Source organism: Mytilus californianus, unplaced genomic scaffold (genome assembly GCF_021869535.1).
Source record: "Mytilus californianus isolate M0D057914Y unplaced genomic scaffold, xbMytCali1.0.p SCAF_12, whole genome shotgun sequence".
NCBI lineage: Eukaryota > Metazoa > Mollusca > Bivalvia > Mytilida > Mytilidae > Mytilus > Mytilus californianus.
Genome location: NW_026262604.1, coordinates 3051692 through 3123780, shown reverse-complemented (window position 1 = coordinate 3123780; position 72089 = coordinate 3051692). Strand labels below are relative to the sequence as shown.

Sequence of the window (72089 nt, the reverse complement as noted above, 5' to 3'; positions counted from 1 at the left end):
AAATGGATACCACCCAAAACAGACTAAATAGTAAAGGAAATATTCAAAATATATACAATGCACATTTGTAGAGAACATTACTTTGTAAAAAGCCAACAATAATACTTTTATTTACCAGAAACATTGATGTCAATGAAGGGCAAAAAGATTAGATATAACGAAAATTTGTTTTCCAAAGTTCATATCTCATTATATACATTTAGAGGAAACAATTGAAATGAAGAAACAAAATTGTTGATAATTTAAAAGTAGCAAGGCCGGGTATGTGCACAGAGAAAGCGTCTCCTGGACATATAATGGTAAAGCTAAACAAAACTGAGGGAATCGCACGAACTACAAAAGAAGCGAGACCGGTTGTGAATATGATACAAACACAATCTAATGAGATATACTCGTCAATTGCAATTGTAACAATATTAAATGTAATACCAAACATTCGTGGCATGACAATTAATCTTTTTTTTCAGTGGGTTTTATAGCGTTATATATTCTACAGAGATTAATACTGCATTGGTTCAAAATGTATAGTAAGTATAAACTGTAAATTCCAAAACCATTTAGATTTACAATTATGAAATGATATGAAGAAATCAGCCCTAGTTCGGCTAAATCAGCATGTGTAATACGGATGACGTTGTCCTGTCGATATAAATCAGGAGTTACTTTTGCTTTTCAAACATGGGCTAATACGGGACGTTCACTTCCGGTTTCAATTTTCTTACTCTTAAGTTTATATTGCTTAACTTTGGACGTATCGTTATACATAAAATACATTTATATGATATTTATAATTTAAATATCATAAATAAAAAGTTAAATTTGTAACGTCTTGGAACGGAAATATTTCACAGCATTTTCGAGTACGACTTTCGACTATTTTCGCTGTTTCATTTCCATTGATCACCTGTGACCGCAGAACACAGACGATTTTAGAGCAAGAATAGTTACTGTCTGATTTATTCTTCCCAGCAACTTTATATTTGCTAGATGAAATGAATTGTAATAGCATATGATTAAGTACTTAGCTTGGACCAGATATCAGAAATTACATCGGACAAAAAATCCATCGACATCGTGAATGAAAAAAGCATTAATTTCTGTATCTTCTTCACGGTAAGTTTCTAAATTTAAACGCAGATCAAAAATAATTTAATAAAAGTGTTATGAACTGGCTGTTTCTGTATTGGCCCCGTTATAGGCTCCTAGTTTGCTGCGATGCAGGTCTTAGGTTTTTAGGTGTGTACTTCGCGATGTGATAAAACTAGGTTAACTCTCAAGAAAATACTACTGTACAGTTCAATACTCTATTCAAACATAAGCATAAACATAGTTACAATATTACATAGATACTCGACGTCATATAGTTAGTGGCGACGACACATATAGTACCGCTTTACGCAATCCTCGACAACATGAGACGCAAGAACTCACCAATTGAGTTACAGGACAGTATCCATATGTTAAGAAACGTAGAGAACTGATATTATCTAAATTCAGTTGCATTTCACGTTTCCACGACAGAAAATTGAAATGGAACAATTTTGCACACATCTTGGTCCTAATATGTTTTATACACCAATGGAATAAAAGTAGTTTGACAAACAAGTATTTTAGATAGCATTCTTGTTTTGTTGTTGACCAACTGAAATCTCCATGTGACACTAAAAACATTTTAGAACTGTTTAACCTTAACAAGCTTAACACATAAGAAAACAAAATATAGTCTCGGATGATTTGCGGATATTACTACAACCGCCACCATAGTGTGAGTGGTAATCAGATATGGTTTTGAAATAATTGGGAATGGGTTGATATTTGACATTGTATCAGCCCTTTTTGGCTTTCCTTTTCTTATTTAAAAGACACAAATAAATCACTCATATGTATATAATACTTATACTAATTTATTAGGGTTATATAAAAAGAAACAAAGTGCATGTTATTCAGAGAAAGCATTTTGTTTGATGTATAAAGACTATCGCTGTATTGAGGACCCTTTGGTGGCCTTCGGCTGTTGTTTGCTCTTTGGTCCGGTTGTTGTCTCTTTGACACATTCCCCATTTCTATTCTCAATTTTATTGGTTTTATAATTGTCCTACAGATGAATAGAGAGATAACCGAAACATGAAACCCTTAGAACAAATAATACCGACAACAGGTAATCCATACCTAATTCAAAATTTTTTTTAGTAGTTTTTGAATCAACTTGTCACAACATAAAAACATATAAGTGTGATATTCTGTTACGCCGTTCCATTCTCAATTTTATTGGTTTAATATTTGTCTTACAGATGAACACAGAGATAACCGAAACATGAAACCATTAGAACCCATAATTCCTACAACAGGTAATCCATATCTAATTCAAAGTTCGTTTTTAGTAGTTTTTGAATCAACTTGTCACAACATAAAAAACATACAAGTCTTACATATACAAATTTTAACTGCACGAAAACCAACAGTCCGAATTAATCATGTAATAAACTTTTAAATGCAAAATTTCAATCAACATTTAACAATTTGTAGTGACACATGATGTTTCGGCAGTTTCCTACTACTGAAATAGCACTGAAATAGCACGCTTGTTTTCTGAAAATCTTATTAAGCATACTATATAGCCATTTTGGCTACCCAATTCAATCATGACAGAATTTAAGAGGATACTTTCCTCTCAGTCCAAAAAAAAAAAGTCTGCAGCGTGTCAACATTTTTCGAGTCAAAGATTCAATAACCGACGGCCTCTCCAGTAAAACCCTTTAAAGAAAATGTTCTTGCTGTTCAATACAAGAAATAAAAAGGCCGAAGTATATATCATTTGCCATGTATGCCCTTGTCAACTTAACCTTATCCTTACAAAAAAGTCATTCCTAATGAAATGAGGAAAAAGGTATATAAAAACGTTACAGAATTACGATATTTGCATATTTTGCATCTCATTTTCTGCCGTCGTCACAGTTATTCTTTCATATCCAAAATAGCCAATGTGATAATTACTTCATGTTTTTTTTAAACTCTACACAAGGAAATTAACGGATGTGTCTCACTTTTTACTTTGTGAATACTCACATTGCGTTTATATATTTTAACCGGATCAATGACCATATTTGACACTTCATTGATGAGTTTGTCCCAAAACATCTATCTATAGATGGACTGGTCTATGATAAGCAAACCGCTTTAACCCCGCCCTGTCAAGTGAAAAAATCAAGTAATACAATCTATTTATGAACCTTTGACAACTTTGATTATAACAGTGATCAGTTATAATAAACAAAGTGATTTTGTTAGATGTTTTCTGCTTTGGATCGATCTGATGAGCTACGCCCTTTTCAACTGGTTTGTAAAGTTTGTTCTTATTTTGTGCTGTAACATACTGTTCAAGGTTAAGGATATGAATGAGTGGTCATAAATATGTTGAACCCCGCAACATTCTTTATGAACCTATCCCAAATCGTGAACCTGTAGTTCAGTGGATGTCGTTTAGCTCATGTCTGTCACATTACTTTTCATAAATCGTTTGCTCATACATTAAGCCGTTAATTAGTCTCCTACCGCCAAAGTCAAAGCGGACTTTAGGTTTGCACTATGTCTGTCTGTCTGTCCGTCCGTCCGTCCGTCAGTCCGGCAAATTAGTTTGCCTCATGTTTTAACGTCATACTTGAAGATATTGGTTTTATAATTGGTATAGAGTTTTATCATGACAAATTAGAGATCAAGTACGATTTTTTTGCAGAGTTATAGACATTGGACCTAGAATATTAACTTTAGTAATCAGTTTTCCATACTTTTATTTGTTATGCTGGAAGATATTGACCTGATATATATTGTATAGCTTACACTATGACAAGTTATAGATCAAGTTGGCATTTTTTCCCAGTACAATAAATTTTTAACTGGTAGGGGACTATGTATTTCCATGCAATACTCTCAGAATGCCTTTATTCTCACTCAAATTGTTTCATATTTTTCATGTCGTGGTCTTTTAAAATGTTTTATAGTCGACTATACGGTAAAGGGGTATTTCGTTGTTGAAGGCTGTATTTTTTGCCTATTTTTGTTTACTTGTACATCCACTTCATTTGAATTTTGGAGGATATTTTTTTTTTGTAATATTTTGTAATTTTTTATAATAAACATGTGAAGTTACATGCTACAGTATTAGACACACATTATGAAAAAAAAAAGTAACACTTGTAAGATCGATCAAGTCATAGAGATGTAATAAGATTAAATGCTGCTTGTAGCAATTGCCACTTCTGATCCATTTTTACTTTTTGTGCAGGGATTTAAAAACATACAGAGTATTTTTCTATTGTAATCTAATATTTTAAATATTCTATCCAACCATAATCTGTGGGCAATATGTTCTTGCATCTACATTTGTATACTGACTGACTTTAGAAACGCAACATAATTTTTTTTTTAATTCCCATTTTCCAATATGCATTTCTTGTTAAACAAATGTATGAACATACATATCATTCATTACTTCATTGTTTAAAAACATGCAGTTCGAAAAGTGTTGATTACGTGATTTTATAACTCAAATTGTGTAATATGCACTGAAACCTGGTTTCTCCTTTACCAATGGATGTGTCGAAGTCGAAAGCAATGGCTGCCTGTTACCAACGACAAAATGATGAAAGGTGAACCAATTCTACTGGGCATGTTTTAAGTTCTATTTTGCACATTCTGAATTTGGCTTTGTCCCAACCATTTCTGTGTGTTTAGGCAATTATGCGGTTGAAACTTTATGGTTTTTAATGTTTTCTGACATTTTAATATACTAGTATGGGGAAACGTTTATGGCAAATGACGTTGCGTAATCAAATTCTATTTACGTGTCGTTGCCACTACATACTGATCTTGTTATTGATGGTCATCAACAAATATCTCCTGCCTGTATATATCGCTGTTGTAAATAGTAAGGCGAGTTTCTGCACGTTCCGTTTTCCGGTCTGCAATATTCTAATAGACTGATTCAGTTTTTCATTGCTCAGTCTTGACAATATGGAGATGCAACATTTTTAAACTGATTTAAGTGTAGATATAAAAAGGAAGATGTGGTATGATTGCCAATGAGTCAACTCTCTACAAGAAACCAAATGACCCAGAAATTAACAAATATAGGTTACCATTAGGACTTTAACAAAGAGCTAAGCTCATACCACATAGGCAGCTATAAAAGGCCCCGAAATGACAAATGTAAAACAATTCAAACGAGAAAACTAACGGCCTAAGTTAAGCACAAAAATGAACAAAAAACAAATATGTAACTCAGCAACAAGCGACAACCACTGAATTAAAGGCTCCTGACTTGGGACAGGCACATACATACAGAATGGGGCGGTGTTAGACATGTTAGCGGGATCCCAACCCTCCCCCTAAACTGGGACAGTGGTGTAACAGTACAACATAAGAACGAACTATAAAAATCAGTTGAAAAAGGTTTAACTCAACAGATGGATACAAATAGAAATACATCTAACAAATACACAGAGTGGACGTCGCAGGGAAGTTGTATATCCCAACAACAAAAAGACACCAAGCACAGGTCTGAGAGTACTCGCAGCTACTGAAAGCTAGTTCAAAGCCACTAACAAATTATACAAAATATCATGCATCTAAGACTAAATTATCAATCAGTACACATTAGTGTAATGACGTCATAAACAGTCAAATAAAAACATGACCTTGTGCAATGCCAAGATACAGGTATCGACAGATTTTAGATCTATTATTGCGTATATGTATATAAAAATAATATTTAGTTTGCTTTTAAATTTCTGGTATCAAAATCAATATTAATACCAATAAAAACAAAATTCAATGATCTAATTACAGTTTTGAATTGGTTACCTTTTAGAATAAGTTTACTTAAAGGATCGATAAGTTTACCAGGATCGTTTCTAAATTTCCGGGCACGGTAAACAAAATTTCCGAAAAATGAGGATGTGCTATCCCGTTTGTAACGAAATCCTTGGCCTAATAATACATATATTACGTTTGTTAAAATCAAAAACGTCACAACAGACACGGGCATGGATGGAAAGAATTGTTTCACGAAGAAAAAACATTAAAAAAACATTATTGGGTTTCAAATTTCGCTTAAAGAATTTGTGCAACTTCAGTAATCCGGTCTGTTCAATAACCACAGGTAAGTCAGATGTTGTTTTTTTCTAAACAGAAAGAAGTATGGTATAGTAAGACATTAACAGTGCAAGGCAATTTAATGCCACGATATCTCAGTAGCATGAGTTCGAAATCCGGCCAGGGAAGAAAAATAAATTTGCTTCCGCAAATTTACAGATCTAAGATTGTTGGGATGTTTTTTAGACGAATTATATATACAGAACGTATTGATGATCCGATGGATAAAATCTGATGTAGAGTTGTCACTGGTTCAGACGTTCTTATAATATTTTTAGTTATTAGTTATGTGAATGCATCCTACATTAATTTGTAAGATCCTTAACGATAGCTGATCTGTAAAAATTCCATCTTCATGCCATATATATCATGAACTGAGTTACGACGCTAGATAAAAACTTACAAGAAAATGTAACATCCGGCCACCGAAAGCTATATATTTTGTAATGCCTACTAGGTGGTCTGGAGGTCTAGCGCATTAGGTATAGCGCAAGGCGATTTGGTGCCTCGATATCTCAGTAGCATGAGTTCGAATGGTATTTGTCTAAATCAACATCACATAAGAAGGTTATATACTAAACGTTGGAAAAAGACGTCTTTTATGGAAAATTAAACATTAAAGCTAAAAGTTCAGATCGACGATCATAATCAAAATATCGTATTGAAACATTTTCTGCGTTGAAAAAAAGTATATGTATATGTATGTTCTGCCGAGTGATAATTGCTCGGTAATTACGATTGATTGATAACTAATTTTACACGGTTTCCGCAACTGTTCGCATGAACACTCTGTGTTTGTAGTATCACATTATGAAAAATACGATAATCATGTCAGGTGGAACGGCTGATGTAACGGTTGTCAAAGTAATAAAACATGAAGAGAAACTGACCTATATAGAGCACGTGTACAGAGTTACAGGTGGGGCATGGGGAGGCAACCAGGTCAATAAGAATTTTGAAACATTCTCAGAATCTGTTTTCGAAATGATGCCATGGAGTTTAAAGGGGATTATCTTCTTCAATACATAGAGATGATGAGCGATTTTGAACTGAAAAAGAAAACACTATCAACTTCCGGTGGAAAATCTGGTGTAACAGTAAAATTTGGAGGCGAACTTTTTCAGATGTTTCAGGGTAAGCGAGGAAAAGATATTAGTGAAGAATTAAAAGGCAAACTAAAAGGTACGGTCAGAATAGTAGGAGACAAATTGCGATTTGACGTGGCAATTTTCAAGAGATTTTTCCAGGACTGTGTAACAAAAATTGTCAATCACATTAATGAGACCTTTTTTAAAAGAGGATGCGCATGGCCATCTGCGATGATATTAGTTGGTGGATTTTCCGATTCTCCGGTTATCCGGGAAGCAATTGTCGATGCCTTTCCCGTTATAAAAAATGTCGTGTCGCCTGTAGCGACTTCATTGGCCGTTTTGAAAGGATCAGTTATATTTGGTCATGAACCAGCCATTGTTACTGGTAGAGTTTGTTGCGAAACGCGAGGACTCACACTGCGTCGGCCATACATTCCAGAAGGTCAAACTAAAAAGAAAACGTTTAAAATTGACGGAGAACTGCGAGCAGACAAAAATGTTTTCAATAAATGAAATCATTAAACTAGGGCAAATACGAACTGTTGACATACAAGATATCCATAAAAACAAGGAGTTACGAAAACAATCGAAGATTATCGAAGTTTACGCTTCAGGCGATGAAGACCCCAAATATATCACAGATTCCCGATGTTCCCTAAGAGGAAAAATCACTGTCAATCCGCCGAACGGTCAATGGCCGGAAAATGCTGAAGGTTTTATTGATATAGAAACCGGAGTAACTGAAATAACTGTTCGTTACAGAGATAAACATTCTGGTCAAGTTACTGAAGAAAAGATAGATTTCATGTGATTTGTTTTTGTGTGAATAAAGTTTGCTCTTCAAATATTCTTACATGAAAAAAAAATTAAATTAATGAAAGTGAAAATAAAATTTAAAATAGTTTTGATGGTGTGTCTATAACTTATATGTGTCACTATATATCTGCTGTATTCGCTACAACTTGTTTTCAGTCATTTTAATCACAAATCGGCAAATAAACTTAAAGCAACGATGTTTGCATGCTAATTTTTCTGTTCATTTTGGATATGTAAAGTATTCCAAGGGAAGTTTGTGAGCTTCGGTTCTTGCTTGGAAATTGCTCTCGTCTTTTCTTTGTTCCTCCGCTGTCTGCGACTCTTTTCACAAAAAATCTTACGATAAAAATTGATCGTAAGTTATACTGAAATGTGTATGACTTACGAGTATTTTTACTCTTAAGTTTTTTTGTGAAAAGTGTCGCTGGTTGATATTTTCCACAAAACCAGCTGCAGATGTTTATAATTATACTACATACACTATGTAAAAAAATCATGTTTTCCTGTTTGTGTATATTTTGAAATTTACAACACTCATTGTTCAGAAAACTCATAATTGATTATATAATTTATCGGAAAGTTTATACGCCATATGATGATGGTGGGAAGTGGATTTTCCCCATGTGTTTGCATTCTTCCGTTCGTACATCCGTGAGGAAGTCTCGTTTCGCGGATACAAGTTTTAGTTCATGGCGATAAACCGTAAAGTTGCATTGTGGTCACATCAACTTTAAATATAAGACACATGTTCATTATGATATGATATAATATACTAGTATGAAAAATTTGTTTTGATCCATATTTTTCGGTTCACTGAACATGGAAATGTAAGAGTTCCATTGGCACACGGATTTCTCATTTGTCAACAAGTGTCACAATTGATTTGTCTTTTTTTGGCCAATTGTCTCAAACATTATAATATATGAACAGAAACTTTAAATAACAAAATTGATCAGCAAGACAAGATCTACAAATATGCCGAAATGGCCGAAATCGTTCTTATTGCAGTTACTAGTATTGACCTTTTGATAAATATTTTTTACAATTTTTGGTGTATTTTAAAAAAAAATCAGCAGAATAAGATCCACAAATCCGTCAACATGACTGAAATTGTCAGGTAACTTTTAATATTAAAGTAAACTTATTCCCTTTTAAAAAAAAAAACACAGTTAAACATCAGGGGCGGATCCAGATATTTTTAAAAGGGGGTGTCCAAACCAAGGATAAAGGAGGGGTCTAACCATAGGTCCCCATTCAAATGAATTGTTCGTTAAAAAAGGGGGAGGGGTACAACCCCCGGAACATGCAGGTGAGCGAAACATGCTATGTAGAGCCTTTATTTGTCATTTTACAACAAAACTCTTAGTTGGTGCCAGTCCTTCGACAATTGTGTATATCTATAGTCTATGTGGTTAGCATATCTTTTTAGACAATTGAAAACAGCCTATTGAACTTCTCGTCTTTTTATCCCCCCGTGATAGCGTGGTCACCACGAGTGCGATCGATTTTTGGACTTGATACACTGTCGTGTCAAACTATAGATTTGATAAATGGTATTTGCTGCTTCTCCGTTAAGAACGCAGTATTTCGACTTTGAGTAATAAGAGCATGTAAGACTGTCAAATTCTGAACTAACACTTTAGAAATACGATAGTTTGTGTCAGTTAAATACAAAGCAGGTTCGTGTTCGTATTGCTATAGCATGTTCTCGTCCTAATATGCATCTAATAGTTGCCACTGGACGTTAAATCCAATTTATTATTATTCTCACCCAAAGCCCTGTATGTTTTTTTTTACAAAATTATATAATGATAGTACTGGATGTTGTGTATACGTTAATTGAATAGTTTCCTTCCAAAAAAAGACCGATCAATAAAAAAAAAACGTTTAAAAATATTTGAACTTATGAACATGGTGAAGTAGCAAAGAAAACTTAATACATTGTAACTGTTACAATATTAATCTTTATAATTGAGTGACTCTATTGTTTTCTGTGATATGATCACTTAACACGTTATTTTGAATTAATGACTCGTTTATCGACATGAAACTTTAAATGGAAGTTTGGATTTTAAAATGGTTTTAACAGAAGTTAAATTTTAAATTTAAATAAGATATTTCGATATTATCCTTTTAATGAAAAGTAAACGCACTCATCCAACAAAAATATAATGATAGAGTGTAATTCTTAATAATGAAAAAATTCAACAGTAATATATAATAATAAATTTAAAATAGTTTAAACTGATTTATTGGAGTGCAACTGCATTTTATTCAATTTTTGTATACCGCTCTGTGATTCTAACTCCGTAATTCGTTACCGGGCTTTCCTCGAAGGAGCCGCACAGTTGTGTTAATGGACTATAAGTCGTTTACTCTTTTTGATTTTCTGGTTAATAACAATAAATATGGAAGTTGCTCATTGACAAGAAACTTTTAAAAAAATAAGATCGATTCGGAATCCGGATTCTACGGCTATTAACATTTTTAGCAAAGTATTGGTAAAATTCAGATGAAATAAGGCGTTATGTTCTAACATTGAATGTTGAATAATCTTTATTACATTAGCAACAACATTGCTTTAGCATAATACAAGGTATATACATATATGACAAATATGACAGAATACAGAGAACAATTAAATAAATTAAAAAATGCAGAGATAACTTAATATAATAATGTGTACAACATATTAACTGATAATTTGCGATCTTAGTTTGCATGCAGTTTTAAGATAATTACATAGTTTTTTAGTTAAGCTTTTGAACCCAGCTTGTAACAGAAAAATTAACTTTCGTGTATTTGTCCATGAACAATAATACTTTGGTAAAAAGTAACATCTAAGTGTTCTATATCATATGCAGGACAAATCAACACAAAATGATATTCATCTTCAATATTATTTTTTTTACAACATCTACAAATACGATTGTCTCTAGAAATATTGTCATACCGACCTATTTCTAAATATAATTCCAAGCTTCCACTACGTAGTTTTGTAAGTATATTGGTATTAAAATCATATGCGTAATCGTCCGAATTTAATTAAGTAGTTTCACAGTGGCTGCGGCTGTTGAAACCGCACTTTTAATTTGATTTTTTTTTTGTGTTTTTGGTTTATTTTTAATTGACATATGTATATGCGTTTTCTCCTTTTTTCATATTCATGTATAATTTTAGAAATTAAGTTTGAAGAACACGGTGAGAATTTGACAGTCGTTGACAATGGCTTAGCAGTGACGTGGGCGCCAGTTTATGCTGATGGTGTGGCATTTACAAACTTGCCTGTCAACCAGGGCGATAAGATCACTGTCCAATTGTTTGGAATTGGTGAGATACGGTTTGGTGTAATTCAGATCGACCCGATATTCTTGAGTAACCTAAGAAAACATGTGCATGGAGCTGATCTTATTTCACAAATAAGTAGTATTACACTCTCAAACGTTTCACCGATATTTGTTACGATCATGCGAGGTAAAAGACAAGATGGCGATACACTGACTTTACGCTCAGTTACTACAGGCAAGCGCTTTGCAAACGTGAAAAGAAATAGAGGCGCTTGGATTGTCTTTGAAATAGTTTATGGCATAGTTTCTGTTCAAATAGGTAAGCAATATTCTAATTCATAATATTTTTCACGACTCGGTCTATCAAAAACAAATGGTATTATTTCAAAAGAGACGACCATTACCAGAGACCAATGAGATAAACGATGTCAGCATTTACAGGTGACAATGAGCAAAATGAGCACTAAATTTCTCTCGACATTTACAATGATTTATCAGGTATGTTTTGAAATCTTCCAGCTGAATTTTGCACTGCATAATTTGTCGAAGATCGCATTTCCAACAAGATTTTTTGGGAAAGATTGATTGATTGATTGCCGTTTGCTTAACATTGCATATTATTCATGGCATGTTTAGGTTGGACAGAGTCTGGAATACTATTTACATTTGCTTTAACAATAAAACTTTGGTGTATATATAAACAGTTTAATTCTATTCTATCTTTTCCAGTGAATATTGGTGGTTTTAATGGACATCATGTTCTTTGAACCGACCGATTCATCGAGGAGAAATTATAACATTCAATTGTCAACCCATTGCCAGAGGGCGTAGAAAACCAAATTTATTTTACTTGAAAATATTAATATCGGAATCGAAACCGGATTTAACTGCAATTGAAATCACGGAATATTCAGGTGTTTATCTCACAAAAAAGTGGGAAAATGATGATTGTCAAGGATATATACAGCTGTCAATATCTTACAGTGGAAATTTGATATTAATAAACAGTAAAAGTGATTGCTGCACGGCAGATATAAGGACAAAGAACGTTTGTGTGGTTTTCACATTATTCAAAGTCAAAGTTCGATTTCTTACCTGAAAATCGCTGTCAGGAAACCATGGTTATAGATTCGTAAATCAAATATATTTCCAAATGGTGCAATACATGGTTATAATACGTATACACTAATTTAAACTGGGATCGTTTGAATATAAAACGCCTTTTTAAAACCCATCAAAATCGAAATTGAAATTCTTTAACAAGAATATGTCTAGTGTCAACAATTTATAAAATCCTTTACTTTAAATTGAAAATGAATAACACATGAACACATTTTTAAAGTTGAAACTATTTACTGGATTCATCTTAATGTCAAGTTGAAATCTTAAGAAATTTGTAAGAAAATCATAGTATTATAATGAAATACGTGAACTTCGGGATACTTGAGCCAGAAATATTGATGATCGTAAAGACAATTTTTTTCATAATCTGCAGGTTAGCAACATCGGACTGTGCCATGTTTTAGATCGATGAACAACTTAGCCACCGTTTTTCACGTTCTAGTGGTGAATAAGGTTACGGTATTCGACTTGTTATTGCTCATTCTGGTTATTATGTTTAAATTTTTAAACGCGAAACATTAAATACTATTTCTAAGTCATCGATATGATCCAACTGTGGATCCGACGTAAATTCTCATACTTAAAACTCTACAAATAAACCTATTCTGTAAATAGTGCTTGTGTAATCTTATATTAAGTTCATTACAAGTTTTGGAGCAGGATCTGCTTACCCATCCGGAGTAACTGAGATCAACCCCGGATTTGGTGGGGTTCGTGTTGCTCAGACTTTGGTTTTCTCTGATGTGTTTTGTGTACTGTTGTTTGTCTGTTTGTCTTTTTATTTTTTAACCATGGCGTTGTCAGTTTATTTTTCGACTTATATATGAGTTTTAATGTCCCTTTCGTATCATTCGCCTCCCTATTGAACCAATAGTAAAATGTGTTTAAGAAGTAATTGCAACAGCTGACGCTGCGGCTGGGTGATAAAAGAACTGGTCAATATCATTAGGTTAAAGACATCTTGAAAGCGGAGAAGATACGTGTACATGTATGATTATTTCACAACATTTATTTAAAGATCTTGCTGAGAAAAATTTCAAATATATTTACAAGAGAAAACAGAAATAGATTTTCCCAGATCATTTGATATGTACAATTTCGAATAGTTTTTATTAAACGCAATGCATCGTGGGAAGTTTAGTTCGTCACTCGCCGTCAACATTTCTTTATGAAACGTTCCTTTTGGTAGCAGGCGATGAAGGTTATGCGACTTCATTTCGAGCAGATATATATTATCCTGCACGTCAGTCGCCATGTTAACTGGCCATCGAAAATCCTCGGAATTATACGTAAACATGACTTTTCCATCTAGGAGTCTGATACATCGGAACATCCCATCTTCACTCTCACAGCAGTAGATTGTCCCATTGATACCAGAAGAGAGGCTGTGTATTATTCCCTTTCCAAATTCCAGTTGTTTGACACGAATCCCGTCCTTGTTAACAATGACAACCTCGCCCCATCGCCCCAATGCAATATTATCTTCTACCAAAGTTATTCCATAACACTTAGGAACTTTAATTGGTGGATCGACATTTGAGGAATCTGCATCTACATGCTGAATACAGCTGCTTTCCGGGATTGTAACCCATGCTTCGTCCGAATCCGGTACGACGGTTATATCCCATGGCTTTCCTGCAAGTGGTAGTTCGCAGAGATACTGAATTTTACTTGAATAAATCATCAACTTGGCACTATGCTTGTTACAGAGAATTAAACTGTCATTTCGTGTTACTCCAATCCCGGTTACTTCAATGTCGTCATTGTTGTCACTTACCATAAATGTTTTATCCAACTTAAATCTCGTAGGCATGTAGTTTTGACGGCGCTTTCTAACAGTGTCGGTGGCAAAACCACTTTCATTTATATACAACCATCTTCATTTATAGTATCAACGGTTATTGTTCCAAGGGAGTTAATTACAGACAGCAAATTTGACTTTTGAAAGGAGACTTCCGTTTGTTCACGTGATTTCAAAGCTACTTTGAGAGCCTCTAGACTTTTCGCAATACTTTTCGAATTAGAATTTAGAACTACAAATAGATCGCTTTCTGTTCCATTCTTTTCAAGAAATTCATACTGATTGCACATTTCGTTAACGTGCTCTGCTTGTTGATCAATTATATTTACCTCATTCTCGGCTTTCGATATTAAAGATGAAAACACGGAGTCTACTTCCGCTATCAGTTCTGTTTCGATATTATCAATGTGTTTGAGAACGTTTGATTTGTATTTTCGAATCCGTTTCTTGATTTTAGCCTTGTTGTCACAAAGATCTTCTTTATTTTGGTGCGTTTTCTCCTTTAGCTGGCTTACCGTTTTCCTCATGATGCCAATTGACTTTACAAAATCATTAAACTCTGCTGATTTTTTCACGTCTTTTGAAGCAATATCGATCGGCTTTACTTTGCCACAAATGTTATGTCCAACTCCTATGCATGACTTGCAGCAAAGACACGCATGCGAGTTACAGTAATATTCCACTTTAGAACCCGGATGTTCTGTACATAATTTACTTCTCAAAGACGCATGTACACCAGTATCACCAAGGTCAGTAACGTGGTGAGTGAGAAGAGGTTTGAACGTATCATGGACTTGGAAGCAATCCGAACACAACGTTTCTGCACAGTCATGACAGTGTTTTACAGCAACGGATGACCTTCCACTTCTTGAACATGGCTTGCAGAACTTTTCGGACTGAGTCATTGCTATCTGAAATATATATACATTACCATTCCATTATCGTTTAAACTAATTAAAATATATATATATATTGGCAATAAAAAAATATATATATATTGGCAATCAAAATATATATATATATATATATTGGCAATCGCCAATGGCAGTCAACAGGGTTTAAGAACATCAGTTGTTCGACCTGCTAGTCAAATGCGTTTTGTTATAATATATTTTTTCACTCTTTTGGTCTTTTTGGAAAATGTTGTTTGTGCTGTATTTAGACCCCTCTACAACGAAATTTGTTACATGCACACGTATAAAAATTGCGGTTTTTATCCAACGCAATCAAAGGTATGAACGTTGTTTTCAATTTAGACTTGTTTATATTTATTTCGTTTGGGCTTGTATTATATTTTTCCTCTGGTTTATATAATCCGTTCATCCTATTTTGACTCTTTAACATTCAAGAGTCTATATTAAAATTGAGGTAAATTAAATGGCCTTCCAAATACTTTTCGATCTCTAACATCACTGAAGAGACATTTATTGTCGAAATCCGGTTATGGTGTAAAAAAATAAGCAACTTTTGTTGTGGTTTACCATCTTTGCCGCAAAATTATTGTTTTATACTTCGTATTAAATTAATATAGAGATCCATTTTGTTACACCTTGTGATAAATTTATTTGGCAATCGCCAATGGCAGTCAGCAGGGTTTAAGAACATCAGTTGTTCGACCTGCTAGTCAAATGCGTTTTGTTATAATATATTTTTTCACTCTTTTGGTCTTTTTGGAAAATGTTGTTTGTGCTGTATTTAGACCCCTCTACAACGAAATTTGTTACATGCACACGTATAAAAATTGCGGTTTTTATCCAACGCAATCATAGGTATGAACGTTGTTTTCAATTTAGACTGGTTTATATTTATTTCGTTTGGGCTTGTATTATATTTTCCCTCTGGTTTATATAATCCGTTCATCCTATTTTGACTCTTTAACATTCAAGAGTCTATCCTAAATTGAGGTAAACTAAATGGCCTTCCAAATACTTTTCGATCCCTAACATCACTGAAGAGACATTTATTGTCGAAATCCGGATATGGTGTAAAAAAATAAGCAACTTTTGTTGTGGTTTACCATCTTTGCCGCAAATTTATTGTTTTTTACTTCGTATTAAATTAATATAGAGATCCATTTTGTTACACCTTGTGATAAATTTATTTGGCAATCGCCAATGGCAGTCAGCAGGGTTTAAGAACATCAGTTGTTCGACCTGCTAGTCAAATGCGTTTTGTTATAATATATTTTTTCACTCTTTTGGTCTTTTTGGAAAATGTTGTTTGTGCTGTATTTAGACCCCTCTACAACGAAATTTGTTACATGCACACGTATAAAAATTGCAGTTTTTATCCAACGCAATCATAGGTATGAACGTTGTTTTCAATTTAGACTTATATGTAATTCATAATTACTCTAAATATGAGCACAACAATGTTAAATCTGCAAATTTGCGGAAACAAATTTTTGTTTGTTCTTCCCTCGACGGGATTTAAACTCATGCTATTGGGATATCGTGACAACACCGCCTGCACTGTGTCCAGCGCTCTAGACTATTCGGCCACCTAAACTGAACTAAAATTCAGCTTTCGGTGGCCTAGTGTTACCTTTCCTCGTCAGTAGAATCTAGAGTTGTAACACAGTACATGATATATTAGGCATGAAGATTGAATTGATTGCAGATTAGCTAAATTATCTGTCGTAAAGGATCGTAAGATGCAGTCACAGAAATAATTATTTGATAAGTACGTCTAAACAAGTGACAACTCTACGATTGACCCATCCATTGGATTACCAGTGAAGGTGCAAATTTGCAGATTCAACATTGTTGTGCTGATAGTTAGAGTAATAATAAAATTTTATCAAGAGAAAAAAAAAGGGCGCTGGACACAGTGCAAGAGGTGTTGTCACGATATCACCATTAGCATGAGTTCGAATCCCGGCGAAGGAAGAACAAAGATTTGCTTCCGCAAATTTGCAGATTTAAACATTGTTGTGCTGATATTTAGAGTAATTATGAATATAATATGTGTTTTCAGCCGTGTATCACCTTCAATGGTGATCCAATGAATGGATCTGTCGTAGAGTTGTCACTTGTTTAGACGTACTTATATATATGTAATTATATTCTAACGATATTTCACAAGAACAAAATAATTTTGATTGGTAAACAACAATCAAGCGGTATTTCAAAGTCATGTTTTATGTCACAGTAAAACGCAACGTCCATAAATATTAACACGTAAATTAAAATAAAAATGACTTCTTTTGTTCTGTAGTTTTAGTTGGATTGAAAGGCACATGTAGACAGTGCGCACATTTTTCGTATGAAATATTGTTCTGTATTATAGGCAATCAATCAATCAAATTATTAAAAAAAAAACCAAAGAGATACGTAAGATGTGACTTAACATTTGTTCACTGGCTGCAAGCAAAATAGCGGAATAGTACAGCAAGGAAAATATCTAATTCAAATAACGTAATATTTATATCAATATAAAAATAAGGAGATGTGGTATGATTGCCAATGAGGCAACTATTCACCCAAGTTCAGATGAAGTGGATTTAAAGCAATTATAGACAACCGTAAGAACTTCAACAATGAGAAAACCCCATATCGTACGTATAGTCGGCTTAAAAAGGCCCAAAACAAGACAAATGTGAAACAATACAAACGAGAAAACTAACGGTCCAATTAATAACAAAACAATTTATGAAAAATCAATAATTTAAAACTATTAATTTTACCTTTTATCGAATTTAAACCAAGTGTTTTTAATTCACAATAATTACATATAATATCCAGATATGTAAAATGTTGAATATTCTACCTTAGCAACCTAAACAAGAGAAGAACATGTTGTATACCTCAATAACAAAACCTTCACACAAATAAGACGTTAGTAAAACAATACGAAATTTAGATGATACAATCAGATGAATAATACCATTCAGCTGAGATACAATCAGTCGAACAATACAACGATGTGATAATTATATACGGCCTATGACCCATGACATTTAACATCCAAATTGGACAATGAACGTAAACAAAAGATCTTAATATTAAAAATACTCTAATGATTTTAACTACGGTACAAAAGTAGACAAGGTTATAGAATAGTTTTACTCCGCGTTTAACGATACCATTGAAGATCAATGTAACCAGTTTGTACTCTTAGTCTGTCGTTTACATTGTTTTGGTTTTCCAATATAAGGAATGTAGTGCGTACTGAAACCAACAATATGTTTCTTTTATTTCCATGCAAATCTTTATAGTATAGATTGGGCATCTAAAGGGTTGAATGGCATAGCAATATGGTCATTTCTGAACTTTTCCTGCTCTTGCAAAAGTGGGGCGTCCGTTTGTCTGTGAGGGATGTGTACATACTGAACAACATCGAGGCGGAATCTGGACGATACATCCAAGGTCTCGTTAAGGGAGAGTGTAGCGGTTTCTGCATGTTTAAGAACCATTCCAACAACTCTTTGAGGGGTCCGTAGGTAGCCGGTTGCAAACCAAAATGTGTGCCCCTATCCAATTTACCCCATTTTTCAGTGGAATTCATAATTTCTTGTCCTTCATCCCTGCCGACCTACCCTGAAGAACATACCTATCGTATGAATTGTTAATTTGTTCTCGTCCTAAATATGCATGAAGTATTTTCCACTGGACGCTGAATAAGCAATACACAATCAATCACACGTTACATACAAACAGTCGAAACGATTGGCTTAAAGTACAACTACAAGTGGTGACTTTGTTATGTAGACCACGAACTTCAAGAGCTGTCCTCTTATGAATATTTGACTTCTATCATTTAGTTTTCTTTTTTCTCACACACAAAAGAATGATTTTAATTGCAAAAAACAGCTTGAAAAAAATTAACTCTTTATATATAAACGTTCTTTCATAAGGTTTTTGAAATTACCATGATATTACGTATACACCTTTTGGAAAAGTATTAATCATACAGTAATATTCTCATACTCGGTGAATATGTAATTCAGCTGATACAATTTTATTTGACATGAATTGCTCGATAAAAGCGAGGTAACTCAAAAAGTCTAATGTCGTTGATAGTTGTTTTTAAACAGTAAATACGAAGATACGATGCGAAACAGTTCATTACAAAAAGAAGAAGATGAAATTCGTCATGAAAAGGTTGTGTTTTCTAACTATAACACAGTGTCTCGAAAGTGTTCTTCACTTTTTTTTTCATTTTTAGGTGCTTCTCTATTCGTTATCTATTTTGCTAATTATTCTCTATTCTTTATTTTTTAGCACTTCATTACTTTCTATTCTTAATTTGTTTGTCTGTTATTTTTTGTATTCTTGATTTTTTTGTCCAATTTTTCTAGTCTTGGTTCAATCTTTTCTATGGCTGATATTGGTTACTCGGGTTGATACAGCATATGATACGAATTTTACCATGCATTATTCTCTATACATATTTAATGATATTTATAATTTTAGTTTGATAATTATAAACGTGAGGTTGAAATAGACTTCCCCCTTTAACAATGTTTAATGTAAATATAACGAAAATCTTATGGAACATCAAATGAATTTGAAATCGTTATGCTCCCGCGATTGATTGATTTATAATTGTCCCCGGGCCGCATTGTGTCCATGTATGGTTGTGAGGTATGTATAATGAATACGAAGCCAAATTTTGCAGAACACGCTTACCTAGTATGAGAGGGACTGGATATAGTTTATAGAAAGGAGAACAATGGCCAATTAAAATAATTAATAGAGAAAAATGAGCAATTTAAATATAAAGAATAGAGAAAAAGGGGGGGGGGGGGGGGGGGCAATAGTATAAAAAATATCTGATTTTTTAGAATAAGGTAATGCAATTTACTGATTACAGAAATGAACGACGTACAGAATAAAGAAACAATCTTGTTACAGAACATTTTAATTGTAAAATCATTTTCTGGAAAATTTTACATAATAGGCGTTATTTTTTAAAAATAAAGAAAAATGCCTTAAAAATTTTAAGAATTCAGATATTAAGAACCACTATCCATACCCCATAATGACAGTCATACTAAACTGAAATATTGAGCAGTGTTAGATCTGCTTCTATTCCCTTTTTTCATTTGAAAGTTTTACCTAGCTGTACCAAGTCATGGCTATGAAAAGCAATCCACAAATATTATTCCCATATGCTCACATGAATAGATTTCCTGTAACGTACATATGAAGATTGATTTTTTTACAAGAGAAAAGGGGGGGGGGGGGGGTCATTTGATTATAATGTTGTCGGGACCTTGCAGTTATTCGGAATATTCGAAAAAAATTCTGGAACCCATATAAGCAAAATAGTTATTATGACCGCAAAAAAAGTTTAAACGCACTACAAATTTAGCAACAGATTTAAAGCAAACACTACGTCTGGCATACATTTAAAACTAAATATTCTGATCAGACCAGATTTTCTACACACCCCTTAGAATCAAATGGTCGCTTCCAAACCTTGAACTGCTGTACATTCCTATTTTTAGCACGTGAATGTTATTGCCATAGAAATACACATGATTAGTAGCAATGATAAGCACTGTACGTTGTCTCACACCATTTATATATCTGCTTTAATAAGCACTTCTGTGAAACGGTTAATCATTCTCTTGAACATACTAAGACATGCATTCACTGTGCAATAAACATCTGATTCATTAAAAGGCTTAAATAAAATGCAATCCCATGTAGAATCAAAAATAAGTTTACGAGTGCTGTGTTATTAATTTTAATCAGTATACAACAACTTGTTATTACATACGGATTTATATACTAACACAAAATGGAGAAACTTTGCCCTGTTGTGTTCGGAGTAATAGCTCTGTTGCTTCTAGTAGCTGGAGCATTTTCACCGGGATGGATGGTGATCGATTCATCGAGTTTCACCGACTTGAGTGATCACGATACTTCAGATGCAGTCACTTTACATATGGGATTTTTTTACCTACTTATCATTGGAAAGGACTTCTCCATGTCCTTAGGATACGACTCTATCCGTGATGTTGGAGGGATATCTTATATGGATAAGCTAGGTATGTTGGGGCACTGTTCTGTCGGAGAGGTACCTTTCCTGGGTATTTTATGTGGTTTAAATACTGGTCTGACGTAGGGCCTAGGGGCATCTTTCCTGAGGAAGTTTATCATGTTTATATACTTTGGGGTACTGCTCTGTCGGTGGGGCATATTTCCTGGGTAAGTTATGTAGTTTGGGGTACTGCTCTGTCGAAGTGGTATCTTTCCTGGGTAAGGTTAGATATGTTGGGGTACTGCTCTGTCGGAAGGATATATTTTCTAGTTAGTTAAATATGTAATATGGAAACTGTTTTGTCGGAGGGATTTCTTTGGTAAGGTGGGATACGATAAATTAATACTGTGTCCTCTGCATTCCTTCCTACGTTGTCGTTTCTTATGTCCACTGAGATGGGAGAGTAGCGAACACATGGTAAGATTGTCGTAACTTATGTCAGAGTGTATATAATATATTATATGGGCATGATTGTTGCCGATCTACATAGTTCATTCGACTCCTATAAAAGGAATAGTCCAATTTGCTTTAATTTACTACCTTAAGGGACACGGGGACGATCTGACAGATAATTATGTGTATTCAATAATTTTGTTAATGGCGTTTATTCTTTATCTTTAAATGGAAGGATTATTCTGTTAAATAATTCCTTTCTGTGATAATTATTTTATTATCTAAATCTTTTATTTTCCATAGCTCTATATACTTTGCACATATTCTCTAATCTTTATAGTTCAGCACATTTTTCTCTATTTTTTCATTATTCTCTATGCTGTTAACTCCATCCAGACCCACTTCGGTTGGAAGAGAAGTATTCAGCTGTATTCCGCTACGTTTGATAACAACACGTTTTTGATAAAGATAGATTGATAGTTGTTTGATGTAAGTCCAGTGGCAAGTATTTCACACATTTTCAGAATATTTTTTTAATTAAGACATATCTCTCTTTTCCAAAAGGAATAGTTTAATATTTGGTTAATTCACCATATTTTGCTCTGTTTTTTTTATAAGGTATCGCGTATTTTTCTATATCAGGCCATCTTTAAAAAAATCTTTGTTTGATGAAGCCTACACATGCCTTGTAGAGTTGGTTAGGTAGGTAGGGTTTTTTTTTGGCCAACAACATAATTTACATGTTTTAGACAAGAAAACGACGTAAGAGCAAGAAAAATATCTTAAACTAAAAATTCAAATCATGAAATATTTTAGATAGGCTGCTTTTTAGGTAGGTAAGTAGTCAACATTAAACAATGTAAATTTTATTTTTGGCCTCAATTACTGAGATATGGGATAAACAAATATTAGTTGTAAAAATGACATTTTTTCATACTTTTTCTTTTAATTTATCCGAGTTATACAACTATTTCATAGAAAGAATAGAGTGGCTGGGTTGGCTCAATTAATAACGTAATGCAAGACTCCCAAAGAATCCATATATACATGTATTGTGCTAGACATTAACTGAGGGTCTGGATAGGGGACTCTTCAATTCTTTATTCTTTAACTTTTTAGACCATCTTTCTCTTTTCTTTAATTATTGTGATCCCTTTTTCAATTTTGTTTATATTTTAACATCATATTTATTCCCTCTACTTTATTTTTTAGTCTATTCTACACCTTAAGTTTGTTCTTGCCCTTATCCATACGATACATAACAATAACAATAGATTATATATGATGCCCCAAGGGGTCTCGGTGGCCGAGTGGTTTACAGTAGTTATTACTGTAATCACTAGCCAGTCAACACTGAGGTTGTGAGTTCGAACCCCGCTCGTGCGGGTGCACTCGACTCCAATCTTAATTGACTAGGATTGTCAGTTTTCCTATCGAACGTCGGTGGTTTTCCCCGGGCACTCCGGCTTCCTCCACCAATAAAAACTGGCCGCCACGAAATAGCACAAAAGCGGTGCTTAAAAGTGGCGTTAAAACTCCAAAAAATAAATAAATAAATATATGATGCCCCTTTATTCTTTTCCCCAAAATATGTATAGACGGGAAGCATATATAATCTACCAGTGGCAAATATTTCATTCATATTCAGGATCATCTTTCTATCTATAACCCCGCCACATTTTTTATGTATTGATTTTCTCATTGTTGAAGGCCATATGATGACCTACAATTGCTCACTACTACTTCATTTTAACTCTGGTGGATAGTTGTCTCATTGGCAATCATATTACATATCATCATTTTTATATAGTATGTCTTATTTATTGCGGTTATATTTGAACTCTTAGCATTCTTTTCAGAACATACCTAATGTATTCAATGTTTGATTAATTAAGTTTACTCGCACTGAAAATGCTTGAAATATTTTCCGCTGAACGTTGCAAATTATCAATTAATAATTCACGGAATAACAAAAATGAAGTTTTGAAAAGACGAAAAAATCCCGAGGAATGTTTGAATCGATTCCAGTATAGGCTAAACACACACAACCTGGTGGTTTTATGTAGGTACTGTTACGCTATTATTGAAAACAAATATTGGATAGAGGATGACATAGAAAATAAAAGAACAAGTAATCATACCAAAAATATAATGCTTTATTTATGTCTTTGGCTTAGCGGATGAGACACACAGTTTTACCCTTGTCCATCTGTATTTCCGCGTCCGTCCGTCCGCGTTTCCCAAAATTGGTTTCCGTTCTCTAACTATAATAGTTTGCCTCAATCAAATGGTAATGAACTTATACACACCAGCCTTATACACAATGCTTATTGCCACGATCAAGTTTGAATTATGGTGGTGTCTCTTTTACCGTTCTAGAGTAATGCTTCTTTACAAATAAAAATAGGTCGACATTTTCGTTTCTATTCTCTCATTTAAGTTTGCCTTAATCAAATGTTATGGAACTTATACACACTGTTTATTACAAAAAAACTCAGAACAAGTACGAATTTGGGTAGCTTCACTTTTACTGTTTTTGATTAATGTCCCTTTACAGCGTTATATGCAAGCGGGGCATCATCTGTGTCCTCTGACTATGTACACATTTCCCGTTTATTTACTTATATAATATGAATGGTCTATTTTGTTCTATCAGCCTGAGATTTAATAGAATAATCATAACCGGAAGCGGACGTATAGGAATAGGAATGGTATATTTTTCTCTTTCAGCCTGGGATTTATTAGAATATCAGATCGAGGTTATCATTGGAGTTGTACTATGTATACTATCGCTGATACTAACGTTAGTCTACAACAGAGACAGAGCGCCATCTATGTTACTGGTGCCAATTATAACAAGCGCGATTGCAGGTATGATCATTACAGTTTTCTTTTTCCTTGTTTGAACATCCCCTAAAATTTCTTTTCATTTACATCAATGCACTTTTATTTGCAATAAGTTGTTTAAAATGTGTCCGGAATGAGTTATTTTATATAGAATGAGAAAAAATCTTGGTATAAAGATATTTATGTTTTGCGTGTTTAAAAGAGGGGCGAAAGATACCAGAGGGACATTAAAAAAAAATAGGGGATTATAAAAAAGAAGATGTGGTATGATTGCCAATGAGAAAACTCTCCACAAGAGACCAAATGACACAGAAATTAACAACTATAGGTCACCATACGGCCTTCAACAATGAGCAAAGCCCATACCGCATAGTCAACTATAAAAGGCCCCGAAATGACAATGTAAAACAATTTAAACGAGAAAACTAACGGCCTAATTTATGTACAAAAAAAAATGAACGAAAAACAAATATGTCGCACATAAACAAACGACAACTACTAAATTACAATCTCCTGACTTGGGACAGGCACGTGATACAATATCTGAAAAAGTCTAATTTCCATGTTCCATCTTTCACCAGCAATTATATTTTTATTCAGGCATCTTTTTGGAAAATTTTAAGTTTCAGTATTAACTAGAGTATATTATGCACCATCTGTTGCCAATTAAACACTCTTTCTTATATTTCTTCTAATGAAATATTATAATTTAAATGTTCACCCCCAAAAAAATCATGTTGTCCGGTGTTGTTTTCTGACAACTAAATCATTCAAAGAATATCTAAATTAAGTAAACAGGCTTCTGATTTTCACAAATATGATAGATTATATAGCAAACGTGTCCCTTAATGTTCTGATTTTGTTATAACTAAAGCATGTGATAAAATTTTGCATTTTTAAGGGTCTTTTAAATTTTGTCCCAAGGGGTAATTTCCCTCCTGTTACCACTGGGTTTTTTCACCTATGGAAACGTTTGAAAGACCAAGATTTTATTTCTTGTAAGGGCGCTACCATTTTATTTTTATTGGGGGGGGGGGGGGGGGCTGGGTAGGATGAAAAATTTTGTCCTGCTTTTTTTTTAGTTGTAATCTCTGTCCTGCCTTTTTATTTTTTACTCTATTCGGTCCTGCCTTTTTTTTTACTAGTTTATCCTGATTTTTTTACACAAATTGTCATCCTGCCTTTTTTTTTTACCAAGTTGCTCGTCCTGCCCTTTTTTTTACTCAAAACTCCTGTCCTGCCTATTTTTTTCAAATTTCATCGTAGCCCCCCCCCCCCCCCCCCCCCATAAAAATCAAATGGTAGTTCCCTAATGCAATGAGAAGAGTATCATTTCCTGAATGTATGACTCCATATGTATAGGTAAATGGCAGCCAGTTTGAAAAATCCGAACTCCCCAAAGATCAGAATTTAGAGAAAAATTATTTTGTTGTTCTCTCCTGTTACAGCCTTTTTGTACCATTTTTAAAATTGCCATTGCTACCACATTTAACAATTGTTTGAATTACAGACAACAGTTCCTAGATCCTTAATGTGTGTTCTTCGATTTGTGCTATTAAAATACCAGTTCTAAAGACATTTGTTTTTGGTTTGTCCTATTGCCAAATCTTAGATTTTTTTCAGATATTGTCTCATATACATACAGAATGTGGCGGGGTTAAACATGTTAGTGGGATCCCAACCCTCCCCCTAACCTGGTGTGGTGTAACAGTACAACATAAGAACGAACTATAAAAATCAGTTGAAAAAGGCTTAACTCATCAGATGGACACAAATACAATTACTACACAGAGTGGACGTGGCCGGATACTTGTATATCCCAAGAACAAAAGTACACTAAGTACAGATCTGAGAGTACTCGCAGTAACTGACAGCTAGTTCAAAGCCACTAACAACTAATAAAAAAATCATGCATCCAAGACTAAATTATCAATCAGTACACATCCAATATCCAATGGATTAAGGTAAAGACGCCATAAACAGTCAGAGAAAAACATGACCTTGTGCAATCGACAGATTGTAGATCCATGAATGTGTATATGTATATAACAATAACAAAAACCTTTGCACCTTTTGTTTGCGGTATACCATCTTTTCCGAAAGTTTATTGTTTTCTGTTTAGTATTTAATTTATAATTGAGATCCATTTATTACATCGGTGATCCGTTTATTTGGCAATCGCCAATGGCAGTCAGCAGGGTTTAAGAACATCAGTTGTTCGACCTGCTAGTCAAATGCGTTTTGTTAAAATATACTTTTTCACTCATTTGGTCTTTTGGAAAATGTTGTTTGTGCTGTATTTAGACCCCTCTACCAAGAAATTTGTTTTGCATGCACACGTACAAAAATTGCGGTTTTTATCCAACGCAATCATAGGATAGAACGTTGTTTTCAATTTAGACTTGTGTATATAACAATAATATATAGTTTGATTTTAATTTACTGATAACAAAATCAATATTAATACCAATTAAAACAATATTCAAGGATCCAATTACAGTGTTGAATTGGTAACCTTTTAGAATAAGTTTATTTAAAGTATTGATAAGTTTACCAGGATCGTTTCTAAATTTTCGGGCACGGTAAACAACATTCCCGTAAAAATGAGGATGTGCTATCCCGTTAGAAATAAGTTTTCTACAGGTACAACCAAACTTTAAAACCAAATATTTCTATTTATGGATTAGTAAAGGTTTTAAGTAATTTGTGGTAACGAAATCCCTGGCTTAATATTTTACCAGTAATACATAGATTCTTCATTTCTTTATGTTTTAAATGTTAAGTCCATGTTTTGCTCATTATTCTCTATTCTTTATTTTGTGTTCTATTTTTTCTCTTTTTTTTTACAGTTTGCCCCTCTTCTACTTTTTTTTATTAAAACAATTCTGAAAATGTATAAAATATTGTTATTTATGCGCTGATCCATGATGTTATTCATAGTTTATAAGTCAGGAGACAACAAAGTTAGTCGACAAATTTAGACCAAAACACTCAGATTATTTCTAATATTTATGAAATAGTTGAAAACAGTTGCAAATGAAATAACCAACAATAATCAATGTGTCAGTCACGTATCATCAAAATGGGTGGATAATAAGAACAGGAATTATTAATGTTTATTTATGCACAGCGATATAAAACAGTAGCGGGTCCAAGGGGCGGTTCCGAAACCATTCCCCTTTTTAGCTCACCAGGCCCAAAGGGCCAAGTGAGCTTTTCTCATCACTTGGCGTCTGTCGTCGTCCGTCGTCGTCGTCTTCGTCCGTTAACTTTTTACAAAAATCTTCTCCTCAGAAACTACTGGGCTAAATTTAACCAAACTTGGCCTGAATCATCTTTAGGGTATTGAGTTTTAAAAATGTATCCGATGATTCCGCTAATCAACCAAGATGGTCGCCATGGCTAAAAATAGAACATGGGGGAATATGCAGTTTTGGCTAATATCTCTGAAACTAAAGCATTTAGAGCAAATCTGACATTGTATAAAAATGTTCATAAGGTCAAGATCTATCTATGCTGAAATTTTCAGATGCATCAGACAACCCCTTGTTGGGTTGCTTCCCATAAATTGATAATTTTAGTGAAATTTTGCTGTTTTTTGTTATTATCTTGAATATTATAATAGATAGAGATAAACTGTATCAGCAAAATTGTTCAGCAAAGTAAGATCTACAAATAAGTCAATGTGACCAAAATTGTCAATAGACCCTATAAAGAGTTATTGCTCTTTAATGTCAATTTTTCACAATTATTCATTAATTTTCGTAATCTTTACAAAAATCTTCTCTTCTGAAACTACTGGACCAAATTCAATCAAACATGGTCTAAATCATCCTTAGGGTATCTAGTTTTAAAGATGTATCCGATGACCACGCCAATTAACCAAGACGGCCGCCATAGCTACAAATAGAACATGGGGGTAAAATGCAGTTTTTGGCTTATATCTCTTAAACTAAAGTAGTTAGAGCAAATCTGACATGTATTTAAATGTTCATCGGGTGAAGATCTATCTGTCATGAAATTTTTAGATGCACCAGACAACCCATTGTTGGGTTGCTGCCCATGAATTGGTAATTTTAAGGAAATTTTGCTGTTTTTGGTTTTTATCCTAAATATCATAATAGGTAGACTGTAAACAGTAAAATTGTTCAGCAAAGTAAGATGTCAACATGACCAAAATTATCAATTGACCCCATAAAGGGTTATTGCCCTTAAAAGTCAATTTTTCACATTTTTCATAATTTTTGTAAATTTTTACAAAAGTCTTTTCCTCTGAAAATACTGGGCCAAGTCATTATAGATAAAGATAATTGCAAATAGCAAGAATGATCAGTAAACTAAGATCTACAAACAAGTCATCATTACCAAAAACAGAGAATTTTGTCATGAATTCTATTCTTGTCTGTAATGTGTGTCCTTTGTTTGATACGCACATAGACCAAGGTGAGCGACACAGGCTCTTGAGATCCTCTAGTTTTCAGTGTTACCCCAAAATCAGAAAAAAAATGTCCCAATAAGATTTAAATCAGAAGGCCTACTTTTATTCAATATATATATCGCAAACAAGACTGAAAATTTACGACAAAAGAAGTTTGATCCCGCCTGATGAATAAAGGTCTGGATGAGAGGTTCTTCAATTCTGTATTTTTTATTTGTTTTAGCCATTTAATTTTCTCTATTTTTTATAAATTTTTCTGGGAATTCTTCTTATTTTTAGGAGGAGCAACCGGGGTGGCAGTTTGCCGTTGGCTTACTGGAGTAATTGTTGTGGCAACAAAAACGAATATAAACATGGAAGTTCCTTATTCCATTATATTAAGTGGACTCGGTGGAATATTTTGTTTCGTTTTTATGATTGTATTAATCGTTATGTACAAGCAGCACACTCGATGACGTCAGCCCCATGAACCGATGACACCAGACCTAAGGTAGAGCTGTTTTTTTTTATATCGCAATGGCAGCATATCATCAAGGAAAATTGGATTCAAAGCAATATACACAGCGACAGACGAATAAAGGATATTATAACGAAGGCATGTCACCTGAAGCATAAACTTTTAATATGTTATTTTCTTATGCAAGCTTTACCAAATTATCTTTCGCTGTGTTGGCATATTTATGCGCCGTTTCAGAATCAAATGGATTCTGGGTAATGTTTTCAAAATTGAACACCAAAACGTCGTGAATCGTCAGTTAGAAAACAAAATAATCATACATTGATTATACTGTAAATATCTTGCTTAGAAATATACACACGTATTTCATGTTTAGTTGTACACGTGTTTAGGATTTTGTTTAATATATAAACACATGTCTCAGTAATCACATCAAATGTAAACATGTCTTCAATTTCAACAAATTTTATTTTTAGAATTTAAATAGGAATACAACATTTATTTATGAGCTAAACACGATATTTAACACATTTCAGACTTAACATGTTTAGAACTGAGACTTGTTAAGACCAAAACGTGTAAAAAAGTGCATTGTACTTGCATCCCCGTTCTTTATGCTAATTTTCAACCAATGTTTAAAGTCGTGCAGAGAAACGCCATCTTTCGGATGTTAACTACTACTAAGAACAACAACTGATTTTCTGAAATATAAGTATACCATGGAGCGCATTAATTCTTAATGCAATATTATTAACAAGTAAACGTAGGCTGAAAATGGTCTACATGTATCTCTCTATCACCAAAAGTTCCATTTCTGCACAGTTAATTGTTGTTTGAGTACCCAATGACACCTTATTTTTATCAGTGAAACGCTACTTTTCAATTGGTGGTCTGACACCTATGGCACGCCAAAATAAATCATCGAATAAAAAAATTACATACATGATATATCTGATATGTGCTTTGTCTTCACGTAACTCTTTGTTTTGCATGTTTCGTATGAAACGACACATGTTGCTATGAGGTATTGATTTACTCATTGTTGAAGGCAGTATTTTGACCTGTAATTATTAATTTCTTCATCATTCGTTCTCCGGTGGAAAACTTTCTCATTGGCGATCATACCACATCTTCTTATTTTTATATTTCTCTCCCAACTTTGAAATTAAGAGGCAAATAAGAAAATCCTGCAATTTGATAGTTGTTGGGTATACATGAGTTAGTGGCAAAAATGAAAAACAACCCAAACGTTTTCCATTTTATGTTCGAGAATTCTAAACAAGAACAAATGCAGAAACACATGAATTTCGAATGAAAATAAAATACTTTATTGTTCGTTTTTTTCAATAAACAAATTTTTTCTTCCTTTTAGATATTGTTTCCTGGAACGGTAGATCAAAATAAAATCGTCAAATGATAAATATGAAAATTTCATGAAAACACACACACACACATATATATATATATCTCAAACATTTTGTAAAAAAATTAGTAAAAACGTACATTTTGAAGCTGCAAAAAAATGACATTATTCTGCATTCGGAAGTTTGTTTGAGATGTCAATTATATTTCACATCAATTTTCGTCACAAACGATTGTTCCCATATGGATCACATGAAGAGATTTCCTATAAAGTACATATGTTAGAGTGTAATTTTATTGTCCGCTGTAATTGATTTTGTCATATTAACGTTTTGGTTATCGTCTGTTAAAGTCATTAAGTCAATTGGCTATCCTGCTATAAGAGATTAACATAGCATGTTTTCTAGGTCACGTAGTAAATACTTTTATATGATTTGTAAACAAAGAGTTGGAGAATATTTGGAGAATATTTAGGTCAGTTGGAGAATATTTGGAGATTATTTAGGTCAGTTGGAGAATATTTGGAGATGATGGGTATATAAGGGCCCCTGTTTTAGTGTTGAGTAGAATTGAAGGCGAGAAAAGAACTATACAATATGAAACGTTAAAAAGGATTTTGTTATTCTGGGCATATTCTGGGCAGATATTAGCAGATTTTGGGAGGACTTATAGATTCATAGAAAGTTGTGTTACATTACTATTCACCTGTTTTGATATTTTGTCTGCACAGTATTGGACACTGTTGCGTGGTTTTTATCCGCTCAGTATTGGACACTGATGCGTGGTTTTTGTCCGCTCAGTATTGGACACTGAAGCGTGGTTTTTGTCCGCTCAGTATTGGACACTGATGCATGGTTTTTGTCCGCTCAGTATTGGACACTGATGCGTGGTTTTTGTCAACACAGTATTGGACACTGGTGCGTGGTTTTGTCCGCATAGTATTGTACACTATTCGTGGTTTTTTTTTTGTGTGCACTGTTGCTTATTTTTATACGGAATGTAATGAAATCCGTTTGTGATGTGTGAAAGTGATATGTACCGATGAATCTTTGAATCATACATTTTGCGAACTGTATATTATGTAAATATTCGCCTGAAATAGAATTTTAATAAATCGTAGATTAGTCAATTTACTTGTATATTTTCTTTAACAACAAGACTACACAACATTGGATAATTGTCCGTTATTTCAAAGTACCCGGCCTGGACTGAAAGTTTCACAATACTCGACCGCCATGGCATACATATGACGAATGATTTTGTACAAGAAAGGGGGGGGGGCATTTGATTATAATATTGCAGTTATTCGTAATAAACATTATGGAACCCATGTAGGCGAAAATAGTTATTACGACCGGACAATAAAGTTTAAACGCACTTTAAAATTAGCAACAGATTGAAAGCAAGCATAACATCTATAATCAAATATTCTGATCACACCAAAGTTTCTACCCACTCCTCACAATCAAATGGTCGCTACCAAACCTTGAATTGCAGTACATTCTTATTTTTTATACGTGAATGTTATTGCTATAGAAATATACACATGGCTAGTAGAAATGATAAGCACTGCATGTTGTCTCACGCTATCTACACATCTACTTTAATTAAGCATTTCTTCGAAAAGGATTATCATTCTTTTGCACATACTAAGATATGCAATACTTTGTTATACGCATGATTGACAAACTTGAATAAAATATGATTACGTGTTGAATCAAAGATTAGTTTACAAGTGCTAGCTGTGTTATAAATTTTAATCAGTACTGAGAATCAGTATACAGCAACTTGTTAGTACACTAACAGACAATGGAGAAACTTTGCCCAGGTGTGTTCGGAGTAATAGCTTTGTAGTTTCTGTTAGCTGGAGCATTCTCGCCGGGATGGTTGGTGATGAATGTACCGCGTTTCACTGCCCTGAGTGATCCAGATACTAAAGAAGCAGTCACTATACACGTTGGATTTTTTCACCTTCTATTCGTTGGAGAGAACGTCTCAATTTCAATATGATACGAATCTCCCTGACGTAGAAGCATCTTAAGCAGAAAAGCAAGGTATGTTTGGGTGTTGGTCTGTCGGAGAGGTATATCTTACCCGAATAAGTTATGTATGTGGACTACTGGTCTGTTGGAAGGAAACCGTTCTAACTTGGGTTGTTAGCTATATTGAGTTACTGCTCTATAGGAGGAGTATCTTTACTGGATAGTTTACAATGTTGTATGTAACGCCAAAACTGTCTTGTTATGACCATTTTCATTATATGATGTGCAGTTACCATTATATGATATGCACTTGTCATTATATCAGGTGCAAACACCTTTATATGACGTGCAAATATGTTTATATTATGTGCAAGTATCTTTATATGATGTCCAAACATCTTTATATGATGTGCAAATATACTTATATGATGTGCATACATACTTACATGATGTGCATATATACTTATATGATGTGCATACATACTTATATGATGTGCAAATATACTTATATGATGTGCAAACATTCTCATATGATGTGCAAATATCCTTATATTATGTGCAAATGTACTTATATGATGTGCAAATGTACTTATATGATGTGCAAATATACTTATATGATGTGCAAATATTCTTATATGATGTGCATTTTCCCTTTATATTATGTGCAAACATCTTTATATGATGTGGTTGTGTCATTATATTATGTGCTTGTAATCTTATATCATGTGGTTCGGTTAACTTCATTATATGATGTAGAAACGTCATTATATGATGTGCTTTCATCGTCGTTATGGTCAATGAACATGATTACGATTAGAATGATTACTGTCTACGTCATAACTGATTCCGATCTGCTTCTGCGGAATTAATATAAACCCGGCTCAACTCCGTAGCTATCGTTTGGAAAATGGTTGAGATTTAAAAAGAAAAAAACCTTGACATGTTGGTACCTCGATTTAAGATAAAAAAAAAAAAATCACACCACATATTGTTGAAAAATTGTCAAATTATGAATTGCAAAGTATTATTATATAATAGTTTTAATCGATGGGTCTACAATAATGAACATACGGGGTCTACAATAATGAGCATACAGTTAAAGTTATTAAATTAAAGTTAGAAATAATTCTTTTATGCCATGCTCTATGCTCATTTTAACAAGGGAACTAGCTTTCTATTTGTCAATATCTTTATACCTAGCGTTAGCGTTTTTTTTTTTATAAAAAGTAAATACATGAATTTCCAGTATGTTTTTTTTTTGTAAATTTTGCTTTGCTGATCATTTTAGCTCTGCAAGCTTAAGTTTCTCTTAATGTATCCCTTTTCTCAAGATAGACACAAAAATCAGACATTGATAGGGTAATGACTAATACAATGGACCGGTAATTTCCAATCCCATAAAGAGGGGATAGGAAGAAATAAAGGGAGCCTTGAATTTTATTTTATTTTTAATAGAATGGTGGTATGCAATTGTTTATACTTATAGATTTGCCGCCGTATAAGGTTATGGCGATGTGTTTGTTGTCCGTAAATACTTTGTTGCCAGACAATAACTGTTTAGAAATAAGGGGCTAAAACGGGATCAAAAACAAACAATTCTTAGGCTTCTTTGATAATTATGCTGAATCTAACAATATATTTAGATTTTGGACAATATAATAGTTAATTGTCCAATTTCAACTTTTTAAAATCTTAGACCACATTCATTATGTGTCACAAACCTATGAGGTGTCAGTTATTTGATAATATCAAAATTCAGATGTGTATCAAGCTTGAATGGTGTGTCCATACTTGCCCTAACTGTTCAGGGTTCTCCCCTCAATAAAAAAAATAATAGTTTTGACTCGAAAGACGTCAATTTTTACGCCTCGCTCCGCTGGCATCAACTGTTAAAACCTAAATCCTCATTTTCAACAATAACCGGCATATCCAAATTAAGTTCTAAGTCGCAAACAACTTTCACACTTGAAGTTCTAGATCCACTATTGACTTGCTATTTTAAACTTATAAGGCAATAGAAATTTAATGCGATTTTTTTTGTTATTACGATCAAAAGTACTGCGAAATTTGGGTGTAATTGTTCGCTTGCGGTTTTTTATTTGGGGGGGGGGGGATGAAATATTTAGGTCTTTGGAAAGGGGTCTTGATTGTTTTTTTTTTTCCTATTTTAAGGTGTTGACTTGGAAAAAATTATAGAAATTCTCAAAAATAAGAGAAATTCCCATGTTTGCTCCTACGTCCCCACCACCAATGAGCGAAAATGACCATAATTAATTTACTTGTTTTTAAATCTGTTCTTGTCTATACCATTTTGCTAAAAAAAGGTTTCTCTATAGATAAGTTATCAAGATAATAGGCAATAATACAACGAAACTCATAAGAGCAAAAATTGCACAAAATGGGACCTTTACTATAGAATATATTCAAACACATTGCACTATTTGTTTTTTTTTATTAGTCTATTTAGTTTTCAAGATAAACGCAAAATATTAAACGCCACCGCCGTAAATCTTCCCTTGGAAAAATTTAAAACACATTTCTCTATTTGTCAGAGACCACCAGGCTTCAGTAAACAATAAATCAATCATGTTTTATGTTCATTTAGACACCATTCTAATTAAATTAGAGATATTTTGTGTCCAAGCTATATACGTACGCGGATCTGAAAACGCTCCATTCTATTTTCTGTTTAAAGACCATTGGGATTATCTGGTTTTGTCGGATTTATATACACCTTCAAAAATGTGAGGCTGAATCTTATTGGCTGATGTAATATTTACCAGAACCGAAAGTATTGTCAGATCCTTGTAATCAAAGCTTAGACAGATTATTTGTTAAGTACATTGTATCTTACTCAGATTGGTAAGGCAACGACTCTTCATCTGTAGTGTGGGCAGGAGCACGTGTATTTCCTTGTGCTCAGGACAAACATATTTTTCGACTTTACTAAAAAAAAAAAACTTTTTTTCCAAAAACATGTTTTTTTTGTTTTTTTTTTAATTTCATTATGTTTTTATTTTTTCTCTCATTTTCACTGGAAACAAATTATGTTGATTCCCTTCTGAAAAAAATATCTTTCAAGAAATTTGGTTTCAAACATTTACAATCACCAAAAAAAATCAATGGTCAGTACAGTACGTTAGCCCTCGTAACTAGAGTCTGGAGTTGTATATCTGAGCGGCTTTCCTTTTATATTACGGGTAACTGTCTAGTGGCGGTGCTTTCATGGTAGCATGTTCGCCTCGAGTGCGGGAGGTCGTGGTTTCGAACCCCGGCCGGTTCAACACCAAAGACTTTAAAATTAGTATTTGCTGCTTCCTTGCTAAGCACGCAAAATTAAGGAGTAAAAGCAAAGACTGGTCGGCTCGGAATCAGAATAATGAGTCCGGGTAAGGTGAAATGTATTCCTGTGAACTAGCTTGTTAAAAATCCGGCTAAGGGTGTCGGTCTAGTACAAAACAGGGTTAATATAAAAAAGAAGATGTGGTATGATTGCCAATGAGACAACTCTTCACAAGAGATCAAATGACACAGAAATTAACAACTATAGGTTACCGTACGGCCTTCAACAAAGAGCAAAACCGCATAGTCATCTATTAAAGGCCCCGTAATGACAAATGTTAAACATTTCAAACGAGAAAACTAACGGCCTAATTTATGTACAAAAAATGAACGAAAAACAAATATATAACATATCAACAAACGACAGCCACTAAATTACAGGCTCCTGACTTGGGACAGGTACATACATACAGAATGTGGCGGGGTTAAACATGTTAGCGGGATCCCAACACCCCCTCCTAACCTGGGACAGTGGTGTTACAGTGCAACATAAAAACAAACTATAAAAATCAGTTGAAAAAGGCTTAACTCATCAGATGGATACAAAAAGAAGCACATCTAACAATAACACAGAGTGGACGTGGCCGGGTACTTGTATATCCCAACAACAAAAAGACACTAAGTACTGATCTGAGAGTACTCGCAATTACTGACATCTAGTTCAAAGCCACTAACAACTGATAAAACAATCATGCCACTAAGACTAAATTATCAATCAGTACACATTCAACATCCAATGGATTAAGTGTACAGACGTCATCAACAGTCAGAGAAAAACATGACCTTGTGATATTCACTTCACATTAATATGTTCTCGTACGAATATGCATATCAATTTGCCGCTAGACGTGAAGCACACATCATATAAGGATATTTGCACATCATATAAGTATATTTGTACATCATATAAGTACATTTGATCATCATTTGATCATCATTTAAGGATCTTTGCACATCATATAAGTACATTTGCACATCATATAAGTATATTTGCACATCATATAAGGATATTTGCACATCATATAAGAATGTTTGCACATCATATAAGAATGTTTGCACATCATATAAGTATATTTGTACATCATATAAGTATATATGCATATCATATAAGTATGTTTGCACATCATATAATGATGTTTTCACATCATATAATGATGTTTGCACATCATACAATGATGTCTGCACATCATATAATGATGCTTGCACATCATATAAGGATATTTGGATATTTGCACATCATATAAAGGTGTATGCACATTATATACTGACAAGTGCACATCATATTAAGGTAAATGCACATCATATAATGAAAAATGGTCATAACAAGACAGTTTTGGGTACTGGTCTTTCTAGGGGTATCTTTTATATTAGTTAAGTTTGTTAGATACTTGTATGGCGGAAGGGGTGGATGTTTTCCCTTGGTAAGTTAAGTATATTTTGATTCTGCTCTGTCTGATTGGGTGAAACATATCTAGTTGTATTCAAGTGCTTTAGAAAAAATACATGTGTTTTTATAACCAATGAAACATGTATGGTCTTTTTTTTCCATCAGAATGGGATTTATTAGAATTTCCATATCCAGAAGCTGAAGTATACGACAATGAATGGTATTTGTTTTTCTTTCAACTTGGGATTTATCAGAATTTCCCTAACCGGAAACGGAAGTATATTAATATAAGTTTGTTTTTGTTCTTGCAGCCAAGGATTTCTTAGAATATCAGAAGCAAGATTTTTAATTTGTTTTGACAAACATATAATAAAATCAGAGCCAAAACGTGGAACTTAAGCATTGCCTTGAATTCTTTGATGTACATTCAATTCATTGTCCTTCAGATTATAGAATTTTGATTGGTCTGGACGTTTAAAAAAATGTCTCCCGCTCAGCCATGGGATAGTGGAAATTGACTCTCTCGTATTAGCCAATCATAATCTGGCATTTTAACGTGAAATATAATGAAACAGAATGACAAATAAATAAATAAAACAAAACAAATGTAGAACATGTCGAATGAGAAAGCTTGAGGGTCCTTCATTTATGTATCCTTAAATATGCAGGCTATTTTTCTCTATTTTTTCATACTTTTAGTCCATTATTCCGTATTACGTATCTCCGTACCTCATTATTCTCTATTCTTAATTTTATAATAGTCCATTTTTCTTATCTTTATATTTTTGCCTATTCTGTAAACCCCTACCCACACGATCCTTGCTCCATCCTGGTGTATTATTATAAGATTGTATATTTTTGTTTTACAGGAATAGCTACCGGGGTGGCAGTTTGGCGGTGGCTTAAAGAAGTAATTGTTGAAGCAGATAAAGCGCACATAATCATGGAAGTTCCTTATTCCATTATATTAAGTGGAATTGGTATAATATTTTGTAGCATATATTTGATTTTATTAATTGTCATGTACAATAAGCTTATGCACAATGGATAACGTCAGCCCCATAACCCGATGACGTCAGACCAAGAAAGGAACTGCATTTTCTGATGTCAGCATATCCTCAGAGACAAATAGATTCACAGCAATATAAACAGATAGGGTCAAATTATGGCTACTTAAACGATGGCATGCCATTTAAAGCATAACCTTCAGATGTGTTGTTTTCTTTTGCAAACTAATGACAGAAAAACAAATTGGTTAACCTATCTTTGCATCGCACCATACATTGTCTATACTCATTACTACACTGCATTCGGAACACTTAAACCATTGTCGTGACGTCAGACTATTCATTTACCGTGGATTCTTTTTCTAGAATCAACGCTTCCTTAATCTGTCGCTGAAATGGACTCACCAAATTATATTCAATTGTTTCCTTTGTGTGCCTAATTTCAATATGTTTGAATTGGCTAATTTACTGATTTCTATTCCCTTATGGAATTAATTTAAAAACTTACCTTTAATTTTTGTAATTTCTATATGCCTACACTGGGAATCGAACGCGTCCTTAAAATCTGTTATGTGTGACTGTCATCAACATATCAACGAAACCTCTCGGCTACCAATGGGTTACAATTGAGATGTCTATTTTGTATATATAAATGAACATGTCATACACATCGGGTACAACGGACTCACAGGGCTTGTACCTTTATATATAAATAATAGACAATTGTATAGTGTAAGTTGGTAGCTGCGAGATTAACATGGTTAAGATCAATGAGTTAAAGATAGGGACTTGTCGGTTTAGGTTCGAATCCCTCTATTCTCTTTGTTGTCCCTATTCTTTAGTTTTCCTGTTGTTTTTTTTTTTCTTGTTTTGTATGTTATTGTGGATATTTTTGTAAAACTAGCGAGTTTTACCGTTTATTTGTGGACTATTATTGGCTGTTTCACATATTTGAAAAGAAAATGATTACATTCTATTTGTCCATTTTTGTTTTATAAATACAATACAATACAATACAATATTTTTATTGTCAATCAAGGACGCCCTAAGAGAGCAGTATAATTACAAATAATTTATTACAATGATTATTATTAATTCTTAATGATATATAATGACAAAATATAGAATAGAGAAAAAATAAACACAAAAGAAAAAGCAAAACCCCAGATATGTATATATATTAAACATATAGAAAGTATGATTTCATCTGTTTTACTATATAATTTTACAAATGTTTGTTAGCAAATTTCTATGCGAGAAAATCGTGATGTGCCTAAAATTAGGGCTTCTTGCTAGAAATTTCGGTAACATACTTATTATGTATACTTTATATATGCTCTTTGGTTGGGTTATTGTCTCTTTGACACATTCCCCATTTCCATCCTCAATTTTATTAGATATGTCTTATTTTATAAAAACAGATAATATTCAGATGCCTAATAATATAAAGATCATTAAATGTAGAAGCGTTGAGTGATATTTGTATTTTGTTAACTAATTAATTGTGATCTAAGATGTATCAATGCATCGTTGGACATGATAACATGGTTATTTAAACTCACTTACAATACCTTCTAATTAAGAAATGGCTTTAATTTTGAAAAGAAATTAACACAATAGTTTAAGTTATAGATACAATGGATAAGCGTAGATTCATGAAAAACAAACCATTCGCCCCCCGGGCTCATGGTTTCTTTTTCAAGAATCCACGCTTATCCATTGTATCTATATAACATCTTTTGTCTGTAGATCTATACGTTGTACAATTTCAATTTCATTTCACATCAACTTTCGTCACCAACTGTGGTTCATCTAGGGCGTAGAAAATAAGTAGTATTCTTGTGTTATTAGTAATCATTTTAAAGTCGAGTATCTCCCTTTTTAAAACATTTTAACCATATGCACCAATATCAGAACAAAAATTGACTTGTATGTAGTATTTCGCATGAAACAGTTTCAAAACCTGACACATAAGTTTCTGACAGTGACTTAATATTGTTTATTTACAATACGTTCATGTACTTTTAAAATGAAATCTGATGGATCTTTTTCATATGAATATATTTACATACTTTGAAAATCAAAAACATTTGACATTATCAAAAAAACTTCTTTGCGACGATTTCTTATCACGAAAGTCAAATAGCAGAAAATAGGAAGGTTAATTTACATACTTAACATAATTATATAAAAAAAGATGTGGTATGCATGACAACGAAACATCTATTGACCAAAGTGATGTGAATTTTTAGATCACCTTACGGCTTTCAACATATCGTATAATCAGCAATAGAAGGCCCCGACAACAAAAATGTAAAACAAATTAAACGAGAAAACTAATGCAATACTTTATAACAATTCAATTTACAAAAATCCCAAATGCCATACACGACAAGAATGTGGCTGGGTAAAACATTTGTGTGAGAGACCAACCCTTCCTAAACATTGGATGGTGGTGCACCGGAACAACACCAGAACTAACTATAGATATCAGTCAAGTTAACAGATCGGCAATGTGTGAAAACGCACGAGCATGATAATAGTATACAGTATCGACACAATGTAGCATCAAGAATAGTGATTACAGTACTGTACATAAATATTTGATTCCTACGCATAGCTTTATCTTTGTCAATATGTGAAATATTTAGGCAGTTTTGGTATCAACTGAAAGCTTGGGGACTTGGGATCACTGTAGAACCTTTTTTCGAATGTTTTTTTGAAAAAAAAAAGAATATAAAATTATAATTGGAGAACACATTTGCCCTGTTGTTCAGATCAGAAGTACTTGTTTTAGTACTATCAAACTTGCAGGAACTAGTACGCTGTAATATGCAATTAAAGGTATTGCCTTTTATTCTAGAAGTCAGGATGAGGTATAGTTTTGACTTGAAATAACTGCCACTTTATTTGAGCTGAAGACAAAGTAGCCATTAATGCTTGAAACTTTAGAATTTAACATAAAAAACAATGGGGCTATAAATTAGTAGTTTTATTCCTACAGACCTGGACATATCGAACAAATTTTGAAATATATACAGAATTAGAAGAGACCACAGGAACATCACTGACAAAAAGTGAAAACTGATATAGTTTTACCGGTAAGGTAACCACAACCTTGTACACCTTCATCGAAAGTCGAGCAGAATCTGAATCCGGAGAACCTGAGATCACCCCGCTTTTAGGAGGGTTGCATGTCACTAAGTCTTTATTTTCTATTTTGTGTTTTGTTTACTGTTGTTTGCCGTTTATAATCTTTTTCTTTTTTCCATGGAGTTGTCTGTTTATTCTTGACTTGTGATTTTGAATTGGTTACATTTACAAATAAAACAATTAATATAAAATTGAAATTAAACTGGATAATTCCCTTTTTCTTTTTTGGTTTCTTCTTCATTTTCCACTACTATACTATTTGTTTGTTATTATTATTTATAATAATGACATTGTTTATATCTTTAAATGGAGAATGGAAATGGGGAATGTGTCATAGAGACAGCAATCCGACCAAAGAGCAAAAAAAAAAAAAAAGGTCACCAATGGGTCTTCAACACAGCGAGAAAATCCCGGACCTGGAAGTGGACTTCAGCTGGCCCCTGAACAAAAATGTGTACCGGTTAAGTGAAAATTGACATGTATTACCTTGTTTGTGTGTCATGTATATGTTCTAATTGTTAAAATTAAAAAAAAAAACAAAAAAAAAAAAAACAAAGAAAAAACAAAAAAAACAAGACAAAATACAAAACTTTTTTATCAATGTTAATTATTAAGTGAAATTCTTGTATCAATATTTAGTTTTCGACACAGGAACTGTTGCGAATATCCTGACTGGTGCACCACTTCCATCATATATGTTTATAGCTGGTAGAAATATTGTAGATCCAGAAGGAGGCACTCTGTCAAGATTGGCAACATTCAATACCACAGGTATGTTTTTTTTGAAACAGAAAAGTAAAATTGGACAAATCAATTTTAGAGGTCGATAAACCAATTAACGGAGTGTCGCTTCCAACAACGTTAACAGAGCGAAATTTTGCTAAAAATGTAATTGCATTAAATTCAAATGTTGGAAATCGATAAGAAGTGACATCCGACGTGTTTTGGGTATTGAACACTTTAAATGGATCTGGGTATCTTCTAGCCCAACCAGAGTTCATCAAAACGACTGCTCCATTCGGTATTCGTCCATGATTTGCTTCCCACCGTCTTATATCTGATACTCGTACTTTATAATTCACGTTTCTTGAGACCTGTCGCTTGACATTAATGATAACTCCCGGTCCATATAACTTTTCCAATGGAATCTCGTGCATTCGTTTTCTATTTCTGTAGAACTGTGAAGGGGCGTCAATGTGTGTTCCACTATGTTCTGTTGTACCAATATAGTTAATTTCAAACCTGCATGATATTATGAAATAGAGATTGGAAGTTAATGTTAGTGCTTGCTATTCAGTGTGAACCAAGGCTCCGTGTTGAAGACTGTACGTTGACCTATGATGGTTTTCTTTTACAAATTGTGACTTGATAGAGAGTTGTCTCATTTGCACTCACATCATATCTTCTTATATCTATTAGAAGCATTTGTAAAATAACTCAAAATTCTGCCCAATGTTTTGTTTTAGATTTTCGTCCAGCAACTAAAGACAGATATCTTAAAATAATAAATTTACTAATCATGCTAATTGTTGATTTGATTATGCTACTAAACTCTTTTAACACACGTTGTTCCCCTTTGCCAATTTTTGGTTGTTTGTAAACCGGAAAAAATCAAAGTGACATAAAGGCGTTTACCCCAATTTTTATTTAAATATTACTTGTAATATACCTTTACAGAGGACTAACATATACTTAAAAGATTTGAAAAAAATACAGATTTTACGCATTACACACCAAAAATATATGCTAGTCCTATGTGAAACAAGTCGTAAATATTAATCGATAAAAGCACGATATTAAAAATAAAAATATCCTGCTAGTGAAGATTAAAATTAATAGGATAAGCCTAGTATTTGCAATTTTTAAAGATATTAAAAAAAGTACGAAGCGATAATCTACTTGAAACAAAATGCAAATGTAAGTTTAAAGAATATCATCTGAATAAATACACAATTCGGTATCTTGAAATTATTCAATTTTTGTATTATCTAAATATACCAAGGATTCCGCATTAAAGTATAACTTTCCTCCTCTAGCATGTGTTCTAGTCTTGATTTTCCAAAAAAAACTTCTATATCCCCATTAGAGTTAAAGCACATGTGTGTGATTCTCAAAATAAAAAAAAAAAACAAAACCCAACATACAGCTTATAGTAGAATCTCTCAGTTTTTCTTAAACCTTCCGAATGGAGAATTTATTGACTTTAAAAAGATCATTGAGTACGGCCATTTGTTTTTGTTGAATAGTATTGTTTCCAATTAGGGTTCGTTTCGGATCTTATTCATCATTATCTTTTTAAAATATTGGGCTATTAGCGTTCCTGTTGGAGGTAAATCAAGAAAAGTGCATCGGACACATGGAATAAATAAAGTGATTTTGTTTTTACTTTTTTATGAGACAAAAAGATCAGTAGAGCCATAAGTTAATTGTTCCATAGTATAATGGGATTTTTTGTAGTAATTATTCAGAAATCTATATCTAATTCACTTTTTCAAATTTTGTCATCGCGCAACCTTTTGTCAAGTATTTTGGAGTTTGAACGTTGTTGTTCGCTTTTGTGTTGTGTAGTTGATTACATCCATGCCAGTTAATCATTGTTGGAAAATGGTCTTACTTGCAATCATGCCGTACCTCCTGGTCTTCACATTTTCATGCTAATAGTATATTTGGGGTGGTATGGCTGAGTAAACGACAAAAAAATATATACAATGTTTAGACTTTGCATAAAATATAATATATATATATATTGTGATACATTAAAAAAATTAAAAAATGATAAATCCCCAAGACTGTTTTCAAGCTACAAGTTATGAAAAAATTACACATTCGGTATGGATTATGCAGGAAGAAAACATCTTCTTGTGACTAAATGACGGAGTTGTGAAATAATATACGACAAGATAGATCTTTGAAAATGTCAAAAACAAAATATAGGGTTATCGTACGGTATTTTCCTGCTATAAGCTGATTTGAAAATTCCATGAAGATTCCCTTAAAAATCATTTTTAATAGTAAATATTAAACTCACCATATAAACCAGGATTAAATTTTGCATTTACGCCAGACGCGCGTTTCGTCTACAAAAGACTCATCAGGGACGCTCGAATCCAAAAAAGTTAAAAAGGCCAAATAAAGTACGAAGTTGAAGAGCATTGAGGACCAAAATTCCTTTCTTTTATACGACGATTTGAAAAGATACATTTACGGATTACCTGGAATAATTTCATTTTGGGGTGTTCGTTTCCAGGTTTAAATTACATATTATTTTAAAAAAATAAATTTGCAAAACATGTAAACTTTAAGGCAATTAAAAATGGAATTAACGATTTCACATTTGCAAATACAGACATTGCAATTTCCAATATGAACTCCATTTACGGCTTAAAGTATAGTAAAAAAAAATATGGGAAGTTCATCCCCACTACTTTTTTTTCTTCCAAAGGTCAGAATATAGGCCTGTGTTTCTATTTTTCAACATTTATATGCTTCGAACTTCTCAGAGTTTAAATTAAAATTCTGTACTACCCTTTCCTCATTTTGAGTCAGGCTTCCTCAAAATTTAATCTAGCCTCAATCCATGTGTATTTATACTGGTAAAATTCCCAGGTTATGTTTCTACGAGATGAAACATCGAGATCATATTCGGGAACAAGTAGGTAAACAAAACAAAATATCTATGAGAATATTGTGTATTTATACTGGTAACATTCCCAAGTTATGTCTCTACGAGATGAAACCTAGAGATCATATCCGGGAACCAAATGTCAACACGACAAAATATCTATAAATATCATATATCTACCCAAAAGAGGCATGTCTTATAGAACAGCTGTATTTACAAAGTGTAACAACTGTCATTTCACAACTTGGTACATACATGAACATAAAATTACTAAAGCACATTCTATCTATGACATATGTTACTCACCAATTACCTCCAAGCATCGGGCTGTAAGATCTGTTTACAATAGTAAAATTGTACTATGGAATGAATGGAGCCGTCAATGGTTTGGGTCCATGAACGTGAGAAAGGTCCACGACACGAATATCAGAACAGCTTGAACGTTTTGAGGTAATAATTCCGTTTACTAAATAAAGAACTAGAACGATATTCGTTATGCATGACATTTTCATTAAATAAATCTATAATCTTGTTGTGTAATGACTAAAAACGTTTCTTGTATTTATAGTTTTAAAGTAATACAGTTTGTTGCACATCATTTAAAAAATGTGACAACCGATATATCACAAATATTGACAAATTATTTTGAATGTCTTTAAATCGCATTAGAAACCACAATGCATATGTATTATTTTGTCTGTTATTTGTTACATTTTCTAAGAAAACCCTGAATATTAAAGTTAAAATAAATTAATTCAAAACTACAGAAAATAAGAAAAGTGAACTGCAATAGGATAACCAAAGGTTGAAAACCTAAATTGTCTGTTCTGATGCGCTAATCAAATTATTCAATATTTTCTGGTGCTGTTTGAAATATAAACTGACATGTATTTATACAATAATTCACGGATTGATTAGCAATCTTTGTAAAATAACAAATTGAATGTATTATTTATAGAATTGCTTCTAGCAAATATATTTCGAAATATTAACTCATAACTAAGTGTGTGAATGAGACCACGAAGCAATGCTATAGACCAGAGGGTTATGACTTCCTCCAATTATTATAGAATCTACCAACCCATTGTGTGGGATACGATATATCTCCTCTGGAAATAGCTTAAAATGCATAACGAGAGGCTTGCCAAGTGCTTTTAATTATAATAATTCAACTGTCGATAGTAGCAAATTATTTGTCCCTTTTAGGAATATATGGTCCTCAATGCTCTTCAACTTCGTACTATATTTGACCTTTTTAACATTTTTTTATTCGAGCGTCACTGCTGAGTGTTTGTAGACGAAACGCGCGTCTGGCGTAAATATAAAATGTCAATCCTGGTATCTATGATGAGTTTATTTGTCCCACGAGATATGGCGAAGGAAACTGTTTATCATTGTATTCTATACATAAGTTCCAGATGTAGTCGTATGTATAACATGAATTTTCTACTTACACACACACATATATATATATATATATATATATTATATATATATGATCAGGGTTTCCACATGAAGATGTCGAAACAAATGAAACGCAAATCACGTAATAAAGCATTTTAGAGGTGACAGATGGAGATACTTTTTTACAAGGATAATGTTTATTATTTATTGTTTCGTTTATTCCCCATAGTAGGTCTAGTGTTTCTCAAACCTTATTTATATATTTATAATGACTTATGCATCTTATATCTATACATACATACATACATGTCTCAAGGTACTTGGACTACTGATGATTAATTACCTACACACGTAATTATGCTACTTTGATTATAATTTGAGCTGTTAATATGTTTAACAAAATAATCACTTATGCGTTTGTGGACGAAACTCATTTTAAAGTATGACATGTGTTACACAACAGAAGTTTTAGATTTGTAGAAGAAAATGCATTGCACAAAGAAGATTGTTCTTAGCTTAGTAAATGCAATCTTTGCCACACAACGTTCAAGCTGCTAGAAGTTTCGTGTAGTGGACTAATCTCATGTGCATGGACCAAAACCTATTACGGCTCCATTTTTTCCACAGTCTAATTTTACAATTGTTAACAGATCATACAGCCAGGCGCTTGGAGGTAACTGGTAAGTAAACCTACCACCAGAAGAATGTGTAGACCTTCGCATGTGCAGAAATATAAATAAAATTTAGCTGGAAGAGTTTATAAATGAAACATCAATCAAAACATGTCGTTTTTCTGCTGAAAATTAATGAATGCATTGTACTTCTTTGGCTTTATGCATTTTTGAAAATGATTGATAGATTTTTTCTATGCTTTTAGTGTAAAGTGCTATTCCCATAACGAACAACGCGATAATCTTGATAAGTCCCAAACATAGACAATGTAAATCAGAAAAACCCAAACATTTCCATAAGATTTTCAGTGTCAAAATCCTGTCATTCGATTTGATTAATATTTAAGAATTCATCAACATAATTCATCATTTATTGTATTATTATCATACATTTTTTCCTTCAGTCTAATAGTTCTGAACCCTTTACTGCAATTTAGTGCAGAGTGTTGCTTTTGGTTTCAGCTGGCTTTGATTTTTTTTTAGCTCTAGAAGTCAAATGAGCAATGTTTTTACGTCCAACAAGAGTCTGTTCTTTTAATTTGTTGATTGGGGAACCACTTTTTAAAAATATAAATTTGCAACATGGAATGAAGTCATACATATATGGCTTTCCTAATTTTCTATCTCCAATGGTCTGGTCTATAGGTATAGGTCTGTTGAGGAGACATTTTAATTATATATATGAGACGTTTAGAATATGTCATATAAACAATATGTGTGCATTGAAAGGTGCGTATGCATGTCTGATATATATCAGTCTGACATCTTCATTCTCATATCCGCTGCTGGCCAGGAATTTTTTTTGGGATGAAGAGATCATTTCAGAAATAATACATAATTATGTGACTCTTTTGCATATGTGAATTGATTGTTATAAAACAAGAGAGATGAAACCTGAGCAGCATCACATTTATTGCAAGAGAAAAAAAAAACATTTGGGGTTTTCAACATTGTTTTTACATTCCGATATAGTTTGATATTTTTGAGATATTTCATCTGGACAATTATAATTAAAGTTTTTGGAAGATAAATACAGATTGGCAGGCAAATATATAAATGTACATGGTGTGTAAGTTTGATACCACTATAAAGTTCAAATATCTGACATACCGTTCACGAATTCCTATTTATGCAATCTTTCTGATGAGATCTGGTTGGTCCTCTAAGATAATCGGATTTAAATGGAGACTGTGTTCTTGTATATAGTGGAGACATTAATTGTTATTGGTTTCATCTTTTGCATTCAATGCACTAACATAGTTAGCAAATGTTTGTTCTGTTCACTCTGTTGAAAGTAACAATCCGCATATGTTCAGTTCGTCCGCTAGGTAATTTTGATTCATCCGAGTTTGTTTTTTTCTTTTTCATAGAAACAAACTTGTATTACTGAGTGTTGGCAATGTTTCCGTCTTCTTGGATCGACAACATTTTAACTGCTATAAACATAACAGATAGAGGTGGGCACCTACCAATTTTACCACGACATCAGTAAATATGGGTTGATTTAGATATTGCAACAAAAAAGGTTTTTAGCGACTTTAAATATTCCTTTTACATTCTACTTTTAATATTTTTATTCAGTTTTACGTTTTTTTATTTTGACTTTCATGTTCGAGAAAATGATTACAGATAACTAAGAATGAATATGCCTTGTTGATTCTTATGCGATTTGAGAACGTCATTAAAATTATTTGTCAGTATTCGTAATAAATCGGTTGTCAAAGCATTGTCATAATTTTAAATTGATGCGCAGCAACAAGTTTTTACTAAAAAACTATAAAAACGACAATCGTTTTGAATCATTTCACAACATAGTATAATATTTATAGAATGAAAATGCATTGTGCTACGAATATATTTGCATTTCCTAGTTTATTAAACGGAATTATAGCAGCAAGACGTTCAAGCTGCTCTAATATCCGTGTCGTAGACCTATCTCATGTTCATGGACCGAAACCTCTCACGGCTCCATTCTTTCCACCATACAGTTAGTTTTAACATTGTAAACAGATCTTACAGCCCGATGCTTGGAGGTAATTGTGTTTACCTCAGTTTTAGTTTGTAACCCGGATTTGTTTTCTCTCAATCAATCTGTGACTTTCGAACAGCGGTATACTACTGTTGCCTTCTTTTTTTTACTAAAGTTAAAGATGTTAAAGTTAATGTTTTACTAAATTTTCTAATGAATCTAAATATTTGGTGTGTAGTTTGTCTAAATCTGTAGAATTTATACGAAAAACGGTATATCATATCATAATTGTTACGGTTATGCTGTTTAAAACGTTTTGGAATTGTGATATACTCAGTTTAAACTCATTAGTCAATGGGATATACTTATTCTCAAAGGTTATCAACTTGACATCGATTTTCTGTTGGTTGTTTTATGTGTTCCGTGCCATTATGTTTGGCCATTTGGAACTAATTTGTATAGTCTGTTCTTATATTGAGCTGTTACAGGTGAGACGCGGATGAGGCGCTATCAATCATGTCTAACCACGCCATATTCTGTATTTGCCTGTCCAAAGTCATGAGACTGTTGTCCTTGGTTTGTGTAATTTTTTTTTCGTAATTATAATTGTTATAAATGAGACTGTTAGATTGTTCGTAAGAACTGTTCTCACATTTTTCTGTAGTTTCCTTTTATAGCTGAATATACGATATGTTAAAAATCGTGCGTGTTGTGACCAATAATTTCTTACGGCCGCTCCCCTTTCGTCAGGTAGTTTGAGAACCAAGGTACAAAAAGCCAACTGTGTCAAACTTTTTTTAGTATCAAAACCTAAAAGGTCTTATCAGAACAGCCATAACTATCATATTAAGCAATTTTGTTAAATCTAGTTTTACCCTTTGTGGATTCTAATGATATAATTCGTTCAAAAATGGTACCCAATCCAAGACCATTTTTATTTATTACTTTCGTGTGTTTGCAGCATTGTTCAACACACACAAACTCAATGTTTATTTCCTGATGTCAATTAGATTTACTCATTTATTTAAGATATTCGCAAAACAAATACTCATTCTTCTTCAAGGGAATATCGAGGACAGGATGAAAATTGCAAAATCTGCATGAGTTGTAGAGTAAGTACCTCAAGTTATTTGTTATAGCAATGATTGATTTATATAACTGACAGACAACCTGATATAATTTAACTATGGCTAAAGTTCGTTAAGTAAACTTTCATACTTGGATAATTACACAAATTCCCCTAATAATTTGTTTCTCATCCTAAGAGTCGTGTTTTGCAGTACGGTCAACTTGACAGTACTTTGATATACACTATAAGTTCAATGTCTTTGTTTGATGTTGTTTTTTCTTCTATTTACATATTTTTGTTTAATGTATGTAAAAAGGGATGATATCCATGCAATGGAGACGAGAAAAGTAGTAGTTTAACCTGTGTCATGTAATTTTGGTAATCAATTCTAAACAACTACATGTATCATTGTTTTTAGATTAAGAAAATATAGCCGGAAGCGGTTGTTTGAATTTAAAACATCAATTAAACATGCACCTTTCTCAGCTACAAAAGGAAATATATAAGAGTACTTATGATTTTTTTCAATTGTCAAATTTAAATTGAATTCTTTAAAAAGTCTGAGACCTTGACATGTTAACACATTTATATCCTAATTTCGGTTTCGAATTTATCGCCTGAATGTTGAAACAAAATTTAATGAAATATAGTTTGTTGCAAATTTGTTACAAGGATTGCATATCAGTCAGACATGCCATATAGCTTTGAACTAATTTTCACGCTCAAGTAGTCAGGGGAGTGTTCAGGTATAAGCCATTTGTTGGGTAACTATTTGCGACCGGTGACAAGTATTTGATATTTCTTTAATTCTGAGCTCATTTATACTTCCCCGAAAGTTTTTGATACCAGTTCTTCATTGGTATAAATAAAATTCTGAGTCATATTGTCTTGCTTTCTTCTAGTTTCCTGTTGTGTTAAGACAAAAACAACAATGCAATGATGATGACTCACAAAAAGAACACATTCCTCTTACAAATCATGGAAAAGTATGCCTGCATAAAAAAGATCATCAGAGAAATAGATTTTACACCGTATCAAATGCAATACCATATAAAAATTTCGAATCGTAAATTTATAAATTGAACTGTTGAGAGGAAAACTATGGTATCTAATTCGATGCAGTGGGAGAGCTTATATCTATTGTGAGCCGTATACGTCAGTCGGATATTAAATTATATCTTTGTCTTATTATCATTATTTAGTGGTAACATAATCTAGTTACAATATATGTATATTTTTTTGTTAAAGTTTACCAAGAAACATATTTACTTCCTAGAATTTTTAGTTCCTTGTGCGGTCTTAAGGGGGAAATTATTTTTTAATACATCCATGATATATATGTTATGAAGGTCATTCACGTTGTTATGTCATTAATTACGGGCGCTAATATGTACTATTTAAAACAATTAAAACAAGATACTATTTATATTCTACACAAGAGGATGTAAATTTCATACAATAAAAATGCATTGGACAGATAAGATCGTGTTTTTTGTTTCATATGTGAGTTTATTAAACGGGATTTATGCCGCAACACCTTCAAGCTGTTCTGATATTCGTGTAGTAGACCTATCTCATGTACATGGACCCAAACCTCTCACTGCTCCATTCTTTCCAGCATACAGTTTTGAAATTGTAAACAGATCTATCAGCCAGGCACTTGGGGGTAATTGGTAAGTTACACATGTTATTGAGGAAATACGCTCCTTTGTGAAAATTTAACAAGGTTTCTAAAAGACTGTTTTAAAATGATAGTTTTACATTAGAGGTCAGCGTTCAAAGTTTTGAATGGTTTAACATGACAAAACCTAGATAATTCCGAATATCCGACAACAAGACAAAAACCAGAGTAACAAACATTCTTAAAATAATGTGCATTTCTAAGGATTTTTTGGGGTGTAATATGAGTGCAATATTCATCTTAGTTATTTTTAAAGGTTTCATAGATGACTTTGAAGGTGCTTTGTAGGTAAACAATTTAACGAAATATTAATATGAGTTATCAGTTTGTGAAATCAATGCACTCTTAGAGTAATAATTAACTAAATTTTCAGTAAAATCTCAATAGAAAAATTGAACATATAAGCAACTCAAGTTGACAAATATCATGATCAACAGGTTAGTTCTATGAAAATATCAGGGAAAAGGCCGAGTGAAATTTACCGAATGGACATGACATGAAGTTACAGGAGACAAATTTATGAAAAGGACGTATACAAATTTATTAAAATTACCAGATGCATACAGAGTTGGTAAACACAACTTTTCTTTTCACTAACATTTTAAAGTCATACATATCTTACAAGAAGACGTTTGGGCTTATTACTATTAGAAATCAAAACCGATAAAAACGAAGATGTTTTATGGCTGCAAATGAGAAAATTAGCTACCAAAGATGACATTCCGCGTATTCAAATGGGCAAAACCCATATCGCATTGTAAACTATAAAAGGTGCATATTACCAACATGTAAAGCAATTCAAAAGTTTATGGTTTAATAAGATAAATAGACGTTGTTTTCATTGTCATCATCTGTTTGCAAAATTATATGCGATAACTACAGATTATACAAAGATATATTCTAAAGGTGTGGCATAACAGTTAACAAAATTGACAAATATATTTTTACTATTGAAAAATTATCTCACTGTAATCAATTTCAGAAAAAATATTTTGATTGGCCTGGTAATTTTGCTTCTAAGTATGTTCGTTTTTTAATTAATATATTTTTCATCCATATAGGTTTGAGACTAACTATATTGGTACATCTGAACACAGTGGAACCCACATAGATGCTCCTTCTCACTTCTACAGAAACAGAAAACGCATGCACGAGATTCCACTGGACAAGTTATATGGGCCTGGAGTTATAATAGATATTAGGAGACAGGTTTCGGGAAACGTGAATTACAGAGTAAAAGTATCGGACATAAAACGATGGGAGGCAACTCATGGCCGAATACCGAAGGGGGCAGTCATTCTGTTTAATTCCGGCTGGTCTAGTAGATACCCAGATCCATTTAAAGTGTTCAATACTCAAAACACTTCTGATGTTTCATCATACCAATTTCCATCCTATGAATTCAAAGCAATTACATTTTTAGCGAAATTTCGTTCTGTTAACATTGTGGGAAGTGACACTCCGTCTATTGGCGACTCACCTCCGGGTAAAGTTGATTTGTCAAATTTTACATTTCTATTTCAAAGAAACATACCTGTGGTGTTGAATGTTGCCAATCTTGACAGACTCCCTCTTTCAGGATCGACAATATTTGTCCCTGCTATCAACATATACGATGGAAGTGGTGCACCGGCCAGAATTTTTGCAACAGTTCCAGCGTCAAAAATGAAAAATATATATTAAATAAAACGTAATGATTAACATTAAAATTTTGTACAATGATTAACATTTAAAATCGTTTCCTTTTGTTGACTTAATTTGCCATTAAAACTTTTTTTATTTCTAAGTTTTTGATGGTGGTGTTTTTTTTTTTGCTTTTTTACGGCGTGTACATTTCAAAACTTGTTCGTGATTGACGCGTTTGTGTTGACGTCGAAGATTTCAATTAGCGAAATTTATGTATAATTGGTAAATCATTAATTCACGGACTTCATTTCCACAAATTTAGAAAAACTTTACTCAATTTTCTAAAATATCCAAAAATTTGGTTTGTAATTTGTCTAAATCTGTAGAATTCATACGAAAAACGGAATGTCATATCATAATTTCTACGGGTATGTCGTTTTAACAGCATTTTATTTGAGAAGAGAAACGATCAATTTAAACTTATTGATCAATGGAATACAATACACTTATTCTAAAAGGTTATCAACTCAACACCGATTTTCTGTTGGATGCTTTTGTGTGTTTCGTGCTGATATGTTGAGCTTGGCCATTTGGAACTAATTTGATCATGTCTTATATATGTTGAGGTGTCCCAGATGAGACGCAGATGAAGCGCTCACAATCATGTTTAACCCCACCCATATTCATTATGTGCCTGTCCAAAGTCAGAAGACTTCGTTGCTTGTCCTTGGTTTGTGTCTGTCATTTATTTTAGTAAATATAATTGATATAAATTAGGCTGTTAGATTGCTTCGTAAGAATTGTTTTCAAATTTTTCTTATCGTTACCTTTTATAGCTGAATATACCATATGTTAAAAGTCGTGCATATGGTGACCTTCAATTGCTTACGGTTTCTGCCATTTCATCAGGTTTGTTTGAGAACAAAGGTAACGAAAGCCAAATATTTTAAACATTTTTAAGAGCTTGATCACATAAAAAGCATTATCAGAACAGCCAGAATTATCTTGAAGTTTGTTTATAACATTCCCGATGTCCAATAGATTTACTCTGATATGTATATATGCATATTCGGAAAACAAATCCGCATTCTGCATCAAGGGAATATTACGGACAGCAGAAAACTGCAAAATCTACAAGAATTGCAGATTCTCGAGTGATGAGTTATTTGTGTCTCTACATAGCTTTAATTTTATGCAAAATCATTGACCTAATTTTGGGCGAATTCAAATCAGGACTATAATATAACCGGCAAGTGAAGTAGACTAGGTTTATTCGCAGTAACTTAATATTTTCAAAGGGATGATAAAAGGATTGAAGACAAACATATCATTACAAAACATGGTATTGGCTTTCAAAACAATTGAGAATGTCAAAGAGACAACAACCCGACAAAGACTTAGAGCAGATAACAGCTGAAGGCCACCAATGTGTCTTCAACACAGCAAGAAAATCTCCCAACCGGAGTCGGGCGTCAGCTAGACTCTAGATAAAATTGTGTACTTGCTCAGTGAAAATGGACGTCATCCAAAACTCCTAAAAATATACTTGAAGTTAAATAAAAAAACATGAAAATGCCAATGTTCATTAGATTCAAAGTATTTGATTTAAATTCTGTTTCATAAGAATGATTAAAAACATTGATTTATAGAAGTATTTCCCTTATCGTATTGTTCTCTCAACAAAAAGTAAATTCACAAAAATACAGAACTCCGAGGAAAATTAAAAAAAAAGGTGTCTCTAATCAAATGGCAAAATTAAAATCTCAAACACATCACACGAATCTATAACAACTGTCATATTCATGACTTGGTACAGGAATTTTCTTATGTAGAAAATGTTGGATTGAACCTGGTTTTATAGCTAGCTAAACCTTTCACTTGAATGAGAGTTGCATCAAATTCCATTATAATGATAACGATGGGCGAACAAAACAAACAGACATAATAGATAAAACTGTTAAAAAAAGGGGTAAAACAGTCAACATTGTGTTATAATCTTAATCACTATAAAAAACAAACAAATATGTAAAAAGAACAAAACATTCTAATGAGAAAATGTCAACAAAAGTTACATTCTAAAACCGATTGGCGAAATGATATTGTTAAATAGGCAGAAAAGTATATAAAAATACCAAACTCCTAAGGAAAATCATTTTATCTACTTCTCGACTGGAAATAAGTTTAAGTAATTTATGAGGCAAGTCATTTACCTCTTTTGTCATGGATCTTTCTAAAGAATTACAATAAGTGAATATATACAAAGTAGCTGCATCTAATAAAACTAATCTTTTTAATATTAACAACTGCAAATGACACCATTATATGAATATCATAGAGAATACAGACACTATCTATACAACCGAACTAAATTGTTATAATAAGATACACATTTCAAGATAATTGCAGTTTATTGTTACAGGGAATATAACAGAGTGTAGTTCACGTTTATAAAGATAGACTATTATTAGTTGTTTGGGTAAACTGTTTTAACATGTTTAACCGAGTGTTTAAATAAATGTTCTAACGATTTCCATATTTTGAAACAAAATGTGGCTGTAGGCAAGGTTATGGCACTATAGATACATTATTTATATAACATTTTCTGTTTGAACTTCTGAAGAAAAAAGAAAGAAGAAAACTCTATAGTGCATTTTTAGACTTTGAAAAAGCTTTTGACCAAATTTGGAGGGATGGGTACATTACTTTAAAATATGACATTCAGTAAGCATTGACAATGTGTTCACACCTTATATGACATCTTCAGTTTCACATAAAGATAAAACCTTAAGAAAATAGAAAGTAAAAAAACAGATTAATGACAAAACATTCAATATAGATAACGACGAATCTGTTTCACGAAGAACAAATAAAAGAGAAAAATTTATTCAAACTAACATGGACTTAAGTCCATGGTTTTAATCATCCTCCGTCGAAAAAAAAAACCCACACAGACATCTAAGCTCAATTAAACATCTGCATAGTATAGAACCATTCTGATTCTACAATACCAGCAATCGATATAACTGTACGCTCTTAAAAAAAGAGGATAATGATACAGGGACTCGTCATTGTATCAAATTTGATGTACGGAAATGTTTTTTTACCTTGAGACCGACACAAATATTCTATAATTAGTTCAGATAACAATTAAAGAGTCAGTAATCAGTTTCACAAACAATATGTTTTTACTTAAACTGATCGCAAGTCTTACACAATTCAGTATGTTTACCATTAAATTTAGGCGTCCCATTTTGCTTCTGCAAAACTCAATCATTGTCTCTCCAAAATGTACACCAGAAAATCTGGTAGTAATTGCTTCCTATTTAGCAATTAGAATATGTTTTATGATTGTCAATAAGAAAACCCTCCACAACAGACCATATGACATAGAAGTTAACAACTATGTGCCACCGTACGGCCTACAACAATGAGCAAAACCATATCGCATAATCAGCGATAAAAGTCCCCGAAAAGGAATATGTATAACAATTCAATGGGAAAACTAGTATCACATATAAACTTTGAAGTACTACACGTGTTTATCCTGTTATTGCAATGGTTGATTTATGTAACGGACAGACAACCTCATAAACCTGATGTAATTCAACTATGATTAAAGTCGTTTAGTATAATTGCAAAGATGGATTATTACACAAGTTCCCCTAATATTGTGTTCCTCATTCTATGCGTCGTTTGTTTGTAGTACGGTCAGCTTAACTACCTGGTACATGTGTCTTCGAGATGACAGTACTTTGATGTACACTATAAGTTCAATGTCAATGTTTTTTGTTTCTTTTCTATATACATATTTATTGGTTTACGTATGTAAAGAGAGATGAAATTCATAAAACGGAGACGACACTTCATAATACAAGTAGTAGTTTAACCTGTGTCATGTAACTGTTGTAATCAATTTCAAACAGCTACACGTGTTAAGTGTGTGAAAATATAGCCTGAAGTTTAAATTTAAAACATGATTCATCAATCAAAAATGAACCTTTTTTTAGCTACAAAATAAAATATAAAAACATACTTTTTCATTAATCTTACTAAACAGGCTAAAGCTGATTTCTTTTATTGATCTTTATTTCAAGAATTACCAAAGAAAAATATTTGGTCATTTTTATAAACTTTCTGTTTCGAGCTAAAGATTCTTCCTAGGCAAAGATTAAATCATAGCAAAACGTTTTGAAATTTATCAGTCGAGGCAAATAGGAAATTGCATAATATTATGAAATATCCTAATTTAACACATTATTATGAAACTTCATAATATTAGATAATCGGCTAATTTTGTAACTATATTATGGGATTTCGTAATTCAGAAAATTATGGAAATACATAAGATAAGAAAAATTTTATAATTTTAAATATTTTTTTCGGTCGTTTTTTGGGCCCCGTGACTAATTTTGGGAAGTTTCTAGAAAAAAAAAGTTATTTTTGAGTGGCGTTTATACCAGGTCATAATGAACAACTGTCAGATTTTCATCGACACGCCTTAAATTCTCCCGACACCACCCTCTTTCTTTGTTGTAAATAATTTAACAAAGGGAGACAACTAGTATCGGTTTAAAATACAACTTGCGGTTATAGTTCTTTGATAAATCGATCTTTTTATTGCTAATCTAAGGTTGAAGATGTGTTTTTGTTATATTTCTAATCTAATTTGCATGTGATTTACAGCTGCATATTTCATTTTCATTGTTGAAATCTTGAATTATCTAGTTTAAGACGTTTGAAATGAATATACTTGAAATAAATTTTAAAGGTTTATCTAAACAATTGTCTGTTGTCATATGCATGTTGAAACAATAAAATATCAAAACACCAAATAAAATATTATCTATCAAAGTTTATTTAATGCATAACGATGTATTTGTTAACTAAAATAATGCCAAATAACAAAATTATTTAACAACTAAAATCATATGTCTGATCTTAATTTTGTAAATAGCGATATTTTCTTTACCGCGTGTAGAAACTTTATATTTCTTTTAATTTTAGAATTATTTTTTAAATATTTTACAGTGTTCTTTTGTTGATTTAGGTACTATTAATTGGATCATGGAAGTATTATATTGTCAATAAACTACTTCCATGATCGGATAATTATGATAAGATTAAATCATAAGATACGGCATTTAAGTGCATAACGATGTATCATGGTTTATTTTCATCACTGCTGTCAAGATATGTAGCGTGTACAACATGTAATAACAACTCATCTTGGTATGATTCAACCACAAAAGTTACTGTTCACAAAAGAAACGATAGTAGAAAATTTATGTTGTAAAAAGGAGTATTTGTTTTAATAACACACATTTGTACATATTTTTAACGAAACAATTGCTATATTACGCACACGTTTTGATTTAAATGATTCATTAAGTTTTGAATATTTTATAATTAAAAACTTTTTTATTGAATGTAAATTTTATGTTTTTTTATTTAATTTGAAAGTGGTGTTTTGTAAATATCTGCATTTGCATGTCCGTCTGCCTGTTTGTGATTTAGTTACGAAAGAGAGCATAAAAATCAGACAAACTCATTATAATAAATATACATAAGAATAAAGGAATACTTGTATCACAATTATACACAAATTAAGAAATATTTTTGTATCAGAAAATTATATAAATATAACGTGAAAATTGATATGGAATAGAACAATTTTAATTGAAAGACTACGCTTTCGATAATTTTAATTTACAGGGAAGTGGCAAAGTAGGGAAGAGCAACAAAAAAGTTCATACAATTGCGAAACTCTCGAGTCAAGTAGACAAAACGATTTTTCGGCTTCAAAATGATTTACTTTGATGAAGAAAAAAAAATAGTGCTGTTTTACGAAATCGTATATCGAATTTCAGTTTATGATAAAGTTTCTTTAATTGACAAAATCGTCATATTATACATTTATTTCAATATGGTAGTTTGTAAAGATCTAACCAATCTTTCACAATGCTCAAACAAGCGCTTACTTTGGAAGTGTTTTTTCTCGGCTACATTAACAGGGACCCCAAAGGGTGACTGGGAGATAGAAGTATGGTCACGTAGTCTTCTTTCGACCGGCAGTAAAACGCTTGACAAAGTCCTTTTGGCTGTGCGGGATGTACGTATTTGCAATCACATCCAGTCAGAACGGGGACGTTAAGTCTGATGCCTCATGTAAAGAGAGTGTAACGCTATCAGTAAGTTAAGAACCTTTAAAACAACTCTTTGAGGGGTCCGTAGGTGGCATGTTGCAAGGCAAAATGTCTGTCCCTATCCAAAATACTCTCATTTTACAGTGCCAATCCAAATTTCCCCGACCTTCATCCTGGATGGCCACCTATACAAGACCTGCCTATTGTATTTATTGTTAACTTGTTCTCGTCCTAAACATGCATTAAATATTTTTCACTGGACGTTAAGCAACGAAAAATCAATCAATCAATAATTACCAGTTTATATATATATATATATATATATATGTATGTCTGCCTATGTGTGGTGACAACTGTAAATTATACCTTGTCCATCGGATTTCTTATGATTAAGAAATGCCAGGCTTTAGAATATTTATAAAGTGCCTAGAAAATCAACCTAACAATGTTAGAGTAGATTTGATTCTTTACTTCCTCCCCAAGCGGGGCTGGAACCTGTACTTTTCACTTCATACTTCTACGGCAACACCGCCTAGCATTGCGCAGACGCCTTATCCCCTCCTCTAACTATAGCTGATAAAAATCAGCTTTCGTTTCGGGAGGTGTTACCTTCTCGTAGGAATTAAACAAGGACATCTAGACGCAATACACAAAGTATTTTAAGTGTACAGAAATGATCATCTACTCATCTCTTTAGTATAATTACAGGATGCTGCCGTAGAAGTATGAAGTGAAAAGTACAGGTTCCAGCCCCGCTTGGGGAGGAAGTAAAGAATCAAATCTACTCTAACATTGTTAGGTTGATTTTCTAGGCACTTTATAAATATTCTAAAGCCTGGCATTTCTTAATCATAAGAAATCCGATGGACAAGGTATAATTTACAGTTGTCACCACACATAGGCAGACATACATATATATAAATTTACAGTGATTGTATGCTTCTAAAAATAGAACAGCATCCTGTAATTATACTAAAGAGATGAGTAGATGATCATTTCTGTACACTTAAAATACTTTGTGTATTGCGTCTAGATGTCCTTGTTTAATTCCTACGAGAAGGTAACACCTCCCGAAACGAAAGCTGATTTTTATCAGCTATAGTTAGAGGAGGGGATAAGGCGTCTGCGCAATGCTAGGCGGTGTTGCCGTAGAAGTATGAAGTGAAAAGTACAGGTTCCAGCCCCGCTTGGGGAGGAAGTAAAGAATCAAATCTACTCTAACATTGTTAGGTTGATTTTCTAGGCACTTTATATATATATATATATATATATATATATATATATAAAGGTTTATTCTTCTCCTCATTGTTATGCAATGATATGTGCATAACACTCGGCATTTTACTTTGCAGTAAGTACACAGGGTGGTTAATTTTAATACATGTACCTTTCTTTATTTACAACAGCTTATTCCCTTAAATCTAACATAAGAAATAGAAAGAAAAAATAATGTTTGCGTTATATCGCACAGGTTTGCCTTATTTCGCAAATGTTTGCGTTAGTTCGCAAAGGTTCGCATTATACGCAATTGTTTGTGTTATTTCGCAAAGGTTTGCATTATAACGCAAACATTAGGAGACATATAAGAAAACAAATGTATGGGACTTTTACGCTTCCGTAAAATAACGACAAAAACGAAGTTAAATTTTAAATGACATTGCCTGTTTATCTATTTTTATTCATGGGTAGATCAAAACATTTTTTTTAAGACTCATCGTTATAAGGCCATACGGTGACTGTTAGTTCTTATCCTCTACGTATTTTGGTCTATAGTGGACTGTTGTCTCATTGGCAGTCTTACAGCATTTTCGTTTTATAGTTATTATATGAATATCTTTCGACAAAACCGTATTAATATATAATAGATATCTACCAAGTATATAATACTGCTTCCTGTTTGTTTTCATTAGAAATACGAGATTGCAAGTGTCGTCCGTATCATACTTATTTATTATGACATTCTTCTATTGAGTATTTATACCTTGTTATGAATCGAGGAGTTTCGTACATATTGTGCCGAATGTAGGTTTATAATTTATTATAATTACTTACCATACACCACTAGATCGGTATAAACATTGTTTTACCTTTTTAGTTTAATGTTATTTCTATTTCTTTCGAATGTAAAATGGTAGAAAGAAAAACAGTTGATGAAACCCATTTGAATAACGTATACAGGATGTACAATGATATATTAAAATGTCTATAGAAGTTGGATCTTTGAATGTGTAGTTGCATATACATTGTACACAAAGATACTGTTAAATGAAATTAGATTTCCTGCATTTATCATGCTTTTCAATTATATATGGTCGAATCGCAGAAAGATCCCTCCTTTAAAGTATTGACAACTACAAATCTGCATTGACAATAATATATTGGTGTACATTAGATACACCCATTTGGACTAACGCCCTCAAAGTGTATATAAAACAAACAAGTATAAATTAATGTCTACAGAAATAGAAATAATACATGTACATGTAACTGTGCGTATTGCTTTTTGTTTCTTTATTCTACATTGGCTAGAGGTATAGGGGAAGGGTTGAGATCACACAAAACATATTTAACCCGGCCGCATTTTTGCGCCTGTCCCAAGTCAGGAGCATCTTGCCTTTGTTAGTCTAGTATGTTTTTTTATTTTAGTTCACTTATATGTTTTGGAGTTTAGTGTGACGTCCATTTTCACTGAACAAGCACACAATTTTAGTTAGGAGCCAGCTGAGGACCACCTCCGGGTGCGGGATTTTCTGCATTGAAGACCTATTTGTGGCCTTCGGCTGTTGTCTGCACTTTGGTCGGGTTGTTGTCTCTTTGACATATTCCCCATTTTCATTCTCATTTTTATATGTAACACATGGTTAGAAGATGTCAAGAATTATGTACAATTGATCCATAATAGCTTAATATTCCATGAAGTTGAAATTAAAATTGCGAAAAAAAGACAGATATCAAATGATAAGTTGAACAGTCACAATAGTCAGAAAAATAAAAATATAACTATGATGAATATAAACAATAATAAAATATTGATACAAACAATATTTTCTCTTAATTCAAAAACGATAAAATCCATATTTCATGTGTTTATATTCTACATTATGAGTAAACAGGACATCTGAAAACATACCATATAGCTTTGATTTATCGAAAAATACAAGATTGTGCATTATGTTTTTTAATACAAACTGGGAACCTGTCTACAATCTAAATTATGCAAGAAAAAAGAAGCATAACAAAAAAGCAGCGTATTTGTTAACGAATGATAATCTTCTGAATATACGACATTCTTCACAATCTATATTATAATCTTATCAGATTTGGGAGACACACTCCTGTAGAAAAACGTTCTGTATGATAAGCTTGCAATTATAGCATAATACTTAGCTACATTATTAGAAACAGATGTTTGCGATGATTATTAAAGGGACATTAGCTACTATTCTTATCGTTATGAAAGTATTAAAACTTTGCTATTCAAAACTATTTACTTAATTAAAGATTAGAAGGGATATTGAGCAATAATTGGTAAAAAACACAGTATATCATCGATATAAAGTATTTGATATATCATTGTTATAATTTATTTATTGTGTACATGTATCGTTAATGATACAGTGCCCTCGTTAGAAAGGTCGTTGGCAAATATGTAGACGTTTTATACATATTGTGAAAATTGATCTAGAAAAAAAAAAACAAATGTTAAACTCTTTTTAAAAATAAATTTATTTTCAACTTGTTATATGACGTAATTGGAATCTTATTTTCACAAAGTCTTTCATTTTTTGACTACTCTGTTTTTCAAGCACACCGGTCTATTCACTTTCGTTTAAACTTTTAATATATTAAAATATTGAAATGTCTAGGTGAATATTATAAATTAACTAAGTGTGATCAGGGGCGTTGTTTATCGAAGCTGTCTTAGGATCTGTCCTAAGATCTATCTTTGAAATAAATTAAGTTTATTTTGAGTACCGACTTACTGTATATCGAAGCTATCTTAGCTAGGATGTGGCCTCACCACTTTTCTAAGTGTTACAGATGAGAAAACTGGGACTTAAACAAAATTTGTTTTTAGAATGCATCGAATTTCACCTGTAGTAATACATTCTAAGATTAAGTGTCCGATTCCCCAAAACGTGTCTATTCTCCCCAAACGTGTTCGTAATATTCAATATTGCCCAAACGTGTCCGATAATTGTTATCGCCAAAACGTGTCCACTGTTAAACGCCAGAACGTCTCACGTCTTTTAGCACTAATACATGTATGTCCTTAAATTTTGACTGAAATTGCTTATTGTTCAGTTGCAATTATTTCATGCTCATTTAGAGCGAACATACAAACAGTTCTAGTGTAGTTGAATTAATCGTTTACTATGTAAATTAAGTGTTACTAATAAACTCTGATGAGGCCTTTTATATTAATCCCACGGCGGGCCTTCAGCAGACTTTACTACCTGTTATCAACAGTTCTGGTATTTTAAAAACCGTTCAAATCAAAAACTGTTATCAGGTTTTTTAATAAATTTTAGGTTTCGAGCATCATTAACGACAAACAAACAAGAGCCATAACGTCCAGTGCCAAATATTTCATGCATTATTTCAACGACATTATGTTAACAATAAATACTGTAGATAACGTGATTGGTATGATTGCCAATTAGACAACTCTCTACAACAGACAAATGACACAGAAATTAACTACTATAGATCACCGTACTGCCTTCAACAATGAGCAAAGCCCATATCGCATAGTCAGCTATTAGAGGCCCCGAAATGACAATGTAAAACAATTCAAACGAGAAAGCTAACGGCCTTATTTATGTACAAAAAAAAACGGAAAACAAATAAGTAACACATAAACAAACGACAACCACTGAATTACAGGCTCCTGACTTGGGACAGGCACAAACATGCATAATGTGGCGGGGTTAAACATGTTAGCGGGATCCCAACCATCCTCCAAACTTTGAACAGTAGTGTAACAGTACAACATTAGAACAAACTATAAAAATCAGTTGAAAAAATCTTAACTCGTCAGATGGATATAAATACAAATACAACTGTACACAGAGTGGACGTGGCAGGGTACTTGTACATCCCAACAACAAAAAGACAATATAAGTACAGATCTGAGAGTACTCGCAGTAACTGACAGCTAGTCCAAAGCCACTAGCAACTAATAAAAAAAATCATGCATCTAAGACTAAATCTATAGGCGGGTTCTTGTCTCTTTGACACATTCCCCATTTCCATGCATAATTTTATACAATACTTTCACGAATGTTTAATACAATTTAGTTCAGACTAAAACAATTTACTCTGTAATAACGCGTTAATTTCACATTATGTAAAAATGAAACTATGTTAAAATATAATGTTATATCTAAAAAAAGTTGCAGTTAATGAAAGTATAAGCCTGAAGATTCCATACGTTTCAGCCATTGGCCTTTTTATTGGAATTAAATAACTTACAATCATAACGCTTAGATTCATTACGTATAACTACAACTTTAACACGCTTTTTCTCTTTTAATTTTTTTTTTATCGTTTGTACACATTGATAAGTCTGTCAGGTCCTCACGTTTTTATTTATTTTATTCGAAGGTCTTTTTAGTTTTTTGATAAATTGCTGTGCCAAATACTCTTTTTTTTTTTGCAGTGACTTTTAGATTTTTCATTTATTCTGGAATGATGTAGCAATATTAGTTTGAATCAAATCATGTTTTCATACGAATGTCGGTTATTTCAAAGACTGTCCACTATACATCATTTTTATTTTGAAATATTCTATAAACATGCTTAACTATCAAATCTTCTATTTTTACTTGCAGCTTGACTCTTTCAAATCGCACTTTACTTTCGTAACTCGCAACTCGACTTTCTATAAATAAGAAATGTAGAATTTTTTTCAGTTCGATAATGACTTTCTTTAAATTTGTTGCCTAACAATGTAAATTTGTGGTTGTATTTTTTACTTTCAAACTTTACGTCTTTAGGAAATTTAATCATTTTTAATAAAGTCATCTATATCTGTCATAATTCAATAGAAACCCTTCAAAAGAATACGGGAATTCAAGGCTTTTTACCAGAGATACCGCTATGAATATAGAAAGATGTGAGAACAGAGGGCTATGAAATTAATAAACAATATTTGGTGTGCTAATGGTATCGTTAGGTACCAACCTTCATTATTTTTTTACTTGATCTGTACTCAGCAGTAATACTAGGACTGATAGTTGATGGTTTACGTCCAGTGTCAAATATGTCATGCATGTACAGGATGCGATATGTTGATTTTAAAAGAAAGGGCTGTTCCGTTTGAAGGTTAGGAATTGGAGACAGCCACTGCTAGGTTATTGATAAGGACAGATATTTATCTAGCAATATTTCACCAGCATGTCAACCCTCAGGAACACATAGACATAAAGCATCCATCCAAGTTCCGATCGAACGTGGCTGCGTATTTATACATCCCGCACAGTTAAACGGACGTCCATCTCAAGCAAAGGTTACGATACCAGAATATAAGACGTTCAGCAGTTTTATTCAGAAAATAGACTAAAGTGTAAACAAAATCGATTGCTATTCAGGAAATATTAATACGAATTGGAAATTTAAGACACTAGGCAATTTCAAACACGGACTTAATTAAGTCCGATTGAAAATTTAAATGCATCTCAAAATGTATATGTACATATACGTGCACACATTGACACATTCTCAATTTAAAAACACTAATACCCTTTCATTGAACAATTATGTCCTGCTAGTTAATCAACTCATAAAATCTATTTTCTTATTTTTATAAATGTACATTGTAGCATACTGTTTGAAAGCGGCAAACATACATTTGTATATATTCAATCGTACGGTCTTGAACTATGAGCAATACCAGTAGAGTGTAGTTTACTTTAAAAAGACACTGGTACAACATTATGTGAAATATGCTTTTCAAAAGAGCAAACCAACGATCAAATATATGTTAAAAACTATAAAAAAAAAAAAAAAGTAATTAACGACCACTGCTAGTTTCGGACAGACATAATAAATATTATAACAGGTTTAATCATATTTTGAACGCTTAATCCTCCCTCATCTAGTGACAGGCGTGTTGTGGCAGTACTCTTGTCATGCTTTAAGTTTAAAATAAATCATATTCTATAAACCGCTATACAGTATGGGTTTTCCTCAATGTTAAAGGCCGTGGTGTTGACTATATATATATATATATATATAGAAGTCTATAAAAAGGACCAACCAGCAAATTTACTATGTACCGGATCGTCTAGAATAGACGATACTGTGCAGATAAGGAAAAAAATTATAAGAGTCTAGAGATTTGCACAACGATACTAATATAAGATGGTATTATACGAAGATGTTGTTATTAAATCGTGTTGACAAATATTTCGGCTTAACAAATATTATATATATATTTTTACAAAACGCATTTGGATAACAGGTCGAACAACAAATGTTCTTAAACCCTGCTGACTGCCATTGGCGATTGCCAAATAAACGGATCACCGATGTAATAAATGGATCTTAATCAAAAATTTAATACTAAACAGAAAACAATAAACTTGCGGAAAAGATAATATACCACAAACAAAAGGTGCAAAGGTTTTTGTAGGTGTAATACCACCAAATCATAGTACGTCACATCCGGTTGCATACGAAAATAGGTCGAAAAAAAATATTCCCTTGAATTTGACAGTTGTAGGTAATTGATCCTACATTTCATTGCAGTAAAACATTTCTGAGTCATAAACATATATCTTGGGTATTTCAAAGCACCATTATTTCTTTATTTGGGGTTTCTATAGAATATTTTGGAAACTTGAGGTTACATGGTTACTAAAGCTTGTACACAGGTTAAAAAAGGGGGAAAATTTGATTGGTTAACTTCCAGTGATGGTTATTTTCTTATATGCAATGAAATGTTATGTGAAATTTTTTCTATAGTACTGGACAGGATAAAACTTTACTCATGCCAAGTATTTCTTTATTTGAAACAAAGATAAATTCTGCACAATTTTTTGAAAAGTGCAAATTTAACAAAGACTAATAGGGGAAAATCAATGGTGGTATTACACCTAATATGGGAAGCTGTACATGCACCTTTGACCTTGTGAGTACTCTCATGTGTTAAAATTTCTTGCTATTTAAGTGAAATATTACAAATAATGAAATATTCTGAGTGGATTGAGTCTCCAAAATACATTTTATGAGAAAATTTCCTTGAAATAGGACTTTACCATGAATATTAGATAACAGAACAAGCCATACTTAGAGTCTTGGGGAGCTTTTTCTCCTTATTTCTTATATTCTGCTATACTAGAAAATTTTTCCTAAGAAATACTTTAATAAATATATAGTTTTAAGTAAATGAAATTATTTTTAAAGCAGTAACAACAAATTATTCACCAAAAGAGAAGTTTTTTATGTCCCTCTCTGGAACGCGGCGTAAATTTAAGTTTTACGCAAGGACTTATTGAAACCTCCTTGGAGACAGTAAACTTTTATACGGATAGTTCAAGCAGCTTGAATACTTCAATTAATCATTTATAATAACATTTCTATCATAAATGAGTGAAAGTTACCCCAAAATTTTTATTTATTGGCCTAAAAAGTAGAAATTTTGAGGAAATGAGAGGTATAAATGGACCAAAAGAGACTTTATAAGGAAGAATAAGAGGTCCATTAGTAGTATTTATCATCCTAAAGTCATCTTTTGTATCATATTCAACTGTTTGTAGGCAGATGAGATAAATATTTGATCATTTATTGGTCCACACTATATTCTATCATGATGCGGCTTGGTTTGAATTTTTCGAAGAAATTTTGTTCGAATCGCTGTAGATGTCGTCTTACATTATACTAGATTTTTCTCAAACTATTGAACTGATTATGACAAAACTTGACAGGAATGCTTGAAATAACCAGTATTACAAAGGAAAAAAGTCACATTCAGTTTATTCAACAAAAAAGTCTTCTTTAGGTGTAATACCACCAAATCATAGTACGTCACATCCGGTTGCATACGAAAATAGGTCGAAAAAAAATATTCCCTTGAATTTGACAGTTGTAGGTAATTGATCCTACATTTCATTGCAGTAAAACATTTCTGAGTCATAAACATATATCTTGGGTATTTCAAAGCACCATTATTTCTTTATTTGGGGTTTCTATAGAATATTTTGGAAACTTGAGGTTACATGGTTACTAAAGCTTGTACACAGGTTAAAAAAGGGGGAAAATTTGATTGGTTAACTTCCAGTGATGGTTATTTTCTTATATGCAATGAAATGTTATGTGAAATTTTTTCTATAGTACTGGACAGGATAAAACTTTACTCATGCCAAGTATTTCTTTATTTGAAACAAAGATAAATTCTGCACAATTTTTTGAAAAGTGCAAATTTAACAAAGACTAATAGGGGAAAATCAATGGTGGTATTACACCTTGTACACCATATCCGGATTTCGACAATTAATGTCTCTTCAGTGATGTTAGGAATCGAAACGGTATTTGGAAGGCCATATAATTTACCTCAATTTAGGATAGACTCTTGAATTTTGAAAGAGTCAAAATAGGATGAACGGATCATATAAACCCGAAGGCAAATATAATTCAAGCCCAAACGAAAAAATATAAACAAGTCTTAATTGAAAACAACGTTCAAACCTATGATTGCGTTGGATAAAAACGCATTTTTTATACGTGTGCATGCAAAACAAATTTCCTGGTAGAAGGGTCTAAATACAGCACAAACAACATTTTCCGAAAGACCAAATGAGTGAAAAAGTATATTTTAACAAAACGCATTTGACTATCAGGTCGAACAACTGATGTTCTTAAACCCTGCTGACTGCCATTGGCGATTGCCAAATAAACGGATCACAAAATGTAACAACATAGATCTTATTATTAATTTATTACCAAACAGAAAACAATAAACTTGCGGAAAAGATGGTATACCGCAAACATGAGGTGCAAAAATTTGTACACCATATCCGGATTTCGACAATTAATGTCTCTTTAGTGTATATATATATATATACAACTCGTCTAAACATCAGCCCAACAATGTATGTGAAGCCAAGGTGGTCGAGTGGTCTAGCGCGTCGGATATAGTGCAGGCGATTTGGTGTCACAATATTTCAGTAGCATGAGTTCGAATCCCGGCGAGGGAAGAACAAAAAAATTGCGAAAGCAAATTTACAGATCTAACCTAGATGGGCTGATGTTTAGACGAGTTGTATATACAGAATATACAGTAACACAGCCATGTATCACCATCACTGCTGGTGATCCGATGAATAAATCTGTTGTAGAGTTGTCACTTGTTCAGACGTACTTATGTATATATAAATATATAATTGCATGCATGTTCTTTGTTTCAAGCTCGTTAGAAGTTTTCTTGAATACATGTAGTGTTTAATAAATGAGGTTAACCAATCAAATCACTCACATTGCATTCCGATGACGTTTTCATTTGGTCAACAGGCTATAAATTGCCAATTCGTCCTACTTTTTTTTTACTTGCGGACAAAAAAACTGATTTTTTAAGAACATTAATTGACATTTATTTTGCGTCCAACTTATATCTTAAAGAGATGCATAAGCGTTCAATATTTTTAGATGTCAATTTGCCTGTTTTAGATGACTCCATCTTGCGATAGTTAAAATTGTGTAGCTAGACAAATGTCTGAAATTGTTTACCAACATACCTTAGCAAAATACGTATATCGGTAAAAAAAAATGACTTTAGTTCAATGTAATGTATTTCCTTTTAAGGTTTCTTGTATTTATTCAGTCAATTGGAATTTAGAAATATTTGTTCTCCTTTTTGTATAAAAAAATAATGACCTGTTTTGCAGACATAACTGCACCCCCTTCCCCTCCCCCTAAAAAATAAAGGAAAGGAGACAACGTACGTCTAGTTCACAAAGGATACACAAATTTATGTTCCTCAATATATGAATGATTGTTGGTTGCACAACGTCCAGTGGCAAATATTGCATGCATACTTAGGACGATTGCTTGTCCTTTTTTACTAAGAACAACATTGATAGTACTATTGCTTTTATAAGCAAGTAAAAAAGAAAACAAACCATTGTTGTTTCTACATATATTAACTGTATAATTAATCTGCAATCTGGTCATTTGTCAATTTTTTTGTCATTGAGTTACTGTCTTGTTGATGCATACGACATTTTTCTTTTTATTCATATTTAAAGTCTGTCCTTGATGACACTTTGTTTTCATAATATTTGCTTAATATAAAAGGACGACCAATTGATTTTCTCTGGGGATATAGGAGGATTATGAAAATGATATCAAATGGTCGTCCCCTCTCTGTAAGTGTCCAAATTAAAAAGTATGATTTAACAATAAGAGAAAAACACAAGAATAATTTTAAAGATAATATGTTCACAGCAGCTATGATAATAATAAATTACATGAATGAATTTGTACGAAAGCATTACAAAAATATCTACTTTTTAGACATAATATAAACAAATCATTATATATATATATATATAACGAGATCTACTCTTACATCGTTAGGTTGATTTTCTAGGCACTTTATATATACATATATAATTATATCCGAAATATCTGAAATTTGTTCATGATTTAATAATTTTTTTTGTGATGTTGTACCCTTTTAGACTTGTTTTATATATATATATATATATATATATATATATGTTATATTATATAGTTTGTTGTACTGAATAAAAATAAAGATCCCGCCAGAATTTTTAGATCAAGGATAGGCTTGGCATTTGATATCTTTGTGGTTAGAAAACCCCATTCATGCAGTTACAACAGTTTTGACATGATTAATTTGATGTAATCAAGATAAACTGCTGACTTCTATATTCCCAGACTATAAGTACATGTGTAACAGTTAATCGGTATAGTATTGAAAACACACAAATGATATATTTTGCAGTCGCACTTGATTTATACAACGAATCCTATCTTACAAAAGTCTTGGCTTGATAATTGATGCAAAATAGTTTGAATGATACATCCACTTCGCTTTCTTTCTCTCTTTCTCTCTCTTGAATTTAAAAAAAGATAGATTGCATTTAAAAAGAAATTGACTAGTATGCATGTTGCGTGTTGCATGTTGCATGTTGCATGTTGCGTGTTGCGTGTTGCATGATCTTCGATTATTTCTTTTACATTTTTTGTAAAATTGGAAGAATTTTAAATTTGGATATACAAAATATGTAAAAAAAAATTATCAGTCATCGTATT

General features: G+C 32.7%; 2 long non-coding RNA genes and 1 pseudogene across 2 annotated transcripts; 2 read left to right on the top strand and 1 right to left on the bottom strand.

The window, feature by feature from the left end:
* The first annotated feature begins 6978 nt into the window (after positions 1-6978).
* On the top strand, positions 6979-7754 carry LOC127722244 (heat shock 70 kDa protein 12A-like; annotated as a pseudogene).
* Positions 7755-13457: 5703 nt separating this feature from the next.
* LOC127721220 (uncharacterized) lies at positions 13458-18078 on the bottom strand. Its single transcript, XR_007991079.1, has 2 exons — positions 17953-18078; positions 13458-15178 (listed from the first exon to the last, which is right to left on the bottom strand). It is a non-coding gene; the product is annotated as an uncharacterized LOC127721220 (long non-coding RNA).
* A 33423-nt stretch (positions 18079-51501) lies between these two features.
* LOC127721216 (uncharacterized) lies at positions 51502-53822 on the top strand. The gene is made up of 2 exons (XR_007991076.1): positions 51502-52033; positions 53103-53822. It is a non-coding gene; the product is annotated as an uncharacterized LOC127721216 (long non-coding RNA).
* Positions 53823-72089: the final 18267 nt, after the last annotated feature.